Below are 72,089 nucleotides of genomic sequence, written 5' to 3'. Positions count from 1 at the left end.
TGCTAGCCTTGCTATGCTTAGCTGCACCTTTCTCACTTCGAGATTAAATTATGAGAACTCACTCTACGTGGAACTACATCTTGAAAATTGAAACTGGTGCAGAACATGGAGGGCCTGTTTCAGTGGAGTATCGCACTGGCAGAACACTGCGCCAGTGCTGTGGTGGCTGTACAGGGTACCCATGCGTTTCCAAGTGCAATTCAAGGTGTTGTTTTTAACCTTTAAATCTTTAAATGTTTGGGGATTTGATTACTTGAGGGACTGCCTCTGCCATACTGCCACCATGGTGATCACCAGAGGTCCTTGAGCTGGAATTCCCTTGCAATGAAGAGGAGATTTACAGCTAGAGCTCCCTGGGTCTGCAAGAGTCAATATTTGTTAATATTCCACTTGTGCCGCAAGAGCCATCTCTTTCCCCAGCATTTTGTGCAGGGTGAAGATTTTAATTTACATCAGGGGTTGGGGGGGAAGGAACTATTTATTTGCTTTTGATGCCAGTAAACAGTGTATTATCAAACTGCAGCTGGCCATGACATATAGTTTAGGCTGAGTTAGAGCTTTCAGTGTAACAGGCATTTGAAACCTTTATTTTGTAAAAATCTCATTAAAAAAGGCAAAACCCAAAACATGGGACATACACTTTGAGTGTTGTTTGAATTTTTCATGGTGGTTTGATGGATCAAGGGTTAACGGCAATCTCAGCAATGTTAAATCAGATTAACTTCCCAAATACTTGGAATGCATGACAATCAGATGTACTGATCGGTTGAAAGACCATTTGAGGTTGCTGTTAAGGTTCTGTGTCAAAGTGCAAATTTGACGAAACTGGGGTATGTGCCACTTTTCGGTTTTTGTTGGCAATGCAAATGAAAGCCTTATAGATAGAGCTGGTCAGAATTTTTGAGGGAGTGGGGGTGGGGCAGGCAAATGTTGGCCTTTTGTTTGAAAACTGAAAACTTTTGGTCAAAAACTGGAAGCTTTTGTTGGGAAAATTGAAACAAAATATTTTATTTTGGATGGGTTCAACCCAAATTAAAATATTACAGTTTTTCAAACTGAATAGAAATGTTTAATTGCGGGTCAGTTTGACATTAAACAATGTCCACCTTTACTGCCATAGTGCCTCATGGAAGTTGTAGTTCAGATGCCCCGTGCCCCCATTCTTCCCTATGGGTTGGCCAGACTGCATCTCCCATGATACAGCATGGTCTTCCCTCTTGCTGACATCATGCAGTGCATCCTGGGAATCAGATGGCTGTAGTGTAGCATGGGGGGTGTAGTCTGGCTGGGGTGCCCAGCCTACAGAGGAGGAGGGGGCCATCAGGCACCAAAACTACAACTCCCATGAGGTGCTGCAGTGGTTCAGGAGGATGTGGTTCAATGTTGAATTGAGCTTAAATTAAATCTTTCAATTTGATGTCAATGTTTAGTTTTGATTGAAAATGTTGTTTCACAGTTTCCAGATTGAAATTTTCAGGTTTTGGCCCCAGACTGAAAACATTTTGGTTTTCAGATGTACAGACTTTCAACAAAAAGTTGGAGTCCAAAAAGTTGGACACTTTTTGTGGAAAATTTCATATAGTCTGTCATGCTGTCTAGAGTGGCTCATGCCTGTGAGTGCAGACTGTCAGAAACAGGACAGACACCCCAAACTGGTTAGATTTCACCAAGCCAATAGCAAATGTAAACTCCTGAATCACTATAACAGTCTTATCATGGAGTCACAGGCCGGGCCTGCCGGCAGGAATTCCAGGCTCCAGGACCAGGGCCGTTCTTGGGGGGGGGGGAGGGCGCCTGGGGCAGAAGTGACAAATCCATCACTTCCGGGACCTCCAGTCACTTCTTGGACTGACCCCACACCAGCCCGGGGGGGCCCCCCAAAGCACGGGGTCCAGCCCCAGAGCGGTCGCACAAGCCTAGGAGCCCTGAGGCCCGCCTGGGCGATCTAAAAGGGCCTGGGGCCCCTGGGCCCTTTTAAATCACCCGGGCCCCAAGGCAATTGCCCCCTTTGCCCCCCTCTCCCCCTGGTTGGTGGGCCTGTCACAAACAGTCCCCTAGACTCTCCAGTCTATCTTGCCACCCAGACAAACTGGACTTAGTGATTAATGGTCACGTACAGCAAAGATCACACCACATTCAGGCTGCTTCCAGTCCCAAAAGACCAGTCACTTACCCCCAGATCAATGGGTATCCTAGATCTTACACCAAGATAACACCCGAAGCCAATCCTGTAATAAACTATCTAAAGGTTTATTAAGTAGGAAAAAGAAATGAGTTATTTACAGGTTAAAGTACGCGAACATATACATACAAATGAGTTACCATCTAAATCCTAAGAGTGACAGAGTTGAGTTGAAGTGATCTGTCAATTCAAAGTGTCTTTCAGGAAAGACCCAGGAGCATAGATGCCCCATGCCTGTTGAGAGTGGGCGGGGGGGGGGAGGGCACAACCCCATAACAGCCTCTCATCATCATCCCCCCTCCTCCCGGCAGCCTTCCCCCTTCCGGAAAGCAGCAGCACCTCTGAGCAGCTTCCATCTATTCCTCTGCTCCTGCCTCTGCCTCTCCCTGCCAGGTGCAGCTCTCCAGCTCAGCTGCTCTGCAGGGAGGGGGCCTGGCTGCACCATGTGACCAAGCAATCTGCGGGGGGCATGTGGTCCTGCCTGCCCCCGCCCCCCCCCCATGCGTCACCTCTTCCCAGGAGGCTGTGCCTGAGGATCTTTGGTTTCAGTTCAGAGTCTCTGGCCCTATCAGAGTTCAAAAAGCCAAAGAGATGGAAAATTTTCCTGTGGCTTTGTTTTATTTCATTCAGCGTTTAAGTCCACAGGATGCGCTTCCTTGCATGTAGCATTTCCCAGGTGGGATAGAGCCATTAACCAATCCTTTGTATTGTGATATTCCTTGATGACCCATCCATCTGCTTTTGATAGCCCTTCTGGACGGGGGAGGGGTACAACGACGATTCCTGTGCACAAGTTCAGAGCAAACATTTTCAAAGTTATAAAGCAAAACTTACCTATTTTCTTATAGCATGGAACACAGACATTGCAAGTGAAGTTAATTCTTGCAGCAACTTTACAAGCATTTCATAGAGCCTAAACACCAAATACATTCTTATAAGACTAATACCTATTTTGAGCAAAACTAGCATACAGATGAACTGGTCTGGTCTTCAGCTGTAAGTTTGTCAGTTTTTAGCTAATGCCTGCAGCCTAGGGATGGCAGCTGGCCCGCCGGTGTCACATAGTTGAAAACCCAAGCTCCCCTTAAAAACAGTTTAGACAGGAAATTTTCAACACCCCTACTCATGGATCATTCGTGTGTATTATCAATAGTGCTGTAGGAGTGTGTTATCAAGTGTTATAGGCAATGTACCGGTGGCAAAAAATACAAAATACTTTTCCCGTTAGCTTCCGATTCCATTGCTTTTAAGGTGTTGAGTAGATGGGGCCTGTCCTGATGCAAACTTAACTATCACCACATGAAAATAATTGTTTGTGGTTTATGAGCTGTTTGCTTGAGATGGCTAACTTTAATTTTTGAGGACTCTTCACACAGAATAGATGGCTGTGAGTTGTATCAACATTTCATTTTATAAATCCTTCATTGGCATAACTCCATTAAAATCAGTGGAGTTATTTCTGTAGAGAATTCGCCCCCCTCCTCCCCAAATATATCTAGGGATCTTTTTAATACAGTGTTTTGATGGAATAATTTGTGAATGGATGGAAGTCAAGTAAATTTGCTTCGGAAAACAATCAAGAAATGATTGTAAATAAATATTAGTAAAGCAATTTTGAGGGTTCTCTTCTTCTTTATGCCTTGCAGATTTTGACTTTGTATGCTGTTTGAATGGAAGAAATGACAGTATGTGGCTGCCTTCTTCTAATTAGGCAAAATTGCTATTCTTCCTCATGGTCATGTGGTAAGCATATTGGATCGCTTCCAGGTATAAAGCAAAGGATGGAGACATGCATTTCTCAGAAGAGGAGAAGAAAGCAACAAAGTAACTGACCCAAATTCTCTCTGGCTTTTTTAATCTTGGAAATATTAGGGGCCTAAACGAAAGCTGATCCCAAAATCACCATGTTTCATTGCTCTTGGCTGCAGTAAGGGGTTGCATTCTCACACAGATGAGCTATTCTTGGAACTATTTATCCTGTGTGCTGGGCACAAACATGCTTTTCTTTTCCATCAGCATCTCTTCTCTTCCCACTTAATTTGTTTAATCAACAGCATATTTATTGTGTCAGCTTCCAAGAACAGCCATTGGCCTTAATTCTCAAGTTCCCCTCTATCTCTCTCCAGTGCCTCTTCAGGGAAGGCTAATTATTCAGTACAGGATCTTTCACTGCATCCGCCTCTCATTTTGTAAGTCTTCTCTTACAATCTCAAGTAGGTTGACCAGACAGCAAGTGTGAAAAATTGGGACAGGGGGTGGGGGGTAATAGGAGCCTATATAAGAAAAAGACTCAAAAATCGGGACTGTCCCTATAAAATTGGGACATCTGGTCACCCTAATCTCAGGTGCCTCAGAGCATGATGCTTTTTTATCACTGCAAATAATGTTAGTTCATTATGATTTTAGTGCAGTCATTTTGTTTCTACAGAATTGCCCATTGAATGTGCAGATGTTGATTGTCCTCTGTTAGCTATAGATGCACTACTCACCCCTGTCTCTTGCCCCTACAAGTTTGCTGTTTGTGGCAGCAGGCCCAGAGGATTTCAAGGGCATTGTTAGCAGGAATGTCTGAACTATGTGGATTGTTTATGATCAGTTTTCTTCGGAATCCACTAGGGAAGCTGCATTTTTGCGACAGGCTGTGTCGTGCTGTACAGCTTGCTGAACAGTTTGTGCTGTTCTCTGGCATATGCAAACAAATAGCAGAGCGAAGGGGGGGATGATTTGCTTCCCCTTTGTCATATCTTCGTCCCCCTTGCCATCTGGAGAGGACAGTTCAGCAAAGCACTTGAGTATGTACTTAAGTATAAATCCTAATGGGACTTGTGCTGAAAGCTAAGCACGTGCTTAAGTGCTTTGTGGAATCAGGGCTGGAAGCCACAGATTTGAACTACCTAGATTCTGTGGAACTACAGGTTCAATTCTTGGCATGGCCAAATCAGCTTCTCACTCTGGAAATGCAGATAAATTGAATTCCATGCAATTTACTCAAAAACCAACTTTCTGTCACTCTACCCGGACATTAAAGATCCCAAGGCTGTTCTTTGTAAGGGAACTTGCCCTGGCATCATTGGGCAGAACTTTTCATGCCTGCTTTATAGTGCAGTGTGCTGTGCATGGCTGTCCTCCGCATGGCTGCATTGCCATGATGTAAAACCATCTGGGCTGAGAGGTGTTCTCCAAATGTAAAATGTCTGGGGCTCAAGTCTTATTTATATCAAAAGGGAAAAATGTAGAGGGGCCTTATAGTGGGAATAGTTTACTTTATGGCCCCTTTATACTACTATAGCAGCATAAAGGACCTTAGCGTGATGAGCATCAGACCCTATATTTTAAATGTACATTGAAATACACTTGCTGGCTATTAGTTCAGTGCAGCTCTTTGAACACAATCTGTACACTTAACACATTCACTCTACTGTATGTGATACTAATAAATTAAAAACAACAGGCTCAGAACTTTTAATATGTAGGTGCATGAGCCAAAAAAAGGAGGAGGAAAAACTCTAGATGAGAATAGTTGTAATAAAGTCTAAATCAAGTCGCCTCACTGTGCATGCTGTGTGGTACACAAATTGCAAGCTATATAAGCCTATTGCTTCCTCTCAGTTTTACAACCTGGAAATGCAATTCATGATCTATTTCTCCCAAAATTCAGCATGAGGAACCAAGATGAAGGATCTGATATAAATAAAGATACCAAACTAAGGATTTACTCTAGGGTATTAAGGAAGTAACTAGAAAAAATAAGCAGATTAAAAAAACGCAAACTAACTCCATAAAAAACTTACCCTGAGAGAATGTTGAGGTTGCACAGGTAACCATTCACAAATCTGGAAATGCCAAATTTAAAGCTGTGTGCAAACTTTCACTTTGCCACCCCCAGGTGCAGACATTACAATAGAGTTTTTAACCACTGATCACATATGGAATCTCTAATACTACAATAGGATACTGTGATGTTATGGGGAGCCAGTAAGAGGTCCTGTAACTTTGGGAGCCTTTGAGCTGTGTAGCTATGGTTCTGTTCCCTGACACCAGTAGCCTGTCCACAATCATAAAGTCTCACCCTGGCTCTTACCAGCCTAGTTACTCTTTGCAGGATAACATCAACAACCCTTCCAGTCCTGGATCTCCCCAGATACGTCCCCCCCAAGTTCTTAACCCCAGACACTTGGACCGTTCCCCCTGGTTCGTCACCTCCAAAGGTGTGAAACCAGCCCCCCAGACACCAGCTTACTTTGGCACACACATACTCCACAAAGTTTGCACACCAGAGACCTGCTTGGGAAAAATAAACAAAAGGTTTATTTAATAGAAAAGCCATAGGTTCAAAGATGAAGCAAGGGAAGCAAACCTATAAAAGTTATACAGAAAATAAACATAAAAACACAACCTTGGGCTTTACACTCTCATTAGATTAAAATCCCTTTTCTAATAAGGGTTCCCTATTGCCTTAAAACAGTTTCCCAGTGTACCACCAGCTATAGAAGAGATCCAGCATTCACAGACAGCCTCCTGCCTCAAGGCTGTCCCCAAGTTCTGGATGATCTTCACTTCAGATCCTGTCCATTTCCAGGCCTGGTCTATACTAGAGGGTTAGGTCAATTTAAGCTGCCTTGCGTTGACCTAGCTGTAGAAGTGTCTTCACTTAAATTTGGCTCCTGCCAATGTAAGTGCCTCACTACGCCTATTTAGTAACACCACCTTCCCAACTGGCGTAGAGACACAGTTGATGTAATTAGATTGATATGTCTACACTACGAAATTAGGTCAAATTTATAGAAGTCGATTTTTTAGAAATCGATTTTATACAGTCGATTGTGTGTGTCCCCACTTAAGACCACTAAGACCATTAACTCGTCGGAGTGCGTCCACAATACCGAGGCTAGCGTCGACTTCCGGAGCATTGCACTGTGGGTAGCTATCCCACAGTTCCTGCAGTCTCCGCCGCCCATTGGAATTCTGGGTTGAGCTCCCAATGCCTGATGGGGCAAAAACATTGTCGCGGGTGGTTCTGGGTAAATGTCGTCAGGCCCCACCCCTCCCTCCGTGAAAGCAACGGCAATAAATTGTTTCTCGCCTTTTTTCCTAGGTTACCCGTGCAGACGACATACCACAGCAAGCATGGAGCCCGCTCAGTTCACCGTCACCATACATCTCCTCGGTGCTGCCTGACGTGGTACTGCATTGCTACACAGCAGCAGCTCATTGCGTTTTGGCAGCAGACGGTGCATTATGACTGGTAGTCGTTGTCATCATCATCTCCTGGGTGCTCTTTTAGCCGACCTCGGTGAGGTCGGTCCGGAGCTCCTGGGCAGATGTGTGTGCTCCTGGCTGGCCTCAGTGAGGTCGTCCCGGGGCGCCTGGACATAAATGGGAGACAACGATGGCTAGCAGTCGTACTGCACCGTCTTCTGGTGAGCAGCCAGGAGACGACGATGGCTAGCAGTTGTACTGCACCGTCTTCTGGTGAGCAGCCAGGAGACGACGATGGCTAGCAGTCGTACTGCACCGTCTTCTGGTGTGCAGCCAGGAGACGACGATGGCTAGCAGTCATACTACACCGTCTGCTGCCAGCCTAAGATGTATAAGAGAACTGGAATGGATCAAAACAATAAAGAGACCAGATTTGCTTTGTATTCATTTGCTCTCCCCTCTCTCCCTCTGTGAATAGTGGGGGGAGAGATAGCTCAGTGGTTTGAGCATTGTGGGTTGTGAGTTCAATCCTTGAGCGGGCCACTTATGGATCTGGGGCAAAATCAATACTTGGTCCTGCTAGTGAAGGCAGAGGGCTGGACTTGATGCCCTTTCGGGGTCCCTTCCAGTTCTATGAGATAGGTATATCTCCATATATTATATTAATGCCATGGCTCATGAAGCCATACACAGACAGCCTGGACAGTAGTCAGGCGCTGTTCACCTATAGGCTGAGCAAGTGCAGAATGGTGGTACAATGTGCATTTGGACATTTAAAAGCACACTGGCGCAATTTACTGACTTGGATAGACCTCAGCGAAACCAATATTCCCATTGTTATTACCGTTGCTGTGCGCTCCACAATATCTGTGAGAGTAAGGGGGAGACGTTTATGGCGGGGTGGGAGGTTGAGGCAAATCACCTGGCCGCTGATTACATGCAGCCAGACACGAGGGCGGTTAGCAGAGTACAGGAGGGCACGGTGCGCATCAGAGGAGCTTTGAAAACCAGTTTCATGACTGGCCAGGCTATGGTGTAAAAGTTCTATTTGTTTCTCCCTGATGAACCCCCCCCCCTTCGTTCACTCTACTTCCCTCTAAGCTAACCACCCTCCCCTCCCCCCTTCAATCACCTCTTGCAGAGGCTATAAAGTCATTGTTGCTTCACGTTCATGCCTTCTTTATTAATTCATCACACAAATAGGGGGATAACTGCCAAGGTAGCCCAGGAGAGGTGGGGGAGGAGGGAAGCACCGGGTGGGGTGGGGTGGGGGATAGGGTGACCAGACAGCAAGTGTGAAAAATTGGGACGGAGATGGGGGGGTAATTGGAGCCTATATAAGAAAAAGACCCAAAAATTGAGACTGTCCCTATAAAATTGGGACATCTGGTCACCCTAGTGGGGGAGGAGGGAAGGACAAGGCCACGCTGCACTTTAAAACATATTGAATGCCAGCTTTCTGTTGCTTGGGCAGTCCTCTGGGGTGGAGTGGTTGGGTGCTCGGAGGCCCCCTGACCACATTCTTGGGTGTCTGGGTGAGGAGGCTATGGAACTTGGGGAAGAGGGCGGTTGGTTACACAGGGGCTGTAGTGGCGGTCTGTGCTCAAGCTGCCTTTCCTGAACCTCAGCCATATGCCAGAGCATATCAGTTTGTTCCTCCAGTAGCCTCAGCATTGCCTCTTGCCTTCTGTCACCTGATGCCGCCTATCATCTTCAGCCCGCCACTTATTATCTTCAGCCCGCCACCTATTCTCGTGTTCATATTGTGCTTTCCTGAACTCTGACATAGTCTGCTTCCACGCATTCTGCTGGGCTCTTTCAGAGTGGGAGGACTGCATGAGCTCAGAGAACATTTCATCGCGAGTGCGTTTTTTTTGCCTTCTAATCTTCACTAGCCTCTGGGAAGAAGAAGATAGTGTGAGCGTTGAAACATTTGCAGCTGGTGGAGGAAAAAAAAGGGAGAGTGGTAGTTAAAAAGACACATTTTAGAGAACAATGGGTAGACTCTTTCACCATAAACCTTGCTGTTTACTTTACATAGCACATGTGCTTTCGGTACAAGGTCACATTTTGCCTCTTATTGAGGGTATGCTGGTTTGGTGTGAGAAATCTTTCACGCAGGGCCGGGTAACAGAATTTGGCTTGCAGGCAGCCATGGTAAGACACAGCCTTTTGGCTTCTTTAACCTTCATAACATGGGAATGATTTCAAACAGCAGCGCCCTCATTTCCCATACCAAGCACCCATTGGGTTGGCCATTTAAAATGGGTTGGCCATTTAAAAGGAGGAGGGGCTGCGGTTTTCGGGTTAACGTGCAGCACAAACCCAACTAACCCCCCCCACACACACACACACAATTCTCTGGGATGATTGCTTCACCCTCCCCCCACCATGTGGCTAACAGCGGGGAACATTTCTGTTCAGCCACAGGCAAACAGCCCAGCAGGAACGGGCACCTCTGAATGTCCCCTTAATAAAATCACCCTATTTCAACCAGGTGTCTAGGAATGATATCACTCTCCTGAGGATAACACAGAGAGATAAGGAATGGATGTTGTCTGAATGCCAGCAAACACTGGGACCATACACTGCCATGCTTTGTTATGCAATGATTCCAGACTACGTGCTACTGGCCTGGCGTGGTAAAGTGTCCTACCATGGAGAACGGAATAAGTCTGCCCTCCCCAGAAACCTTTTGCAAAGGCTTTGGGAGTACATCCAGGAGAGCTTTATGGAGATGTCCATGGAGGATTTCTACTCCATCCCCAGACACATTAACAGACTTTTCTAGTAGCTGTACTGGCCGTGAATGCCAGGGCAAATTAATCATTAAACACACTTGCTTTTAAACCGTGTGTAATATTTATAAAGGTACACTCACCAGAGGTCCCTTCTCCACCTGGCGGGTCCAGGAGGCAGCCTTGGGTGGGTTCGGGGGGTACTGACTCCACGTCCAGGGTGAGAAACAGTTCCTGACTGTCGGGGAAAATGGTTTCTCCGCTTCCTTGCTGTGAGCTATCTTCAACCTCCTCCTCCTCATCTTCCTCGTCCCCAAAACCCGCATCCCTGTTGTGTGCTACTCCATTGACAGAGTCAAAGCAGAGAGGTGGGGTAGTGGTGGCTGCACCACCTAGAATGGCATGCAGCTCATCATAGAAGCGGCATGTCTGGGGCTCTGACCCAGAGCGGCCGTTTACCTCTCTGTTTTTTTGGTAGGCTTGCCTCAGCTCCTTAAGTTTCACGCAGCACTGCTGCGGGTCCCTGTTATAGCCTCTGTCCTTCATGCCCTTTGAGCTTTTTTCAAATATTTGGGCATTTCGTCTTTTGGAATGGAGTTCTGATAGCACGGATTCGTCTCCCCATACAGCGATCAGATCCCGTACCTCCCATTCGGTCTATGCTGGAGCTCTTTTGTGATTCTGGAACTCCATCATGGTCACCTCTGCTGATGAGATCTGCACTCACCTGCAGATCACCACGCTGGCCAAATAGGTAATGAGATTCAAAAGTTTGCGGGCCTTTTCCTGTCTACCTGGCCAGTGCACCGGAGTTGAGTGCTGTCCAGAGCGATCACAATGGAGCACTCTGGGATAGCTCCTGGAGGCCAATACCATCGAATTGCGTCCACACTACCCCAAATTCGACCCGGCAAGGTCGATTTCAGAGCTAATCCTCTCGTCGGAGGAGGAATACAGAAATTGATTTTAACAGCCCTTTAAGTCGAAAATAATGGCTTCGTCGTGTGGACGAGTGCAGGGTTAAATCGATGTAACGCTGCTAAATTCAACCTAAACTCGTAGTGGAGACCAGGGCGCAGTGTCAGTGTAGACACTGCAGTGCTTTCATCAACTGTTACTGGCTTTCAGGAGCTGTCCCACAATGTCCCACCCTGACAATGCAATTGATACAAGCACTTCTGGTGAGGGGACACACAAGGAGCCACGCATGCCCACACAAGCGATTTAATAACTGCAGGGGCTATAGGCTGACCTAAATTAGGCTGACATAATTTTGCAGTATAGACATGGTCTAAAAGGATTTGCAGTTTTTTTTCTTTAGTCAAGATAGATATGAAAAGTGGGGAAAACACCCTCCTTAGTTTCCAAAGGTTTTCTCTTCAGTTTCAAGCTGTTGCCATTTGTTTTGTTGGTTCCTCATTGTTTTTCTTGGTCTGGACAAAGGCTAGGTGCTTGAAGACAGTCACATCTGGTTGGGAAGGTAGCCCTTCGCTTCCTGACAGCTTCACTGCCCTGTTTGAGATGCTGCTGAAGTTGCACCAGAGTTACAATTACAATTTTCTATATAGACACATAAGGACTATTAAGTTCAGTGCATTACAAGCTTTCATAAAAGCTCTTACTGGATATGCTTTTACAGCGAAATAACATAGTATGCAATCAGCTGGTTTCACTGCTTATTTTGGGGGTTTCCTCTTCGATTCTCCCCAGAGGGTTCCTCGACCCTGATTGTCAGATGTACATTTCCTTCTGCAACCTAGATACACAATGTGGTTTCTCCTAGAATGTGTGCTCCTCTGTGTATGCTAGACAGAGTTCATGGGAGTCATTTATATAGAAGATGTGAGCTACACGGCACACATGTTCTGCAGTGAGTGAGATGTAAAGGGGCCAGGGCAGTGGAGAGAATTCCTTTTCTAAATTTTGTTCTGCCACAGACTTCCTGTGTGACCTGGGGCAGGTCACTTCCCACTAAGTTGAATTAACTTTTGTGCCTGTTCCCCATATATAAAGTGGGAAATATCCCATTTTCTCTCTCTTTCTCTTTCCAACCTCTTTTTACATTGGAGAAAGATGGAAAAAAGTGAAGTGAAAGCATGGGAAAACAATCACTTCCTTTCACTTTTTAATTCCCCCCTCCCATTCATTTTTAAACCATAAATAAGGGAGATTTTTTTTTAAATAAGAGACTTGAATTTTTAAAAAAGAGAGGTTAAAAAGAGAAAAAAAGAAAAAAAAATTCAATAATCTTTCATTTTGTTTGTTTGTCTTTTTGTGAAACATATCTAAATTTTCCACCCAGCTCTGGATAATATTGACTTCACAGGGTTGTGTTTAGGCTAAATCCATTAATATTCTACAGTGTTTTGCACTTTTTGGGTGGAGCTCACTATAGAAGATAATATAATTATTGATATATTAGGGTCTACGAGGCCCATTCAGCCCTCTTGCAGCCTATCTAGTACATGTCTAGACCTACCAACTCTCCTGTTTTTTCTATGTGGATTACTGGTTTTGTCACTTTCTATATGTCTACAGGGATACTCAAGCAATTAATGGATTTTTTTCTGATTCTGGGTTCAAGGCTCAGCGCACTGGATTTCCTATGAAATCAGCATGATATTTGGTAAGAAACAGCCCTAGCCTACAATGTTTCAAAGTTTCCATGACTTCTCTCATAATTTAGATGATCTAAATCCAGATACTTCAGACTCTCTCAAAAGAAACAGTTCTAAGCAAATCTCTCTTTCGTGTTGTCACTTCTCATATTTCTTATTTAATCCCATTCAAATTCACTCTAAGAATTTCTTGGCACTAACTCAGTATTTTTTGTTCATTCTGTGTTCAGAGAATGCATACTTTTGCAGAAGTAAAAATTGAAGTGTGTTCATGCGATTACTGACTTTCCAGTGTATGACATTAAGATGGTACTAGCAGGTCTGTGGGTGCAACCACTGTGGGGGACATAAAGGCAGTAGGTCTAATGCATATTTACTTCTGGTTCCTCCTGCCAACAAAATGCACCAATGACCACATTTTCTAAAAACCCTAAAACAGAATTGTTTCATGTGGGTTGACGTTCTGAATTTCTCTTTGATATTTTTAGGTTACTTAAGTGCTAATGAAGTGCTAACCTCACTCCTCCCTCTTGTCTCTATGAAAGAGAGTAGAACCAGCATTGGAAAAGCCGAATGGCAGATTTTTATTTATATGGGGGTTTTGCATTTCTATACAGTATGTGATGCCGATCAGATTCTTTAGGTTCTCCACAATTGCATGCAATTTCTTCCCAACATTGGGGATTGTTACGGAACATTAACACAGGAAATCACATTCTTCTGCGGATTTGTGCACAAATGTATACAAATATTAGTCTTGTTTTTGTAAGTTTGTTGGCTAGTCTGACATTTTTGCTAATTGGGCTCTACCCTATACTACCTTGCCCACACACTCTCCTCATGTACCTGATTAGCTAGATCTGTTTTAAATTTTTGTACAATCAATATAAAGAGCAGGACTGAAGTATCTAGATATGGATTGTGTGGCTTGCGGGAATTGGGTGGGTCACAGATCAGGGTCTGGTTCTGGGTGAATGCTGACAGCCATGGCCCCTGCAAGCACTTGACCTTTCCAAGTGGAGTCTAAGGTTAGAAAGCCCTGCCTAGGGTTGCCATTGTAAGTGGTTCTGGTATATATACAGAGTACCATGTATTTTACCACAGATGAAATTCACTTTGTGCAGAGAGCCAATACAAAGTCTAGGCACCATGTAAGTCCCCTTAAGCTCTCTTTTGATTGATGCATAGACATTGTTCTAGCCCTCTGTCTGGGGGTACATTGCACCCTAAGCAAAGACCTTTAGGATGAGACCTTCTAAATCAAGATCCTATTTGTGCTGCATCAATAGGAAAGACCACTGGCACTATCTGCAAGAATAGGAATTTGTCCTGATTTCCTTGGCCAAAATGTCCTTCTCTCCTACTGTTGTGCTATGTACCACATGGGTGCTGCCCTTCTTCTCAGAGCTGCCTATGTTTCATTAGTGTTGTATGTATATAGTCATGAAGGAAAGGCACTACATAAAGGTAAATTATTTATATGTGTAGATTTGGGAGTACTAAGAACCAGCAGCAACATGAGAGTATTTAGTGTTTTTCAACGTTATAATAAAGAGAAATTAGTGTTCTAAACCTAAGAAAGGCAAGCGTTAACATGCTGTAAAATTGCTATAATTATGACTTCAGAGAACTGTACTTGGAGTTTATAAAGGATTATGACGTGTGTTAAGAAGAAAAAAAAATCTTGTTTGGAAACAGTCACTCTGTGCAAGTCTAGAACTTATTTGGACATTAAGCTGATTAAACCAAACTGTTTAAAAATGTTCTAACAAATGGGCCACTGTTGTATTGATTAAGCAAAACATGTATCCCTTGTAGATTTGCTGGCTGGAAATGCTTTTTTAATCAAGGGGAAACTGGGTGGAATTACAGTGCCACCAGCAGAGGCGGTGCAGAAAGAGAGCCTGAGGCAGGGGTAGAGAAACAAACTGTAAAATAAAATATTAAAACATGCTTGTACATTTCAGGAAAACGTAACTCAGTCTGGCTACTCTGCAAATACAGTGTTTTGGTCCAGGCCTCTCTATCCAGCAATGGCTAAAGTTTAAAAACCTAGAGCTATCTACACACCACTAATAATCAAAGATGTTATTGGCAAGTGAAATAGCTCAGAAGACATGGACATTTCCTTACTTTGACCAGGTGAACAAGAGTACTGGGAGCAGGCTGGCTGTGAGAACAGGGTGTGGACATGGCTTTGGAGGAACAAAGGTACAAAGGACAAATTCAAGAGCTGGTTTGAAGAAACAGAGGAGGAAGTAGACATGCAGGCTGACTAATAACAATTTTGAACAGTGCAGTCTTAATGCAAATTTATATTCATTTGTATTTATGTACAGGATACCATCATGGACAGGAAAACATCTGTGGCCTCTATGCTTCAAGTCATCATTGGTGGGGGAAGAGCAGTCTAACAGTTACAGTCAGCGCACACAGTACCTTCATCGGGATGTGTCCACCATGGATCCCAGTGCTCAGGCCCACAAGATCTGTCACTCATGAGTGATATAATAACCTTAGAGACGCAGGCAATATCTGTGTCTTAATAGCTAGGATTTCATAGCACATTCATCACCATTACATAGAATATAAGAATGGCCATTCTGGGTCAGAGCAATGGTCCATCTAGCCCAGTATCCTGTCTTCTGACAGGGGCCAGTGCCAGATGCTTAGGAGGGAATGAAGAGAACAGGGCAATTATTGAGTGATCCATCCCAGTTGTACAGTCCCAGCTTCTGGCAGTCAGAGGTTTAGGGACACCCAGAACATGGGGTTGCGTTCACAACCATCTTGGCTAATAGCAGTTATTCTCAAACTTTTGTACTGGTGACCCCTTTCACATAGCAAGCCTCTGAGTGTGATCCCTCCCCCCTTACAAATTAAAAACACTTTTAAAAATATATTTAACACCATTATAAATACTGGAGGCAAAGTAGGGTTTGTGGTGGAGGCTGACAGCTCGCGACTCCCCATGTAATTACCTCATGACCCCCTGAGGGGTCCCGACCCCCAGTTTGAGAACCCCTGGTTAATAGCCATTGATGGACCTATCCTCCATGAAACTTATATAATTATTTTTTGACCCTAGTTATAGTTTTGGCCTTCACAACATCCACTGGCAACCAGTTCCACAGGTCAACTGTGCATTGTGCGAAGAAGTACTTCTTTATGTTTGTTTTAAACCTGCTGCCAATTAATCATTAGTTCCCCATGTTCTTGTGTGTATGTGAAGGAGTAAATAACACTTCCCTATTCACTTTCTCTATGCCATTCATGATTTTATAGACCTCCATCATATCCTCCCCTTAGTCGTCTCTTTTCTAAGATGAACAGTCCCAGTCCTTTTAATCTCAACTCGTAGGGAAGCTGTTCCATACCCCTAATCATTTTTGTCCCCCTTCTCTGTACCTTGTCCAATTCTAATATATCTTTTTTGAGATGGGATGACCAGAACTGCATGCAATATTCAAGTTGTGGATGTACCATAGATTTATATAGTGACATTATGATATTTTTTGTCTTATTATCTATCCCCTTCCTAATGGTTCCTAACATTCTGTTAGCTTTTTTGACTGCCGCTGCACATTGAACAGATGTTTCCAGAGATATATCCATGGTAAGAGCTAATTTAGAACCCATCATTTTGTGTGGATGGTTGGGATTTTTTCCCATTATGCATTATTTTGCATTTATCAATATTGAATTTCTCTTTCATTTTTTTGCCCAGTCACCCAGTTTTGTGAGATCCCTTTGTAACTCTTTGCAGTCAGCTTTGGACTTATCTTAAGTAATTTAGTATCATCTGCAAACTTGCCACTTCACTGTTTACCCCTTTTTACAACAGCATTGGTCCCACTACAGATCCTTGGGGGATCTGTATTTACCTCTGCTATTTACCTGCTATTTACCTCTCACCACTGTGAAAACTGACCATTTATTCCTACCCTTTATTTCCAATCTTTTAACTAGTTACTGATCCGTAAGAGGGCTTTCCCTCTTATCCCATGACTGCCTTCTTTACTTAAGAGCCTTTGGTGTGGGACCTTATCAAAGGCTTTCTGAAAGTCCAAGTATACTATATCCACTGGATCACCCTTGTCTATATGCTTGTTAAAGAATTCTAATAGATTTGAGGCATGATTTCCCTTTACAAAATCCGAGTTGAATCCTCCCCAGCATATCATGTTCTTCTATGTGTCTGATAATTCTGTTCTTGACTTTGGTTTCAACCAATTTGCCTGGTACTGAAATTAGGCTTACTGGCCTGTAATTGCCAGGATTGCCTTTGGAGCCTTTTTAAAAAATGGGCATTACATTAGCTATCCTCCAGTCATCTGATACAGATGCTGATTTAAGCAATAAATTATATACCACAGTTAGTAGCTGTGCAATTTCATATGTGAGTTCCTTCAGAAGAACTGTGGTGTGAATACTATGTGGTCCTGGTGACTTATTACTGTTTCATTTATCAATATGTTCCAAACCCTCCTCTATTGACACCTCAATCTGGGATGGTTCCTCAGATTTGTCACCTAAAAAGAATGGCTCAGATGTGGCAATCACTCTCACATCCTCTGCAGTGAAGACTATTGCAAAGAGTTAATTTAGCTCTCCCACAATGACCTTGTCTTCCTTGAGTGCTCCTTTAGCACCTTGATCATCCAGTGGCCACAATGATTGTTTGTGAGACTTCCAGCTTCTGATGTACTGAAATTTTTTTTTTTTTGCTGTTAGTTTTTGTGTCTTTTGCTAGTTGCTCTTCATATTCTTTTTTGGCTTGCCTAATTTATATGTTTACACTTGACTTGCCAGAGTTTACGCTCTTTTCTTATCCTCAGCAGGATTTGACTTCCAATTTTTAAAGGATACCTTTTTCCCTCTAACCACCTTTTTAACTCTGCTGTTTAGCCAGGGTGGCATTTTTTGGGTCCTTTTACTGACATTTTTTATTTGGAGCATCCTTTTTAGTTCGAGTCTGTACTATGGTGTTTTTAAATAGTTTCCATGCAGCTTGCAGGCATTTCTCTCATCTATTTATTTTAATTTCCATTTAAGTAGCCTCCTCATTTTTGTGTAGTTCTCCTTTTTGAAGTTAAATGCTACTGTGGTTGGTTTCTTTGGTATTTCCCCCCTACAAGGATGTTAAATTTAATTATCTTGTAGTCACTATTACCAAGTGGTTTAGAGATATTCACCTCTTGGACAAGATCCTTGCACCATTTAGGACTAAATCAAGAATTGCCTTTCCCCTTGTGGTTTCCAGGACTAGCTGTTCCAAGAAGCAGTCATTAATTGTGTCTAGAAATTTTATCTCTGCATCCTGTCCTGAGGTGACATGTATCCAGTCAATATGGGGAAAGTTGAAATCCCCCATTATTATTGTTTTAGTTGTTGTTGTTGTTTTTGTAGCCTCTCTAATCTCTGTGAGCATTTCACAATCACTATCACCATCCTGGTCAGGTGGTCGGTAATATATTCCTACTGCTGTACTCTTATTATTCAAGTATGGAATTTCTATCCTTAGAAGTTGTATGGTAAGTTTGATTCATTTCAGATTTGTACTATATTGGACTCTGTTTTTTTTCATATATAGTGCCACTCCCCTAACCCCCAGGATGACCTAACTCTGTCATTCCTCTATATTTTGTACCCTGGTATTATCATGTCCTGTTGATTATCATCATTCCACCAAGTTTCTGTGATTCATATTATATTAATAACCTCATTTATTACCAAGCTCTCAATGTCACCCATCTTAATATTTAGACTAATGGCATTTGTACACGAACACTTATAAAATTTGTCAATATTTAGTTGACTGCCTTGTGTGATGCAGTTTCTCTTCAGTTCCTACCTGCACTCTATGAACTTCTATCCTCTCTTCTTTATTAGGCTATAGAGCAGAGGCAGGCAACCTATGGCACGAGTGCTGAAGGCGGCACACAAGCTCATTTTCAGTAGCACTCACACTGCCTGGGTCCAGGCCACTGTCCGGGTGGCTCTGCATTTTAATTTAATTTTAAATGAAGCTTCTTAAACATTTTAAAAACCTTATTTACTTTACATACAACAATAGTTTAGTTATATATTATAGACTTCTAGAAAGAGACCTTTTAAAAACGTTAAAATGTATTCCTGGCACGCAAAACCTTAAATTAGACTGAATAAATGAAGACTCGGCACACCACTTCTGAAAGGTTGCTGACCCCTGATATAGAGTATCGGCTTTAATAAATCCTCCCTTAAGGCATGTGTCTGTCTGAACCATGTGCTCCTCTGCATCTGTCAGCTTTCCCACAGCCCTTAATTTAAAAACTCCTTTATGACCTTTTTAATTTTACGTCTGGTTCTGTTTTGATTTAGGTGGAGCCCATCCTTCCTGTAGAGGCTCCTCCTTTCCCAAAAGGTTCCCCAGTTCCTAGTAAACCTAAAGCCCTGCTCCCAATACCATCATCTCATCCATGCATTGAGACCCTGTCTAACTGACTCTATGTGTGGAACTGGAAGCATTTCAGAGAATGCTACCATGTAGGTCCTGGACTTTAATCTCTTACTTACCAGTCTAAATTTGAACTCCAGGACCTCTCTCCTACCTTTCTCTATGTCTTTGTTACCTACATGGGCTCCTTCCCAGCAAAGCACATAAGCCTGTCTAGATGTCTTGAGAGGTCCACAACCTTCGCACCCAGAAGGCAATTCACCATGTGATTCTCCCAGTCATCATAAACTCAACTATCTATATGTCTAATAATCAAATTCCCCATTACTATTATCTGTCTCTTCCTAATAACTGGGGTCCCCTCCCCCAGAGGGGTATCCTCGGTCTGAGAGGACACCATGACATCATCTGCAAGGAGTGTCCCAACTATGGGATCATTTCCCTCTGCTTCAGCTTGATGTTCTCCTTCCCCAAGACTTTCATCCTCCTCAATAGTACGGAAGCTGTCAGACTGTGGGTAGGACTGCTCTGCTGTGTCCCCGAAAGTCTCTTTGATGTACTTCTCTGCCTCCCTTAGCTCCTCCAGATTAGCTACTCTGGTTTCAAGAGCTAGTACTGGTCTTAAAGGCCATGAGTTGTTCACACCAAATGCCTACATCTCCCCACGAGGCAGGTAATCATGCATGCTGCATTCAGTGCAATAAACTGAATAGCCCCAACTCTGCTGCTGGACTTCTGCCGGCATTCTCTTTTTACTCCTGTGGGGGTCTTTTTTTGGGGGGGGGGGCGGGGATGGAGGGGGTATTGGCCTGAGTTTAGAGTATGTTTGTTAGGTGTATCTGCCTCTCATGTTCTCTGTTTAAACATCCTCACAAAACTCCCCTGTTCACTAGTTCCTCCAATCATTTAGGTGCTGGCTTTTTAAACCCCTATTCTCCCTGAGTTTGCCCCGCCCCTTGTCAAGGGATCATAGGATAGTAGGCTAAAGCCTGGTTTGTAAACTCTAAGCTCAGCCTAGCAGGCCGTTTGGTTCAGTGCACAGCCTCCAGAACAGACCACACTATCAACTTCAAACATGAAAGCACACATCAAACAACAAACTCATCCCAAGGGTCTTCACCTGGAGAACTCCCTCGCAAAAATCCTGTTTGCTAGCACCTTGCTGCTGTATTGCCAGTCCTCAGATTGGTAGAGGGAAGGGAAGTTAATGTGAACATGTGTAATTTTTGGAATAGGGTAAATCAAGGGCATTTTAAAAATATTGCTAAAGCTTTGGGCAGAAAGTCTTCAGGAAAAATGGTGCAAGCACTGAATTTGAACCAAAGAGCACCACGCGCTCAGTGATGAGTCTCAATGAAATCGGCCTGAATAGCTGGGAAGGCAGCAAAAAAATAGCAGGAATTGAATGGCCACCTGCTTACACAACTTAAGAAAGAATATTAACCAATGCATAAACTATTTCACAAGTTCTTCCTGAGCTGCTGACTATCATGCAAGGCATAGGTGCTCATTATTATTAAGCTTGTTTATTAGGACCCTAAGGATCCACCAAGAGTGGAGCCCCATTGTGCTAGGCACTGTACAAACACAGTAGTAGAAGGTCCCTGCCCCAAGGAGGTTATAGTCTAAATAGACAAGACAGATACAGGGTAGAAGGGATAGAACACACCAGCAGAGGGAACAATGTAATGGCAGCATATGGCATGTCAGTGCTATGATTTTATTTATGGGGTGTGTGCAATTAGAAGGGGATAACCTAAGGGGAAAGAAATGAGAAGGGAGAGGGTACACTGAAGGAAAGGGAGGTGAGGGGACAGGGCAGGGGGAGAAGAGGGTAAGAGGTGAAGAGACTGTAAGAGAAGTGGCGGGTGAAGGCTGGAGCAGACAGCCAAACAGCATAGGACAGAGAAAGTCCAGCCAAGACTTTGCATCCGAAGAAGTGAGGTTTTTACTCACGAAAGCTTATGCCCAAATAAATCTGTTAGTCTTTAAGGTGCCACCAGACTCCTTGTTGTTTTTGTAGATACAGACTAACACGGCTACCCCCTGATACTTGACAGCCAAGACTGTAGAGCTCTATGAATGTCTGAGGGTCCATGCTTTAGCTGCTTCTGTATCTGCTCTTACTCAGTGTAGTCTCCGGCTGGTTCCTCTCTGCTGTTTTCCCTCAAGGCCATGTGGTTGAGGGGCATCACCTTGTGTCCTAGTTTACCTTGAGTGTGTGTGTGTGTGGGGGGGTGTTTTCCCTTCACAGTTCTGGATCATGGAAGGGTTCTGGGGGACAAGTGGCTCTGGGTGGACACATCATACTCCCTCCTCCCTGTGCAGCAGTCCCTGCTTTGGCTGCTTCTGCAGCTGCTCCTACGGGCTGGAGTCTGGATGAGCCTTGGTTGACCACCTCCCCGTTGCCATTCCTCCACCAGCATTTTGTATACACTATGGATCTCCTTTGGATAATGTTTTTGAGGCACCTAACATTTCAACACCAGCAGTCTGGGCCTTATAATTGCAGTAGACCCAGTTTATAGATTCATAGATTCTAGGACTGGAAGGGACCTCAAGAGGTCAGCGAGTCCAGTCCCCTGCCCTCATGGCAGGACCAAATACTGTCTAGACCATCCCTGATAGACATTTATCTAATCTACTCTTAAATATCTCCAGAGATGGAGATTCCACAACCTCCCTAGGCAGTTCTGTGGCCAATTTGGTAAGGATGGTATTCTTCAGGCTGTTTTCCTGTTATTATTGATGATGATGATTAAGGATCAGATTTTGTCAGGGATCTTTTTAGTAAAAATCATGGGCAGGTCACGGCAATAAACAAAAATTCCTGGAGGCCCGTGACCTGTCTGCTTTTTACTAAAAATATTCCTGACAAAATGGGGAGGGAAGACAGCACCCACAGCAGCTGGGGGCTCTGGGGTCCCCTCGCGCCCCGCCAAATGGCTAGCAGCTGTGGGGTCCCCTCGCCACCAGCCGGGGCTGAGCAGCTACGGGGTCCCCCCCCCATACCCGCCACTGCTGGGCAGCAGCAGGGGGCCCTGCTGCCCATGGGGAGTGGGAGATCCGGGGTCCCCTTGCTGCCTGCAGTAGCTAGAGCTGTGGGGGGTGGGTCCCCTGCAATCCTCAGTGGATGGGTACTGCGGAGTCCCCCTGCTGCCCAGGGGCCAGCAGTGGCTGAGAGCTGCAAGGCTGCCTACTGACAGCTCCAGCCCCAGGGCAGGAAATGTCATGGAGGTCTCTGGAAGCCACGGATTCCGTGACTGCCATGACAATTCATGACATAATCATAGCCTTAATGATGATCCTGTACTGTGGAGGGGCGTGTAATACAATTACCTCGTGTACCTGTGAAGCAATAATCACATTATAGCAATTTGCACACAGTAATTGCTTTGTTTCTGTAGTTTTCATAACCATAGTCTGTGGCATGTGCCTGTGAAACTGCAAAGGCAATGCATTGTTTTTTGACTGAAAATATTTACATGAGGTAACAACTACAACCCAGGTATGTACACTTTTCCTTAGGTTGTCATCAAACGCGTAAATTTGTAGCTTTTAAATAAGCGTATGGGTAAGATTCCACTGCACAACAGCAAACGGATGAAGCCAATGGGGTTAGGTGCATTAAACAGAGCACAATTGGAATAGGAAAAAGGGGTGCCAACTAGAAAGAGGGATATAGGGGAGTGGATAGGAGTAAGGGGAGGGCTGGTTATAGTGGGAAGAGTAGTCAGGTGGCAAGGGGAAGGTTGGGTGAAGGACAGAATGGATGGAAAATGTCAGGTGAAGCTACACACCATAGGTAATGCAGAGCGAGGGCTGGGGTGGTCAGGTAGAGGGAAAATCAATCAGGGATAGCATGGCTGAGGGAGGGAACTGAAGAGGAGCCAAAGAACATAGGTGCTGGAACTAGGGGTGCTCCAACACCCTCTGACTAGAAGTGGTTTTCTTTATATACAGTTTGGTACAATGGCTTTCAGCACTCCCGCTATAAAAATTGTACCAGTACCCCTGCCAAATGGGTAGGTTCAGGAAGCTGGAAAGCCAAAATGGGGAGAGGAGCTGAGGGTGGGATACCGAAGGATCTGTGAGAAAGCCGGGCATGATCCTGGAGGGGTCTGAGCAGGCTTGGGAAGGAGCAAAGAAGCTTGCGGCTTGAATTAGGACCTACTTTCTGTAAAAGTGGCTGGATGATTTTATGATCAACACCAGTTATGCTGCCAGCATAATGTTAGCATAATAATACACGTGACCATAAATCGTATGCTCCTCGGCATCAGCTGATCTGATCTCTGGAGCCCTCGGAAAGGAGTAATATCCTCCCCTCCCTACCACTGCACAAGTGGCTAGGTGCAGGGTTGTTTTCTTCTCTTGCCTTCCTCAGACACATCCTGGTTGGGCCAGGGCTGCAGGCTGGATACAGGACTTGTCGAGCCACTGATGGGCATGGAATGTTCTTGGTGTTGCTGAACTGGCACAACAGGACCAGCATCGAACCAGTTTTAGTAACTAGTAATAACATCCAGGGGTGTGGGAGGCACCCGCTCATTCACCCTGTGGTTGGGCTTTGGAGGGGGCGGGCCAGGGGAGGAGGTTTGGGGATGACAGCTGGCTGCTCATGAGGCTGAAGTAGGTTCCTTGTTCCTAGGGAATTGGGAACCGGCGGAATTCGGAGCCACCTCTTGGCTCAGCCCGTGCGTGCAGGGCACAGCCCCACCGCGGTCACAGTCCCGAAATTACAAGGCGGCGGAGTGGGTGGGAGCCCGCAGAGGGCGGGAGAGGGTTCCCCTGCCGGGAGGGTGCCGCATCTCTCGAAGCCTCAATTAACCTCGCTGCAGTGTTTGAGCAAAACAAAAGGGAGAGGGCGCGGCGGGAGAGCTGTGCCGCTCGGCGGCCAGCAACCAGCCCCTGCGGGGCACCCGCCAGGCCGGGGCGTGATGCTGGCTGCGCCGCCCAGCAGCTTCCCGCCCGCAAGGGGCAGGGCTCAGGTGAGCCGATCCGCGGCTGATCGGTGGGAGTAGGACGAGGATCCCCCTCCCGGCTCTATCTTGCGCAAGGGAGGGCAACGTGCGAGCCACCCCGAGGCTCCCGGCTGTGGCAGCTCCTCAGGGGAGGAGCCAGCCGGCACCCCTGGCTTTATAGCGCCGGCTGCCGCCTCTCCACTGAGCTTTGCGCCGCGCGCGGGCAGTGCGCTCGCCTTTCCCCGTTCCCAGCCGTGCCGTGTTTCCCAGGGTCCAGACCCTGCCGGCCGGCAAAGCCACCAGGGAGCCTGAGCTGTGCAACGGGAGCCTGCCTGCCCCGGCCACACTGTCACCCCAGCAGCTGCGGGGAACGGTAAGGGGCGGTGGGAGATGTGGGGTGGCCGTGTTCTCACCGGACAGGTGCGTATATGTGTGAGAGCGTGCTCCCGGGGACAGGTGTGTGTGTGTGTGTGTGTGTTGGCTCCCACATTGTAGTTGGGGGGAAGAGACTTTTTGGACCATTAGATAGTGTGTGTTTATAAGGTGCAGAGTGCGTAGGCATGGGAGAACAGAGGTTATGGCAGAGCAAGGGGCCGGCCAAGGAGTGGGAAACCATCTCAGAAAGGTTCTGGTAGGTAGGTTTATTAAAGAAAAGCTCCATTTATGATCTTGGCTAATGATGCTGTGGGTGTCATTACAAACATAGGTGCATCGTTCTGAGAGCTGCTTATTGTGTTCAGTGATCACAGCTGGAGATAAGCTGGCAGAATCAAAAGTGTGTGTGTGGCGAGAGAGATGCTCATATGCTTGGACTTTTTTTTTTAGCTTCCTCATTTTTGGTAGAATGACACTTGCTCACTTTAACTGTTTGTTTGTTTTACATGACTTATACACTTGAACCTTTCCTAATAAGGTTCTAGCCAGTAATGCTGTATTTAGGGATGGGTGAACCTGGAGAAGGTCTAAAGATTCAGCCACAAGTATATGGCCTGTGGATTTTTTTCCCCCTGGGAAACTATTTTCTTTTTACCTGCTGTACTACCCTAAATGGAATACAGGCCTATAAAATGTTCTGCAAACAAAAGCTAAGGCATTCTAAAATTCTGTATCCTAATGTTATTGGTAGTCCCATCCCTGCATCTTGTGACTAAACTTTCATCTTGAGATCACATGTTCTTATTTTTTTAAATGATAAAAATATGTATATTTCTCCCATTATGCAGTTTGCAAAAAGATGTTTACAGTACTTTCCCGCCAGCCCTGTCAGCAAACAGGTCAGTACCTAAAATAGGTTGGCAATAGCTGTTTCAAGTCAATTATAGAAATGAATCTCAACCTATAATATATGTTTACATTTATATAGATGTATATTTAACCTTCATATTTCAGTAGCATGAAGAGGTTTAGTCACTGAGCCAACTTTCCTTTGCAGAAAGTGATTATTTTTATCTACAGTAAGCTATAGGAAATGAGAAAGTGTTCTTTCTTTCAAACGTGTTCCTGTGTGGTCCATTATATTTAATTTAGTAGGGACTGAAAGTTGCCAGTATTTATTTTATCACTTGTGCCAGAATGTTATTGTTTTTAGTAATGAAGAACAATGGCACTTTAATATTTCATCAACATCTTTTTAAATGATGTTGTTGGCTCTTTGCCTAAAATCCACTAGAGTGAGCCAAATTCTGCTCTCACTTACATTTATGCAGTCCTGTGGAAGTCAACAGGCCAAGTTAATCCCTCTTGCAACTTCAGTAATTGGGATGAATTTTGTTCTCATGCTGTGTGTGTGTGTGTAATATCACTGGGGTTTCCTGGCTGTAACAGCGAGCAGAATATGGCCTTGTGCATCTGTTCCACTGACATGAAGTCTTCTAGAATCTTGCACAGTCCAGCTACCATATAATTAAAATGTTTAGCTAACTGCACCGGGGCATGAAATGTAAGGTGTACTTCTAACAAATGTGCCTAGATTTATAAATTATGCTCTAATTAAATTGTCTTATCTGGGAGTGACACTAGATTAAAAGAGGAATGTCACAAATGATGTTCATTCGCATAATACTCTTCCCATTGAAGAGACTTCTGAAAAATGAAATCCTTTCAGATAGGGTCAAATCTTGGTACCAGGAAAGTCATTGAAATTTTTACTATTGACTTCAATAGGACCAGGATTTGGCCCATAGAAATTTGTGATTCCCTGAAATATATAGGCATTAGAGTGCATTGCTCCCTGCTGAAAAGTCTATAGCAGAACAACAATATTTCAACAGTCATAGTAGGTGCTCTGAAGTAATAAGAATAATAATTAAATATTGATTTGCACTTTTTAATAGGGTTTGACACCTTCAGAGTTCTGTACAAATATTGACTAATTTGTCTTGTCATTATCAAAGAGTAAATGCTCTTAGTCTCTTCCACTTCTACAGGTCAATCCTTTGATCCATGAAGAAAATATATTTATTGAGGAGTAAATAGAAATCTAGCTCTCACCCAACTTTCAATTGCAGGGCTGGCTCCAGGCACCAGCGGAGGAAGCACATGCCTTGGGCGGCACATGCTAAGGGGCGGCATTCCATCCATTCTTGGGGCGGCACAGTCCGAGCAGCTTTTATTTATTTATTTATTTATTTATTTATTTTTGCTTGGGGCAGCAAAAACAAATAAATAAATAAATTGTATGCTGTTTTGTGATCATGGAAAGCTTACAAATCTGCAAAATACACAAGGAGAAGGATTTGTTACAAAGGCAAATGTCTTATCCCAGCAGCTCTCAGTCCCAGATGGATTGTTAGAACTGGCTTTTTGAATGGCTCTTAAGCATAGGTTCTAAAGTAACTGACCTTTAGGTAATAACAGATATTTTAGATATAAAAATAAGGTTTTGTCCTGTCACTCCCATGTTTCCCATACAGTACTCTTTCTTGAATTTCAGAATCCCTCAGGACAATAAAGCAATATACAGTACCGTCTGGAAATCCACTCTTATTGTAATTGGTGGTAGCTTAATGATTTTCATGCAGAAATCTCATTATGATTAGTACTAGTGAAAATTAACTGGGGTGTTGACGTGAGAGGCTAACCCTTAAAATATAGAGGTTGTAAGAGTGTCATTATAAAGAAACTTCAGAACTTAGATGAGTGCACAAGACATTGAGCATGTTAGTTTCCATTCACTGACATGCCTCTGAGTGAGTGCTTGGTGTGGGGAATAGGGTCTAAGGAGACTTCTCTATCATTTGTATGTACCGTACGGGGCTTGTAAGTATGCTGTCCCTGCAATCGGGGGGGCTTACAGGGACTGCTCCCTGTATGCACCCCTAGAGCGCAGATTGTCCCAAAGGGGGCGTGAGAAGACAGTGCTGTGGTCCTGGCCACAGTCCACACTGTGTTGTGGCAGTGGACCCTGCGTAATAGCAGGAGTAGACTGTATTTCCTGAAGGACTGAAGTGGCAGGTGTGCTCTCCTGGGGATGGTGCTGCTCCCAGCGCCTGGCTGTACCTACATGGCGTGACAGAATCCTAAAGACGTTTCTCTTGATAAGTCACTGGCAGACAGAACACGGACACAGGAAAACATACAAATATTGGAAATTCAAAAGCAGAATCTGCCCTTCTCACATGCCATTTCAATTTGCCATAGCTGCAATATTCCCCTAAATTCTTGTCTTCCTTAGACCCTTTAGACCTCTAAGTATCTTTCAACTCTCCACCCTTTTCCCCCCCGTCTATCATGTCGCACCAGAAGATTTTAGAGCTCCAGAATTGCCAGTCTGGCCATGCTAACAACACTGCGGTAGCCAAGCCTGTTTCCCTGTGCAGCCCTTGCAGCCAAAATCTTGTTTGTATTACTTGGGTGAGCAGTCCCACTTAAGTCCACGAGCAGGACCCGGCTGTATAATACTTCTAACATTTGCGATATAGTAGTACATAATTGCTAAGATCTTTCCTTTGAGCAGAGCCCCTTCAAACTTGCATGATCTAACATGCACGACGGGCTGCACCTACTGCTTATGTAAAGGTATTTTCAAGAAAAAAAATCAAGGGGGAAAAACTAGCACACAAGTTTCCCAGAGTTTTAATTCTCTGTCTTCGGTGTTGAGACAAGTGTTTGTTTATTTTGTAATGAGCGCAACAGGAGTATATGTTCTCAGGAAGGAGGAATATTGGTTGGGGTCAGTGTGAGACGCTTGGGCAGCGTGGGAAGCTTGCACTGTTGCTGTGTCTGAGTTGTACCTGTTTTGTGGTTAGAGAACTTTAGTGTCCAGGGCCCTTTCACAGGGTCGAATTGTACCCCTACATGGTGATACTCTTTTTTTTCCACCTCACCCCATGGGGTTTCCTTTGCTTTCTTCCATTAGTAGTTGGGGGTGGGAATTCCTTTCCCCCACCCTGCAGAAGAAAGTGAGGTTCTGGCCATCAAGCTCCATGGATGTCCTGGGATCAATTGGGCACATGGCCATTCACGCAAAGGCCTTCTATCTCTACACCAGCTCAGGGTCTCCTGTGGCTGCCTGCCTCCGGGAGCCACCTTTTTAAGGGAGTTCCCCACCACAGAGTGGGCTCCTAGAAGAAGTGAACCTCCCAGCTTTCCTTCCTGATCTCTTTTGTGCAGGGAGAACGATGCAGCTTCCTTACCACCCCCAGCCCTGTTTGCAGTCTGCCCACTCCCTTCCAGCCTGCCCTTTCCACTCCTTCATCCCATATGGATCCCTGGTTCTGCAGGAGCCTTCCACAGGAGAAGGATGAGGTTGCTGCCTCATGGCACTGAAATGGGTGAGGGTTGCCCAGCGAGGGCTGCCTCTGCACGCAGAGTTAAAGGGTTAGTAGAAATTAAAATGAAAAACCAGAACAAATCCTCCTCCTTGAACTCCTTAGTGAACATTTCCAATGGAGCCTGGAAAGAGCATTGCCTTCAATGCACAAAACAGCTACACTTAACGTTAGGGTTAATTTGCACATATACGCTTAGGTTTGGTTCGTAAACTCTTCAGGGCAGAGACCTTGTCTTTTTACTAGTGTGTAAAGCATCCAGCATAACTTTGGGCACCACACAATGATAATACTTTCTGTATTTACATGCACATACACATACCCTGTGTTTCACTGACACATCAGCACCTAGTTAGAAAATGTCTGTTATACAATGCTTAACTCGTCTCTGGCTTGTTTTAGACAATGCGACATGTGATACTCACCTACTGCAGTGAGACTTTCTGTTACAGGGATGGATTAATGGTGGCAAAATACATCTTCCAGCCAGGTCCTGAATGGAGTAGACTCGCCTAGTGGCAAATCCTGCAGCTCGTACTTACGCAAAACTCCCATTGTGATTTTACTGGGAGTTTTGCCCGAGTATGGGCTGCAGGGTGTGGCCTTTTGACTTAGCGATGATCCCTGCACTCCTTTACATGCATTTTCCCTTTTCACTTTAGGTTTCAAGGTGCTCTCCAAAACGTCAACCATTATCACTTTGGTATTTCTGCTTCTAAGCATAGTTGTTGTTATTGCTGTTACACTTGTTCAGATCAACCACAAAGAGATCCTTTCTCCAGGACTGAAGGTAAGTTTTAAAGGGTATAAGGAAACAGAACAATAGACTAAAATGTTCTATTAAATAATAATATTGTGTGTTCTACAGTGCATTTCACCTGATAATCTCAAAATGCTTTACAGGCAAGTGTTAGTTAAAGTCTCCCAATGCCCCTGTAAGCTAAGCATTATGGTCTCTATTTTATAGATGGGGGAACTGAAGCTGAGAGAATAAGTGAATTGCTCAAGGTGATACACCAAGCCAGAGGCAAAGGTGGCATAAGAATTCTTTATGCCTAACCTTGTACTCTAGACAATGCTTCTGCTAAGTCTGAATTGCAAGTAAGAAGAAAAAGTTCTCTTTGTCAGTCCAGATTGATGTTTTATAGTAATTATTATAAAATGGCTTTGATTCAAGAAATGATCTGCATTTGAATCACATTCCTAGGGGCTGAATTCTGCCCTCAGATATGATCCCTGTGAGGTGCACACGTGTATCTAAAGGCAGAATTTTGGCCCTAAGTGTGTAATTACATATCCATCACACTGGTTAGAACTTGTTAGCTCTATTATCCTTCCTTCTATTAATACCTACATGAAAGAGTAGGGAAAATCTGAAAAGGTGAACTGAAATGCTTTGGGAAATAAGTTGAAAGTCTGTTTTCTGATTCCAGATCATTAAAAGAATGTATGTGCAGACTTCAAAATGCTAGATTCATACATCTTTAAAACAAAATGGAAAATCACCTCCCTGAGAAGTTCTCAGTTCAGGTCCCCTGAGTTCTGTTTCCTCTATTAAAGCTACTAATGGGTTTAAGGAAAACACCCCCTTTGGTGCTTTAGAGTCCTCACCAGCTGCTCCCTTTGATAGTGGGTACAGGGTGGTAGTTGCAACCCACAGATTCCCTGTCCCGCTCTACTCTCTTTGCGCCACTTCTGAATTCAGCTATGACCCTCATAAGTTGTTTTTGAAATGATGGATTTGCTTCCCGAGTTTTAACAGTCTCAGAGAACCAGCTGTGTGTGTCAGTGGAGTAGCAGTGGCTGTTTCTGTGACAACTGCTATGGGCTTGGATTTCCTTGAGGACCCTAAAGGGTAAGGGTTCAGGGGTTCCCAACCATTAGTCTACACGTCATTAATAGGGTTGCCAGGTGTCCGGTTTTCAACTGGAACGCCCAGTCGAAAAGGGAAGCTGGCAGCTCCGGTCAGCATCATTAAAAGTCCGGTCGGTGGCGCAGCAGGGCTAAGTCAGGCTCCCTGCCTGCCTGGCTCTGCATGGCTCCTGGAAAAGTCCGGCATGTCCCTGCGGCCCCTAGGCGCAGGGGCGGCCAGGGAGGCTCCGTGCACTGCCCCCGCCCCGAGTGCCAGCTCTGCAGTTCCCATTGGCTGCATGTTCAGCTTTCTGCAATCCGAAAGTTGGCAACCCTAGATGTTGTGGGCTTCGTTTGGTTTGGAGGAGGCTGTGTCTCTCAGGAAAGAGTCTTGCAGAATTGGGCTCTTTGGTAGAGAAGAGGGACTGTAAACAGTCACAGAAGCCTGCAGTACTTATGTTAATGTGCCAGTGGTTGGAAACCACAGCATCCTAAAGTTTGGACTTAGGCCGTGGCTACACTTGAAACTCCAAAGTGCTGCCGCAGGAGCGCTCCCGCGGCAGCGCTTTGAAGTGCGAGTGTGGTCGCGGCGCCAGCACTGGGAGAGAGCTCTCCCAGCTCTGCAGGTACTCCACCTCCCCGAGGGGATTAGCTTACAGCACTGGGAGCATGGCTCCCAGCGCTGGGGCACTGTTTACACTGGCACTTTACAGCGCTGTAACTTGCTGCGCTCAGGGGGATGTTTTTTCACATCCCTGAGTGAGAAAGTTGCAGCGCAGTAAAGCGCCAGTGTAACCAAGGCCTTAGTTATAATAATTAAATATGGAAACAGTTGGAGGAAAAATGTTTTCTCCTCAGAAGTGTCTCTTTTCTTTCAAACTACTCTCCATTAAACTAAAACAAGCATTATAATGTGACCCTCTGAAGCCTGTGTGATCGCATAGTGGTACTTCCCCAGTGCATTGACAGCACTCAGCCATCGGCATCATGCTTTTACAATACCTACAGGCAAGTTGTCTTATACAACCTGTGTCCCGTTGTGTTTTTTTGCCCAATTAAGTATTTGTTTCATGCCTGTCAGAAGATCTGAGGCTTTAGTTTTCCGTCCTAGTAGTTCATGAAGGAAGAACTAGTCTATGCACACAGGCTCAGGCACTGAAAAGGCTTGTGACTCATCCAAACATTGTGAAATTACAGTAACGATCAAGGGAGGGACAAATATCCTGCAGTTAAATGACTTGGAAATAAGTTCAGTCATCCGAAGAAGTGGGCTGTAGCCCACGAAAGCTTATGCTCAAATAAATTTGTTAGTCTCTAAGGTGCCACAAGTACTCCTGTTCTTTTTGCGGATACAGACTAACACGGCTGCTACTCTGAAACCTGTAAACAACCCTAGCTTTGACACCTAGCAAGCTCTGGTACTTACAAGAAGCATTTTGCTCAAAGGCTAATGTTTCCTATTCTGTCTCTGGTATCATAATATTTTTTGTTTTCATCTGGCACATGCTTTTCTTTGTGTTCTAAATGTCTTTTGAAAGTGGCAATATAATATAAACAGAGTATTATTATTATTTTTTTTTTTATGGGCACAAACTGATTAGTTCCAGAGAGCCTTGTCTATAGTTGCTCTGATTTAACTAATCCATACTGTTAAACTGGAGCAAGCCTCTAATGTGGATGCATTTAAACCTGTTCAACCCTTGCTGTTACCAGTTTAGCTTGCATTGGTAAATTACCAAATTAAGCTAATCCGATTTAAGTAAGGGTTAATTGGTTTAAGTGTGGTCCACTTCAGGGGTTTGCATCTGTTTAAGGCCTGGTCTACACTAGACGTTTATGTCGAAGTTAGCGCCGTTACATCGAATTAACCCTGCACCCGTCCACACCGCGAAGGTATTTAGTTCGACATAGAGGTCTCTTTAATTCGACTTCTGTACTCCTCCCCGACGAGGGGAGTAGCGCTAAATTCGACATGGCCATGTCGAATTAGGCTAGGTGTGGATGGAAATCGACGCTAATAGCTCCAGGAGCTATCCCACAGTGCACCACTCTGTTGACGCTCTGGACAGCAGTAAGAGCTCGGATGTTCTGAACTGCCACACAGGAAAAGCCCCGGGAAAATTTGAATTGGAATTCCTTTTCCTGTCTGGCCAGTTTGAATCTCATTTCCTGTCTGGACATCGTGGCGAGCTCAGCAGCACTGGCAACGATGCAGAGCTCTCCAGCACTGATGGCAGTGCAATCTCAGAATAGAAAGAGGGCCCCAGCATGGACTGATCGGGAAGTCTTGGATCTCATCGCTGTGTGGGGCGATGAGTCCGTGCTTTCCGAGCTGCGATCCAAAAGACGGAATGCAAAGATCTATGAGAAGATCTCTAAAGACATGGCAGAGAGAGGATACAGCCGGGATGTAACGCAGTGCCGCGTGAAAATCAAGGAGCTGAGGCAAGGCTACCAGAAGACCAAAGAGGCAAACGGACGCTCCGGATCCCATCCCCAGACATCCCGTTTCTACGAGGCACTGCATTCCATCCTCGGTGCGGCCGCCACCACTACCCCACCACTGACTGTGGACTCTGAGGATGGGATAGTGTCCACGGCCGGATCCTCGGACATGTTAGCGGACGGGGAAGATGAGGAAGGAGATGAGGAGGACGAGGCAGTCGACAGCGCTCACAACGCTGATTTCCCCGACAGCCAGGATCTCTTCATCACCCTTACAGAGATCCCCTACCAACCCTCCCCAGCCGTTACCCCGGACACAGAATCTGGTGAAGGATCATCCAGTAAGTGTTGTAAACATCTAAACATTTATTTGTAACAGAACATGATTATTAACAATTTAAAAAATGGGTTTCTCATGATTAGTTTGATTAACTTAACGGTTCAGTCATGGGCAGTGCAACTATTTGAAAAAAATCTAGCAATGTCCGGTTTTGCATGATTGTCCTGCCCAAGCCGCTCTACTGTTTAGTCCCTGCTACTGCAGCTACAGTAAGATGCGGTCTATATGTCCGGGGATGGAGCAGAAATCCTCCGGGGACATCTCAAGGAAGCTCTCCTGCAGGTAATTTGAAATCCGCTGCATTAGGTTCTTGGGGAGAGCGGCCTTATTGGGTCCTCCGTTGTAGGACACGTTGCCGCGCCACGAGACTAGCAAGTACTCCGGAATCATTGCTTGGCACAGCATGGCGGCATACGGCCCTGGTCTTTGAAGGCTTTCCCGGAGCATTCTCTGTCTGTCGCTCTCAGAGATCCTCATGAGGGTGATGTCGCTCATGACGACCTGCTTTGAATGAGGTAGGGGAATGTTAGTGTTGGGACTGCTTTACCGTTCCTTTACAGAACTGTAACCGCTGGTTTGCAGCCACGCGGTGGAGGCGGGAGAGGGTCAGCCGAAAGGGATCGTTCCCGGGGACAGCCGCGAGGGTGTGGGACAGGAGCAGACTTCCTGCTTGCCGGATTGCTGGCAGCAGGGACCGACATTGATTTCAATGTGAAATGAGGCCATTGCTAATATTAAAGTTTTAAGCTGCCACGAATCTACGGCTTACCATGTCTGCGTGCAAGAGCAATTCCGTTGTCCTGACAGGGTTCTCGAAAGTGCTCTGCAAAACCCCAGACACTGAATGCGAAGGCCGAGAATTCGACCTTGTGCTGAGTGCGCATGTGATAGGTGCTGTGCATGGTCCTGTTCACAGAGAAAGACTATGTTCTTTGTTCACAAGTACATTTAGCTTTCTGAGGAATTCACTCCCTTTTTCCCATTCCCACAGCCCCATCTGCGACTGTCTCACAACCTAGCCTGTCATCACACTCCCAGAGGCTAGGGAGGATTAGGCATAAGAAGAAGAGGACACGGGAGGACATGTTCTCAGAGCTTATAGCCTGCTCCCGAGCCCAGGCAGCACAGCAGACCCAGTGGCGGGAAAACTTGACCCGAATGCACCAAGCAAACATGGATCGGGAGGAGAGGTGGCGTCAGGAAGACCAGCAGGCGACTCAAACCCTGCTTGGACTACTGAGGGAGCAAACGGACACGCTCCGGCGCCTTGTGGATGTTCTGCAGGAACGGAGGCAGGAGGACAGAGCCCCGCTGCAGTCCATCTCTAACCGCCCTCCCCCGCCACCAAGTCCCATACTCCCTTCACCCAAAGTGCACAGAAGGAGAGGCGGCAGAGTCCCTGCTAACTCTCACTCCACCCCTGCAGAGAGCTCGAGCAGCAGAAGGCTCTCATTCCCCAAAGTTTGACAAGTACTTTCCTTCCCGCCTGACACAAGCCCCCGTCCAAGTTTCACTTCCCAGTCCCATGTGTAGTTGATAATAAAAAATATGTTTCTGTTAACTACTGTTTCCATCATGTTCTTTTGGAGGAGGGGGGGAAAGGGGGTTGGTAATTGGACAGGACAGTCACCTTTGGCAGGGTACATAGTCGGGGGCAGGCACAGCAGCAAGGCACATACATAGTGCAGTGATGCAGTGACTACTTACCCTGGTTAGTCTGGGAGGTTCTTTTCATGTTATGTGGTGGGGGGTGGGTTGCTCTGTGACTTTGTGGCAGGGGAGGGCAGTTAGAGATCTTAAGCGGCGGTCCTTAGGCAGGATCACAGAGCCACACAGCAGGGGATCTGTAACCGTCCCCCCCCCTGCCACAAAGTCACATAGACCCCCCATACACACAGTCCCTATCAGGAGGGGTGACAGGCTCCGTTGAAAGAACCATCCCACCGCAGCGGAGCCTGTCAGTCCTTGAGTTTAGAAGCTGCATTCGCGCGACTACACTACACCCGCTCCGCACCACAGTCTGCGTCCCAGTTTTTAAAAATTCCCGCGAAAACAGTATTAAAGAAAACGGTGTGCTTTAACAAAGTTGAACTATTTTTATTTTGAAACGTGTGTTGGAAGTGGGGTGAAGGCTTCTCTGTACACAAAATTAGAAAGTCACAGGTTACCCTGCTCACTCAGGAACTTTGCTTTCAAAGCCTCCCGGATGCACAGCGCTTCCCGCTGGTCTCTTCTAATCGCCCGGCTGTCTGGCTGTGAGTAATCAGCAGCCAGGCTAATTTCCTCAACCTCCCACCCCGCCATAAAGGTCTCCCCCTTGCTCTCACAGAGATTGTGGAGCACACAGCAAGCTGCTATAACAATGGGGATATTGGTTTCGCTGAGATCACAGCGAGTCAGCAAGCTTCTCCATCTCCCCTTGAGACGTCCAAAAGCACACTCCACCACCATTCTGCACTTGCTCAGCCGGTAGTTGAAGAGTTCTTTTTCAGTGTCCAGGGCACCTGTATAGGGCTTCATGAGCCAGGGCATTAGCGGGTAGGCTGGGTCCCCGAGGATGACTATAGGCATCTCCACATCCCCAACAGTTATTTTGTGGTCCGGGAAGTAAATACCTTGCTGCAGCCGTCTAAACAGACCAGAGTTCCTGAAAACACGAGCGTCATGAACCTTGCCCGGCCATCCCACGTAGATGTTGGTAAAACGTCCCCTGTGGTCCACCAGTGCTTGCAGCACCATGGAAAAGTAGCCCTTTCTGTTAATGTACTGGCTGGCCTGGTGGTCCGGTGCCAGGATAGGGATGTGAGTTCCATCTATGGCCCCACCGCAGTTTGGGAATCCCATCGCTGCGAAGCCATCTATGATCGCCTCCAAGTTTCCCAGGGTCACTACCTTTGGCAGCAGTACATCAACGATTGCCTTGGCTACTTGCATCACAACAACCCCCACGGTAGATTTGCCCACCCCAAACTGGCTCGCGACTGACCGGTAGCAGTCAGGCGTTGCAAGCTTCCAGAGGGCTATGGCCACTCGCTTCTGGACAGTCAGGGCTGGTCGCATCCGGGTGTCATTGCGCTTCAGGGCAGGGGACAGCAACTCACAAAGTTCAAGGAAAGTTCCCTTCCGCATGCGGAAGTTTCGCAGCCACTGTGATTCATCCCAGACCTGCAGCACTATGCGGTCCCACCACTCAGTGCTTGTTTCCCGGGCCCAGAATCGCCGTTCCACGGCATCAACATGACCCATTGCCACCGTGATGTCCTCGGCGCTGGGTCCCCTGCTTTCTGAGAGGTCTGTGCTACTCTCAGACTTCAGGCCATCACCGCGTTGACGTAGCCTCCTCGCCTGACTTTTCTGCATCTGCCTCAGGGCAACCTGTATGATAAGCTGCGAGGCGTTGAGAGCGGCCACAACTGCAGCGATGGTTGCAGCGGGCTCCATGCTCACAGTGCTGTGGCGTCCGCGCTGTCAATGACTTGAAAAGTGCGCGAAATGATTTCCCGCCGGCGCTTTCAGGGAGGGAGGGAGGGCGGGAGTGAGTGATGGATGGATGACGACAGTTACCCAAAAGCACCCTCGACACATTTTTTTTACCCAGAAGGCATTGGTGGCTCGACCCAGAATTCCAATGGGCAGCGGGGACTGCGGGAACTGTGGGATAGCTGCCCACAGTGCACCGCTTCCAATGTCGACGCTTTCCCCGTTAGTGTGGACTCACAAAGTCGAATTACTGTCCTTAGTGTGGACACACACGTTCGACTTTGCAATATCGATTCCAAATATTCGATTTAAGTAAAATCGAACTACTCTCGTAGTGTAGACAAGGCCTAACTAGATTGATTTTAAAATTGATTGAGTTAAACCAGTGCAACTTTTTCCAGTTTGACCAGGCCTTTGGCTTTGTCTACACTACCACTTTTGTCGGTAAAACTTTTGTCGGTCAGGGATATGAAAAAAACACTTCCCTGACTGACATAAGTTTCACTAGCAAAAGTGCTGGTGTGGACAGTGCTATGTTGGCAGAAGAGGCTCTCCTGATAACATAGCTAATGCTACTCGTTGGGGGTGGTTTAATTATGCCGGCAGAGAGCGGCTACAAGGGAGACCTTACAATGGCAGAGCTGGAGTGGTACAGCTGTGCTGCTGTAAGGGCCATAGTGTAGACATAGCCTAAGTAAACAGATCAGTCAGCTGTGTTAGGGAGGCAGGACCTGGTTCACCAGTTCCTTGAACTTTTTTGTTTGTTTGTTTGTTTTGTTTTTGTACACACAAACAGTGGGTGTAAAATGGCACCAGATCCAAATGGTAGAGTTTTACATACGCTTTGCACAAGAGTAAGTGATTACCCAAGAGATCAGATAGTGGAGTCAGGTCCATAGAATCTGTTACAAGTGTCAGTAAAGGAAAACAAGAGCAATGAACACGAGGGTGCCCCGCTAATAGTAAAAGCTGCGTGATGGAGAAATTACAAATGTAGCAACAAGGGGACAACTTCAGTTTAACTTCAGTACTTGGAAAGATAATAGAGCAAATAATAAAGCAATCAACTTGCAAACACCTAGAATATAATAAGGTGATAAGTAACAGTCAGCATGGATTAGTTAAGAACAAATCATGTGAAACCGACCTAATAGCTTTCTTTGACAGGGTAATAAACCTTGTGGATGGGGGAAGTGGTAGATGTGGTTTATCTTGACTTTAGTAAGGCTTTTGGTACTGTCTTAAATGACCTTCTCATAAACAAACTTGGGAATTACAACCTAGATGGAGCTACTATAAGGTGGGTGCATAACAGTTTGGAAACCGTTCCCAGAGAGTAGTTATCAGTGGTTCACAGTCAAGCTGGAAGGCCATACTGAGCGGGGTCCTGCAGGGATCAGTTCTGGTTCTGTTCAATATCTTCATCAATGATTTAGATAATGGCACAGATAGCACACTTATAAACTTTGCAGACGATACCAAGCTGGGAGAGATTACAAGTGCTTTGGAGGATAGGATTAAAATTCCAAATGAACTGGAGAAATGATCTGAAGTAAATAGGATGAAATTCAATAAGGACAAATGCAAAGAACTCCACTTAGGAAGGAACAATCAGTTGCACATATAAAAAATGGGAAATGGCTGCCTAGGAAGGAATACTGTGGAAAGGGATCTGATGGTCATAGTGGATCACAAGCTAAATATGAGTCAATGGTGTAACACTGTTGCAAAAAAAAAAAAAAAAAAAGCAAACATTCTGTGATGTATCAGCAGGAGTGTTGTAAGCAAGACACGAAAAGTAATTCTTCTGCTCTACTCCATGCTGATTAGGCCTCAGTGAAGTATTGTATCCACTTTTGGGGGGCCAATCTCTCATTGGAGGTTTTTAAGAACGGGTTAAACAAACATCTGTCAGGAATGGTATAGTTATTACATAGTCCTGCCTTGAGTGCAGGGGACTGGACCTCCCTTCCAGTTCTACACTTCTGTGATTTTTTTTTTTTTCTTCACGCCATCTCTCTTTTCATCTTTCTCATTTCCACTAGACAGCAGCAGAGCTCCAGCTCCCTTTCATTTGGTTGATTTTTTTTTTTTTTTTTTTTGCCTGTCCACCCTCTCTTACTAATTCTACAATATAGTCTACTGAATAGATTTTGGCTGAATATTAAAGAAAGGTCATGATTAGAGTTGATGGAAAATTTATGGGTAAAAAAAGAGAGAGGGGAAAAAAACTATGATTTTTTTTTTTGGCTGCTCTGGTCTTTTTTGACCTTTGATTCAAATTATGTTGTTCTAGTGATAGGCAATTTTTCCGTAAGAACGACTATACTGGGTCAGACCAAAGGTCCATCTAGCCCAGTATCCTGTCTTCTGATAGTGGCCTATGCCAGGTGACCCAGAGGGAATGAACAGAACAGGTAATCATCAAGTGATCCATCCCCTGTTGCCCATTCCCAGCTTCTGGCAAACAGAGGCTAGGGACACCATCCTTGGCCATCCTTGCTAATAGCCATTGATGGACATATGGGGATGAAGAATGATCTGGTGGTTAAGGCAGCAGACTAGGACAGGGGAAATCTGCATTCAGTGCCCAGCTCTGCCACAGATTTCATGTATAACCTTGGGCAAGTCACTTAATTTCTCTGCAGTTCAGTGACGTCCTCTGTGAATGGAGTTAATGATACTTCCTCTCTCCCATCTGTTTTGTATAGTTAGACTATGTAAGATCTTTTAGGCAGGGACTGTCTTACTATGAGTGTACATTGTCTGGCACAGTGGGGCCCTAATTTCAGAGGGGGTCTCTAGATAGGACTGTAATATAAGTAAAATAATAATACCTGGCAAAGAGTAAGCCCAAGGGAAGGGAAATCCTATTTGCTTAGATATCACTGTGATGCAAGAGATATTCAAATGTACATGTTGTGTAACCATTTAAATATGCAATGACACATTCATCCTTAGTGTGATGCTATTAACGTTAGTGGCTTTGCAGCAGGTATGAGTCTGCATCCAGAAGAAGGAATTAATTGGTGTCCTGTGTACATTTGGATTGTATTCTGAAAGAAACCATAATGATTGTGTTCTGTTCGTGATACTATCAGGCAGGACTTCTCCAGGTTTCTAGTTGCACTGCACAATTATACATTAGCACTTAAAGTCAGACCATGTTCATGCTGATTGCTAAGGCAGTAACATACAGTTGACAAGATACATGAAGCATCTGAGTCTCCTTAAAGAAATCCACACACCAAAGTATGTTATTATATTACCTCTCATAACGGCTGCATTTTTAGAGTAATTTAGATTGAGCGCAAATAGATATATTTCCCCAATTCTGTAACCTGCTTGTGTGAGCACAGAGGAAGCACATTCCTCATACAGCCTTCTGGTAAACTGGAGCAGTCACCTAATGCTCTCCATTAAAATAATGGGGTTGTGCTAAACAATGGATCTAAAGAAATGCCAGGGGACCATGCTACATTCAAGTTAAATATTCCATTTGCTGTAAATGTTTCCAGTCTACAAATCAAGCAAGGATGACTTTGTCTGCTAGTTAGTCTCCTGGAAGTTGACAATGTTTGGTAAATCAAAAGAGGCGATTTGCGGCTATGATGGCTGCAGGGGAAAGCAGAAGTTTGCCTGATATGGCACTTCGCTTGTCAGCAGGGCCGGCTTTAGGCCAATTCCACCAATTCCCCCGAATCGGGCCCCGCGCCTAAGAGGGCCCCACGTCCAGTGGCAGGGCTGCCCAGATTGGGGGGCAAGTGGCAGAGAATCCCTTCCCTGGCTAGAGGCACCTTTTTAATTTTTACTCACCTGGAGGTGCTCCGGGTCTTTGGCGGGGTCCTTCAGTGCCGCCGAAGACCCGGAGTGAGTGAAGGACCCGCCACCAAAGACTAGGAGCACGGCTGGGTGAGTACAAGCCCCGCGTGTTTTTTTTATGTGTTCCCTGCCGGGGCCCCGTCGAAACTGTTCGAATCGGGCTCCGCACTTCCTAAAGCCGGCCCTGCTTGTCAGCCTCTGTAACATGCTGCTCCTCCTGGAAATTGTAGTTGCAACCAAAATAGCCAAGTTGTGGCATGTTTGTTTGCTATACTATGCGCCAGTTTTTGATTAGGAATCATTCACAGACTGCGGCCTGACTCAGGCAGATTGTCCAAGTACCTGATGTTTTCAGTTAATATCACTCTAGTACATGTCAAAAGCATTCCTTTGGTGTATAAGTAAATGTGTGGCACAATGACCAGTGCCGAAAACCTTGTGTTAGTTTTTTAAAAAAACAAAAGGCTGACAAATTTTGGATTTTAAATTGTAACCCCTTTTTTTTTCAGTATGGGATAGTGCTTGACGCCGGATCATCTCGGACTACAGTCTACATGTATGAATGGCCAGCAGAAAAAGAAAATGATACAGGAGTAGTAAGCCAAACCTTCAAGTGCAGTGTGAAAGGTGAGGCTCAAATGGAGATTTGGAAATAGCAGTTTGATGCCAAAAAAGTTACTGATCCCTTATTCAGAGCCTGCCGGGTCCTGGCGGTAGTTAGTGTAGCCTGTGGGCTGCTTTTACTTATGACAGAGGAGGATCTGTGTAGTGGAGCAATGATCCTTCAGGTATTTTCCGCTCACGTGCTTCCTCCTTCCCCAGCATGACCCTTTCACCATGGTGGGGTGGGACAGCTGGAGCAGGAACTGCTTCCACTGGGCTTACGTCATCAGAGTTCTTGTGAGAAATGTTCTGGAGACCATTTAGGGCCAGAATATAGCCTCTTTGTACTGCCTGAATGGCACAGAGGGACCAGATCGTACCAGTCAATCTGACCCTTTAATATCTAGTGCGGGGGTCGGCAACCTTTCAGAAGAGGTGTGCCGAGTCTTCATTTATTCACTCTGATTTAAGGTTTCGTGTGTCAGTAATACATTTTAATGTTTTTAGAAGGTCTCTTTCTATAAGCCTATAATATATAACTAAACTATTTTGTATATAAAATAAATAAGGTTTTTAAAATGTTTAAGAAGCTTCATTTAAAATTAAATTAAAATGCAGAGCCCCCCAGACTGGTGGCCAGGACCCGGGTAGTGTGAGTGCCACTGAAAATCAGCTCGTGTGCTGCCTTCGGCACGCGTGCCATAGGTTGTCTACCCCTGGTTTAGTGCTTCTAGTGTCTTGAGCTGTTCTTTGAAAAAGCTGTTTAATGTAAAAATAATTAAAATAAAAATCCTCTGAAAGGATTAGGGGCTCAACTTCTATTGGAGTTTTGCTGTTGATTTCAGTGGGAGCAACATAGGGCCCCAGCTGTGCTAGCAGGTTGGTGTATTATTTGCTTTTCTTTTCTGGAAATCTGGGTTACTTTTTTTTTTTTTTTTAATGTTTTCTTTACATGTTTGTTATAAGTGACTTCAGTGCTTGTGAATGAGACCAGACTGAGAATACTGGAGACTAAAGTCCTCTGCCTAAAGAACAGATAGAAGAGCATGGGAAGCATAGGTGCAAACTTTCTCCCGCTTCTGCCCTCCCCCATGCCCGGCTCCATCAATCTCTTGATTGAAGAGAGCCTCTAGTGACAAGAGGAGAGTTCAGTGTCTATGCTCATGGATTCCTGGGCCTCACTGCTGAAACTGCCAAGGATGGCACCAGTTGTGATTATGGTTTTGTGACATGGATGTTAATCCACTAGGAACTGGACTGAAATCATTTCACATAGGTCACTGAACAGCCAGCAGATAACTTTCGAACACTGCTAATCTGGGTCAGTTTAACATATGGTCTTGAAGTGAAAAACTCTGTTCTTCACCAGTCACAAAAGTCACACATTCCCTTTACTTTTTTTCTAGGTTAAAATTTGGCTAGGTGTCTCACCTAGTGGACATTTCTATATATTACAGAGCCATCAAGTTAAGCATAAAACTAGCATGATGTGTTCAGGAGAGTCCCAGGAGTGGAATAGCAGGGCTGTTGCAGGTTAGCGCTTTGGTGTGTTTGCAGAGCTGCATGAGGAAGATTCCTAGATTCCAAGCCCAGAAGAGACCCTGATGATCCTCTAGTCCGACCCCCTGTATAACACACTTCCCCAAAATAATTCCTCAGCATATCTTTTAAATCCAATTTTAATTTAAAAATTGTCCGTGATGGAGAATCCACCATGACCCAAGCTTGGTAATTTGTTCAATGGTTAATTACTCTCACTCTTAAAAATTTATGGCTTGTATGCAGTCAGAAAATGTACACCTTATTTCATCCAGCCAGTGCTGTCAGCCACTCATTAATGATCCCGGAAATTCATTCCATCATCTGAGAAAAGAAAAGCTCTCCACACATTCCAAGGCTCTTTAAAGGCCTGATTTTGCCACGTGCTGGGAACCCTCAGCTCCCATTGAGGATACTCTGTACCTCTCAAGAGCAGACCCCAGAGAAAAAGCACTTTTACACCCACTTAAGCTAGTTTTTAATCTGCTTCAAACTGTGTTTTTGTGTTGTCTGTGCATGTGGAGGAGGGTGGATCTGATTTTTTTTTTTTAATCGTTTTGTCAGTCTTTAATCCAAGCACATGTAAAGCCCGTGTGCGTGCCTGGGCTATGGCTTGTGTAAAGTCCGATTTCAGCTGTTGGGTATAAACCCATAAACAATTTCTTCACACGCACAAACTCTTCTAGTGCTCTTGCTGTGGTACAGGCAGGTATTCTTCCCAGTCGTATTGTGCTACAGGGATAATACAGAAATAGGAGCAGGAATAGGAGTCCGTGCAGGTGACACGAAGAAAGGAAAATGAGAGAGCTGGAGGAAGATTAGAAAGAAAAGTGACCAGCATCATTCTTTTATTTTTTCCTGGGCTAGATTGCGATCCCTTGGCTTCTGTTCCTCACGTGGATGAACAGTTACTCACACAGATAGTCCCATTGAAGGCCTATTAGTATTAATTCATTAAGGGCCTAAGCTAAAGATCACTGAAGTCAATGGACGTCTTTCCATTGACTTCTTTGAGCTGGGGATCAGACTCTAATACGCTGACTTGTGTGAGTAACTGCTCATTTATGTGAGCAAGGGGACTGCCACAATCTAGCCCAAGGTTAAGGCATAATCAAATGCAGTGTTTCTCTGCCAAACCATTTCTGAGCTCTAATATTCCCACAAATGTTAGGAAATGTCCATAAAAGTATAAACCTTTGAATTTTTTTCATTCAGTCTTATCTGTAAAATGCTTTGTCTGATTACTCCCACAACATTTCAAGGAAATTATCCCCTGGCTCAGGACAACACATGGGATTTTGGGGGAGTATTGGTTTAATTTTAGCAAAGTTAGGTGTACTGGGGAGAGAGGATATTAAAAATCAGTTTTATAACAATGGACAGAGACTAATCATCTCTCCCTCAGACATTTGCTGATCCATGATATCAGCACTAACCTCCACAGGTGACTTTTCCTTTCCTTCTTTCTCCAGAACATGGGTCAGTGAGGATTATGCAAAATCCTATATCCTGGCTTTTGTCTGGAAATGGATATTTAGGGTGTAGCTGTCTGTAGTGGCTGGTGGATGAATAGAAAGCACTGGTTTCTAGCACTACCAGTTTTTCTATCTTTAACACTATATACACATGCCCCAACAATTAAAAAAAAATGTAGAGAAATCTAAGCTTACACGAGGAACAAAACATGGAAGAACTGCACCGGGACCTGCCATGTGCTATGTCCTTACACGTGCAGGAGTGGCATGCTGCCGGCACTGCACAGCAGCCGCACGTTGACATCTCATGTCTTGGCTAATTAAGAATGTTGCCCTTAGGGTTTTTGGTGTGAGAAAGCTGCATCGTGAAGCTGAGCCATTCTGCTGCCCTAAAAACACAAGAGGAAGCACTTTTAAAGTTGGTTTTAATTGTTTGTTTTTTTTCCCCCAAGAGAGACAAGAGAATTATAGAACCTAAGGGGCCAGGTGACTCTGTACAGGGGTATTGTGTGAATCCATAGAAAGGTGCCTCAAACTACAGTAGCCAAATGTGTGCTAGTCCCTGTGATACTGTGTGTGAAAGGGAGCCAGACAGCATGTCTGTAGGGTGACAGTGTGGAGAGGGAGAGCGGTAACCAGCAGCATGCTTCTCCCTTCTTCCCAATCCTCCACCAGCTGCGCTCCATGCACACTTCTGGGCCAGGGCTCCTCCAGAGGTGGGGAGGTGGTGGAATAGGAGGAGATCTGCTCTCCACTGCATTCTTCTCCCATCAGCCCTGTGGCAATTGGGCAGTCCACCCTAGTGCTGACCCAGTCCATATTCCTTTATACAGTGGCTCTATTCTGGCTACAACGCAGTGATCACTGCCTTGTATGAGCACCTTCCAGATATTGATGTGCTGCTCACCCATATGCATTCATGTATCCTCCTGAATAGCATGGGGAGCACAGATTTCATTTGGATAGTTGGGAGGGCAGGAGCGGCAGCGCAGTGAGCCCTCTGCTGCTTCACTCTCATGGCCCCGTTCACTTGCTCCCAGCACAGCAGGGCTGCAGAGGGCTCCCTGCGCTGACACGCCTGCCCTTTCAAATGTTGCAGGTGCAAAGTTGCGGGGGCAGGCTGCCTTCCTAGTAGGGCAGAGCGGAGACCCCTGGCCAGGACTCTGCTCTGCCCCACCAGAACTGCAGCCTCCCATGCAGGAATCGGTTGTCACTGGCCCTCTGGAGCTCCACAGTCACACCCTACTCACTCTCACCCACAACAGCGGGGTGGCAGAGGTCTCCCTCCACTGCCACGGGAGCTGTACAGCGGCAAGGTGGCCTGCCCCGCAGCTGAGGGTCTCTTCTCTCTTGTCCCCCAGCAATGACAAGGAAGGGATTCGGATAATGTGGAGGTTCAGATAACTAGGTTTTGGAGAATCAGGTGTACACTGTAATAATAATAATTAATAATAGATGATCTCTCTTCTTGGTCTCCTGTCCACTTCCCCCCACCTCCCAAACATGGGGTCGAGGTTTATTATTTTCTTTGCTTTATGGGCAGTTTTTGTTTTCCTTTTTATTATTCTGATTAATTATTGCTGCTATTGGAAAGCTATCATGAAGAGGCTTGCATTTCATCCTAGAAGCAGTCCGGTCTGTGGTCTTTCTTTACTCTGGTGGGATGGAGTCGCACAGCTGGGGGCCAGCCACTTAGAAGGCTAAGTCACTTGCTTCTATTAGTCTCATATTTGTAACTGATAGTTCCATTGTGCCTAAGGACCAGAGCTGTAGGGTTACATCCTTATTCCAGATGGTTCCTGAGCTAGCATGTCTACCTTGGGATCTGGATTTGATCATGAGCCTCTTAGGTACTTGAGTGCCAAAATCTATATGTTGCTCTCTTGCAGGCTTTCTCGGGGGAATCGATTCTCCTGATAATAATAAGCATTCCCCAAGTGCACTTCAGTTGTGATGCTCAAAGCACTGAATAAAGTAGAATTATTCTCCATTTTACAGATGGGTAGACTGAGGCAAAGAAAGGAAAATGACTTGTCCAAAGTCATTTAGCAGGTCATTGGTAGATATAGGAATAGACCCCTGGTTGCTTGATTCCCAGTCCAGGTCCCTCTCCACTGGACCATGCTGCCACTAAGTCCAGTCAAAGGTCAAATTGCAGCTCACAATTCATTATTTTGCTTCCAGTAGGATGCTACTTCCTGATCTGGTCTGACATATGCCAGTTTGTTAGGTGTAGTCCACATGATTTAGGACACACGGGGATGGAGTTTTCTATAATTATGGAGATCCAGGAGGTTTTTTTTCACCCAGTAGGTGGATTTTTCTGCAGTGCCTGACATATGTAATATATTTTTCGCATTAATGTGGCACTGTTGTCAATTTGTACTTATGTACAGTTGAAAGGATGGCAGTGTTGGGGGGCGAGTCATATGTCAAGAGTGCTGCCCTGTATAAAAGACTCCAAGGCATGTTCATTAATATTCTTTTTAATCGTTAAGATTTTTAAATTAAGTCCTTGTTTAAAGGTTAAACATCTTTTCAAAATGGAATATTAAATGGCCAAAAAAGCTGTTTCTTCTGATGCTAGATGGCAAGACAAATGAAATCAGCCACTTGCTCTTTTTTAGGTCCGGGCATATCCAGCTATGGGAATAACCCTCAAGAGATTGTCAAACCCATTGACAACTGCATGAGTAAAGTAAAGGAGAAAATTCCATCTCACTTGCATAAAAATACCCCAACATATCTGGGAGCTACAGCTGGAATGCGACTACTGAGGTATGGCAAAAAAGCCCAGTATGTTTAATATATCTAAATAAAACAGCAGCATGTGAAACTGATATGGAAAAATGTGTTAGACAACTCTGTGTTCACCAGGAATTCTGATCTGTCTCAAAAGGAAATCCAACTCAGCTAGTAAAATTAAAGGTTTGGAACTTTTGGTCTAATTTTTAAACAGATCTGCTTTTCTTTTACCATATCGTTTTACTGTATTGAAAGGAAGTATTTGCTTGCTTTGCACTACAGCAATGTGAGGTCCTAATTTCTGTCCTCAGCACGTGGGGTCAAATCCCACTGTGTAAATGAGAACTGTGTGGACATATCTGAGGGTATGAAGCCCAAATTCATAGTTGGTGTAACTCAGCTGGAGACAAGGAGTTACACTAAGTGTGAGCATGACGCTAAGTGGTTGCTCCATATCTATGCATGGGGCTTTTGAGACAGGCACCAGCTGGCTTTTTTGTTCTCAGTTTCAATTATAGCTTGAATGGGCCTGGAGATTCTACCCTGTTACCACTGGAGATGAGCCCTCCAGAACAGGGCTGAGGCACATTAGCAATACAAATTTCCCCACAAGGTTTCCTGTGCTGCACCTGGCTCTGTGGCTAAAGAGAGGGATAAAGTCTCCGTAACAATTAAGCCAGCACCTTTCACATAAGCACTCAGTTCACTAAATACAATCTTATATGAGGAACAAAATACCTAGGTGCCTGCAGTGTAAACATGGCAACTGTTGGACACAGGATACGTCTACCCTGGAACTGGAAAATGTAATTTCCAGCTCAAGTGGACATACCTGCACCATCTCTGATTGAGCTAGTGTGCTAAAAATAGAAGTGTGGCCATAGTGCTGGGAAAGGTTAGCCATCCCAGTAGGTACCTTGGGTCTCAGATGGGATTGTATTTGGGGCAGCTAGCCCACTACGGTTACGCTTCTATTTTGAGCAGGCTGGGTTGATCAGAGCTACTGCAGAAATGTCGGCTTAAGACATGCCCACAGCTAATGCTCTAGCAAGCCTAAAACAACTCTGAAGGTTGTAGAGCTGGCTGTAATCTAACTCAGAGGTTCCTTGTTAAAGGCTGTCCCTCCAGACCAAAATGGACTCAGATTGTCAGTAGGAAATCCTGGGCATTCCTTTAGTCACTAGGTGGATAAAAGAATAAAGGTCAGCTTGTCTTTCCAGATGTTCAGCATTTTGTGTTTTGTGAATTGCTTAGGTTGAAAAACGAAACGGCAGCCAATGAAGTCCTTGGGAGCATTCAAAACTACTTCAGATCCCAGCCCTTTGAATTTAGGGGTGCTCAAATCATAACTGGGCAAGAGGAAGGGGTGTATGGATGGATTACGGCCAACTATTTAATGGGCAATTTCTTGGAGGTGTGTGGAAAAAATGCATGTTTTGTTTTATACTGTTGCTTATGAATCACAAGTTTTGGAGGAGATGCATGTTAAAACAGAGTAGCCACTGGCTCCACATTTCCACCAAAAGTAGATCACTGACAAGCTTTTGCTATAGAAAGAGAATAAAATGAATCGAGTTTTTTATCCTAACTAGGAACAATGGAAATATTTAAAAGCCATGTTGATGGTCAAGGTAGAACTCTTAACAAGATACAGAAAGAAGATTCCTGTCTAAATGGAAAATCTAATGCTTAGTCTAAACACAAAATTGTACTTTTTCTTCTTCCCCATATCCGATCAACTGGGTCTCCAAGCATTCTTGTTGTGCAAGCATTCTCCAGCTTTGTCTGTCCCAGGCAGCCCTAAGGTCCACCTGCTTATCATCTTCTTTAATCCAATCCATCTATCGCTTCCTCAGCTTTCCCAAGGGTCTCTTTCCTGCCACCCTCTCTTGCCAGGCCATCTTCACCAGATCCTCTGTGTATGTCCAAATTAGCAAAGTCATGCTGCCTGGATTTTGTCAGCCACATCTTGGATTTTATCTTCCATCCTAATGCTTTTATTTGTACCATTCTATCTATATCGGCACAGCTAAAGTAGTACAACCCCCTTAGTGTGGATGCAGTTCCACCACTGTATAGATCAGGGGTGGGCAAACTATGGCCCGGGGGCCACATCCGGCCCTCCAGACATTTTAATCCAGCCCTCGAGCTCTTGCCGGGGAGCGGGGTCTGGGGCTTGCCCCGTTCTGGCACTCCAGCTGGGGAGGAGGGTCAGGGGCTTGCCCTATTCTGCGTGGCTCCCGGAAGCAGCAGAATGTCCCCCCTCTGGCTCCTATGTGTAGGGGCAGTCAGGGGGCTCTGCATGCTTCCCCCGCCTCAAGCACTGCCCCTGGAGATCCAATTGGCCGGGAACCATGGCCAAAGGGAGCTGCAGGGGCAGCACCTGCAGACAGGGCAGCGTGCTAAGCCACCTGGCCGCGCCTCCACATAGGAGCCAGAGGGGGGACATGCTACTACTTTTGGGAGATGCTTGAGGTAAGCACTGCCCAGAGCCTGCACCCTGACCCCCTCCCACACCCCAACCTCCTTCCCCAGCCCTGATCCTCCTCGCACCCTCCAAACCCCTCGGTCCCAGCCCAGAGCACCCTCCTGCATCCCAAACTCCTCATCCCCAGCCCCACCCCAGAGTCTGCACTCCCAGCTGGAGCCCTCATCTCCCCCTCTGCACCCCAACTCTCTGCCCCAGCCCGGAGCCCTCTCCCCCACCCTGAACTCCTCATTTCTGCCTCCCCCTCCCCAGAGCCCGCACCCCAAGCCAGAGCCTGCACCCTAATCCCCAATTTCGTGAGCATTCATGGCCCACCATAGAATTTCCATACCCAGATGTGGCCGTCGGGCCAAAAAGTTTGCCCACCTCTGGTATAGATGATTATAGCAGTATAGCTATTCCTGTGTAGGAAAGGGGAATCTAGACTGGTATGTGGCAACTTTATACTAGTATAGCTGCATTCATACTAGGGGTTGTATCAGTTAACTATCTTTGTAAAAATCCCACACTTAACTGACATATTTCAGAGTAGCAGCCGTGTTAGTCTGTATCCGCAAAAAGAACAGGAGTACTTGTGGCACCTTAGAGACTAACAAATTTATTTGAGCATAAGCTTTTGTGCGCTACAGCCTACTTCATCGGATGCATGTAGAGGAAAATACAGTAGGAAGATATATTATACAGAGAACATGAAACAATGGATGTTACTATACACACTATAAGGAGAGTGATCAGTTAAGTTGAACTTTTATCAGCAGGAGAGGAAAAAAAAACCTGTTTCTAGTGGTAATGAAAATGGCCCATTTCCAGCAATTGACAAGGAGATATGAGGAACTGTCTGGGGGGGGGGGGGGGGAATAAGCATGGTGAAATAGTTTTACTTTGTGTAATGGCCCATCCACTCCCAGTCTTTGTTCAAGTCTAACTTAATGGTGTCCAATTTGCAAATTGATTCCAATTCAGCACTCTCTCGTTGGAGTCTGTTTTTGAAGTTTTTTGTTGTTGTAATATTGCGACTTTTAGATCTGTAATTGAGTGGCCAGGGAGACTGAAGTGTTCTCCAACTGGTTTTTGAATGTTATAATTAGGTCCTAATCACGTCAGCCACACTATCAGAGGCTTGTTCACCTGCACATCTACCAATGTGATATATGCCATCATGTGCCAGCAATGCCCCTCTGCCATGTACATTGGCCAAACCGGACAGTCTCTACACAAAAGAATTAATGGACACAAATCAGACGTCAAGAATTATAACATTCAAAAACCAGTCGGAGAACACTTCAACCTCTCTGGTCACTCGATTACAGACCTAAAAGTCGCAATATTACAACAAAAAAACTTCAAAAACAGACTCCAACAAGAGAATTATTTTTAAAATATAAAAACCTTCATAGAAGCTCTCAGGCAGATCCTCAGCTGGTGTAAATTGCCATAGCTCTGTTGACTTCAACAGAGCATTCAGCTGAGGAGCTGGCTTTCTAGCTACTGGGCAGAAACCCAATTTTCTGTTTCACAGCGAATTCCCGTTTCAAAAAAATTTCCATTCAGAAATTGAACAAACAAAATTCAACTTAAAAAAATTGCGATGAAATTAAAAAAAGTTTTTGGGGTTGATCAAAAACCTTTGATAAAATGTAAACATTTGGTCCCAGTTTCTACCCTTTTAAACTTTGAATGTTTTTCATGTAAAAAACAACAAATTTAATTTTGAAAAGTTGTTTCAAAATAAAAAAGGCAAAACTTTCCTTCTGAAAAGTCGAAACTGGACATATTTTGACAGTACTGAAACACTCGTTTTCTAAACTAAATTTTGTGAAAATGTTGTGGTTTTTTCCCCAAAAATGTTTCAATTTTGATGAAAATGGCATTTTTCATTTTTAAAAAAGTGTTTTGATTAAAAATTTCCTGCTGCCAGCTCTACCAGCTCTGTTCTTCATTCACTTCGGGCCTGTCTCTTTATTCTTGGCACTGTAGCCATCTCAGACGTTTTAATATTTCATTTCTTTTTTATTAATACTTTACTTACTGTTTGTAAAGTGTTACTTTCAGACTGCCTCTGTCAGAAAGAGAGGTGAATATTATCTCCATTTTACAGATGCAGAAAGATTAAGTGATTTGCCCAAGTTCATATACAGAGGCAGTTTCAGAACCAGGATTTGCAGCTGCCTGGCCTGTGATCTGAACACTAAGCCATCTCTCTCTGAGTTTTAGTTGTGCTGGACCTTTCCTTCATTCTTCAGCTTCATTTCCCTTTGTGAAAAAAATATCACCCTAAACTACAAAACTTCATGAGACAATGCTTTACACACAAGTGAGCTTTTCCTGAGTGCTGTATTACACTATTACAGATATATTCTAGATTTAAAAGTAATTTAATGAGTGAAAGAGCTCAAAGAAGCAGATGACATTTCAAACCTACCTGTTTAATTTTTAGAAAACTCTTTGGAGGAGATGGGTCCATCCTCATGGAGCAGAGACTACGGGTGCGCTTGATCTAGGAGGAGCCTCCACTCAACTATCATTTGTCCCAGAGGAGTGTGTGCAGAACTCCAATAGCACATTACAGGTGCAGCTGTATGGCTATGAGTACAGTGTGTATACTCACAGCTTCCAGTGTTATGGAAGAGATGAAGCAGAGAAAAGGCTCTTAGCCTCACTAGTGCAGGTACATTCAGGAACTATGTTGTTTGGTCTGTATTCAGTAACTCTCTGAACATGTTCTCTCTTCTGCCGTAAGTTCTTATTGCAGTACGGTTTAGAGGCCTCAGTTAGGGCCCCATTATGTTAATTGCTGTACAAAACATATTGGGTTCATTTTATACATTTAGCCAAACTGAGTATCGCTTATTTTTCTTTTCTTTTAATGTCTCTTTTTGAGGATAGTTTTGTAATTGTGTTTAATTATTTTTTCAGTTAATGCCTTGGCCCCTTAGGACAGTGGCGCTCAAGCTTTCCAGATTCCTGTACCCCTTTCAGGAGTCTGATTTGTCTTGTGTACCTCCAAGATTCACCTAAGAACTACTTGCTTACAAAAACAGAAATAAAAATAAAGTGTTACCGCACACTATTACTGAAAAATTGCTTACTTTCTCATTTTTTACCATATAATTATAAAATAAATCAATTGAAATATACATATTGTACTTACATTTCAGTGTATAGTGTGTATATATAGAGCAGTATAAACAAGTCACTATATGAAATTTCAATTTGTACTGACTTCGCTAGTGCATTTTATGTAGCCTGTTGTAAAACTAAGCAAATATCTAGATGAGTTGATGTACCCCCTGGAAGACCTCTGCGTATCCCCAGGGGTATGTGTACCCCTGGTTGAGAACCACTGCCCTAGGAGTCAGGCCATTCAGCTGTTTTGTATAATGAGAATGGATCCATTGTTAAAACTCAACCTGTACATCTACTTTGTTCCCTCTGCCAAGAAATAGTCTGCTAAGCAATTAAACTAGACACGTGAATCTTTGCTTTATTTCACAAGTGCATTCTGTGAGATAGGATTTGCTTTGTATGATAATGATCATTAGACCATACTATATTCAATACTCTTGTTACGGCAGAGAGGAGAAGGGGAGAATATAAACATATATATGGTTAAAATACTATTAATTGAAATTAAAAGCTTTCCTGTTAAGACAAAAAAAAATTACTGTTTCCCTCAGAATTCAAGAAACAAGACCAAGGTTGATAATCCATGCTATCCCCAGAACTATGAAACTGTTTTAACAATGAAAAGTTTGTATGGAAGCCTTTGCACGGTATCTCTAAGGCCAACAAATTACAACCCAGGCCAACTCATAAATTTCAGGGGAACTGGAGACCCAGCTCTGTGCCAAGAGAAGGTGTCCTTATTGTTTAACTTCACTGCTTGCAATGACAAGGGGGAAGACTGTTCATTCAATGGAGTCTATCAGCCAAAGATTAAAGGGAAGTTTGTGGTAAGTCTGCAAGCAGTGTTCCTTTTTGCAGCATTTCTTCCCTACCTCTGATTTATATAGGATCTTGAGAATAAAGTGCCTTTCATCTGGTTTTATTTATAGGCCTTTTCAGGATTCTACTATACAGCCAATGCTTTGAATTTAACTGGACGCTTTCCCCTAGCTGATTTTAATTCAAGTATGTGGTTTTTCTGCTCACAGAACTGGAGTCAGGTCAGTATGAATTTTCTGCATTTGGAAAGGGAAAAGATCAAGGAGCATGTCACACAGAACTATGGGAAACTGAACCACCTCTGTTCACAGGGATTCATGTGAATACATTTTTAAAAGGTTCATATGAATTCTTGCCTTCCTTTCCCATGAATTTTCAAGTTCACTCCAAACTATAAAATAATCCTAGGGTACTTAAATCATGGCCCAGGTTCATGAAACTTTTCCATGATCCTGGTGTGACGGGTTGGATTACAGAAACCCCCCTGGGAGCTGCCACCCGATGTGCAAAGACTACCCCTGCTTCTGTTTTCCCTGCCAGCTCAGGACTCCAGCACCCTGTTTTGCTGAGCCGGACACTCCCGTCTGGCTCCAGACACAGACCCAGGGTCTGAATCTCCTGTCCGAAAGCTGCAAGTTTACCTGAAGACAGCTCGCAGTAGCGTGCTTGTCTTTAGCACTCAGATGCCCAACTCCCAATGGGGTCTAAACCCAGATAAATCCGTTTTACCCTGCATAAAGCTTATGCAGGGCAAACTCATAAATTGTTCGCCCTCTATAACACTGATAGAGAGATATGCACAGTTGTTTGCTCCCCCAGGTATTAATACATACTCTGAGTAAATTACTAAATAAAAAGCGATTTTATTAAATACAGACAGTAGGATTTAAGTGGTTCAAAGTAGGAACAGACAGAACAAAGTAAGTCACCAAGCAAAATAAAATAAAACGCGCAAATCTATGTCTAATCAAACTAAATACAGATAATCTCACCCTCAGAGATGTTTCAGTAAGTTTTTCTCAGACTGGACACCTTCCAGGCCTGGGCACAATTCTTTCCCCTGGTACAGCTCTTGTTGCAGCTCAGGTGGTAGCTAGAGGATTCTTTATGATGGCTTCTCCCTTTCTCTCTTCTCTTCCCCCCTTTATATATCTTTTGCATAAGGCGGGAACTCTTTGTCTTTCTGGGTTTCCACCCCCCCCCTCACTGGAAAAGCACCAGGTTAAAGATGGATTCCAGTTTAGGTGACATGATCACATGTCACTGCAAGACTTCATTACTCACTTGCCAGCACACACATATACAGGAAAACTCACAGGTAAATACAGCCATCTGCAGACAATGGGAGTTATCAAGATTCCAAACCATCATTAATGGTCCACACTTTACACAATTACAATAGGCCCTCAGAGTTACATTTTATATTTCTAGTTTTAGATACAAGAGTGGTACATTTATACAAATCAGATGATCATACTCAGTAGATTATAAGCTTTGTAATGATACCTTACAAGAGACCTTTTGCATGAGGCATATCCCAGTTACTTACATTCACTTATTACCGTATTTTCTCTAAAACTATCTGTTACATTATATTGACTTATTATCAAGTTTTTATAAAACCATATAGACTGCACAACGTCACACCTGGGTTGAGTTTCCTACTTGTAGTGAAACAAGGAACTAGGCACAATGCAAACATTTTCTATTTCATTCTGTGAGTCTTGTGCACCTGTCATGTCACATCACAGCAAATGGAGCATATTTTTGCCAGAAAGAAACAAAGGGCTTGACTCTCATCTATCCTCAGGATCCTTTATACTGTTCTGGCAACATAGAGAGGCCTTAAAGTGGGTAAGTGGTGTAAAAGAGCCTTACTGTAAATAAGAATCAGGCCCAGTTCTCCAGGAAAAACTCTTGTACTGAACAATCTAGATCTTTACAGTCATTAGTCTACAAATGAAGACATTTTCAGGAAGACCCTTTTTTGCTGAACTTGTATACTGAATGTCAGCTCAGTGGTTACGGAATCGGTGATCACACACGACCAATTTACAACTTCAAGGTGAAAGTTTGAATGCTACATCTACACGTGCAGCTGGTCATGTGATTCCCAGCTCGAGTAGACATACTCACACTAGCTCTCATCGAGCTAGCAGGCTAAAAGTTGTAATGTAGCCGCAGTAGCGTGGGCCGCGGTGAGCAGCAGCATGGGCTACCTGCCCTGTGTTCAAACCCACTTGGATCTCATGGATATATACTCGGGCCAGCCAGTCCATGTACTCCAGGTGGCCAGTCCATTCTGCCACTTGCCACTGCCCATGCTACTAGTGTTGCAGCTACTCTCTTTTTAGCGAATCACACCCCCAGCTCTAAGTATAGATGTAGCCTAATTGAAGCCTCTCTCTTGCACAAAACTACAATATTAGTTCTATACGGGGATTGGCCCTGCTTTGAGCAGGGGGTTGGACTAGATGATCTCCTGAGGTCCCTTCCAACCCTGATATTCTATGAAATAAGTACTACATAGAATGTGTTTCAGTATTTGCTTTTTAATTCGGTTGTGACAATCATGGTCCAGGGAACAACCCCAGGGAACAACAGAAGATTTAAACCACAAACAATAAGCAGTTAAATCAACTGATTGTTGCCAGTGTTGTTGTATTACACAAATATATTGAGTAAGGTCTTTTATGAAAGCTTGTAGTGTTCTGAACTCGATGGTCATTCTGAGCTTTGTATTCCGTGTGTGCGTGTGCAATTATCATTGTAACTGTGGTGTAACTCCAGCCTCACCTCCGAACAGGGCAGGGAAGCAATCCGGCGAGAAGGGGCTACCTCCCTAACCAGAGGAGACCAGTTTTAAGAACCCATCTATTGGTCCAGCTCAGGAAAAAACTATGGTGGACCATTAGAGTTAATGGAAAGACATTTAGACAATTGGGGATTTCCCCCACTTTTTGAATATCTATAGCGACTGAAGGAAAAAAAACCTGAAAGTCTTCTAAAATGGAAGGAGGTTGAAGTGAAAGGTGTCCAGAAACTGAGGGACAGTCACTTGGTGCAGGTGCTGTCTGTGAAATCCTGGATCTTTCCTCTGGCTAGGGGACATGCTGGAAAACTGTTCACAGGCAAAATAACTTTTATTAGAAAAGTGATTTTCTCTAATGTGAAAGTATAAAGCCTGAGGTTCTGTCTTTGTTTTTTTACTATGTAACTTATATATGTTTGCTCTCCCATGCTATTTCATCTTTGAATCTGTGGCTTTTCTGTTAAACAAATCTTTCATTTATTTTTACCACAAGCAAACTGTATGCAAACTGGTATACAAGCTGTATGTGTGCAGGGTGAGGGGGAGGGAAAGAGAGAGAGTGAGAGTGTGTGTCATAGTAAGCTGTTGTCTGGGGGGCTGGTTTCACACTTTTGGGATGTTGAACCAAAGGGGAAAAGTCTGAGTGCCTGGTAGTTAAGAACTTGGGGAGGATGAATTTGGGGAAACCTGGGATTGGAAGGGCTGCTGGTGTCACCCTGCAAGGAGTAACCAGACTGGTGAAAGCCAGAGTGAGACCTTGTGCGTGTGGGCTACTGGTGTCAGGGGTCTGAACCAAAGCTGCATAAGGGCACCAAACGTTACAGGGAAGGCAGTGACAGAACCAAATGTCACATAGGTGTCTGCTCGTTGTTGCTGGTAGTTGTAGGGAAGGAAAACTGACACTTATTAGTGTACCTACCTATTGCAATGTAATCATTAGAAATTACTTATGTCCTTTATGGTTTGTAATATCCAAGAAGAGCCCTTGAGACAGGGAGAGCCTCAGTATTACAAGGGGTTTTTTTTTTTTTGCTTGTTTGTTTTAAGGAGAGGAGAGAGAATTTGCTTACTAAGAGCCATTATTTTGATGTAAGGATTCAATGCAATAAATCCAGAAACAACTAGACTTCTCTTTGTACTAAGTGTACTTTGTACACTTTGTACTTCATCCTACTCGAGATTAAGTCAATGGCAACATTTCCATTAACTCAGATGGGAACAAGATTGGGCCTGGAGGCAGATTTATTCTTCATCGAGGTCACCAGGAGAATGAGCATAATTTAGAGTGGTCCTTAAATTTGAAACCCGCAGTAAAGCTATGCTGGGCCCCAAAGTGGCACTCTGCCATCTGTCATATTGCTATTTCAGACTGCAGTGCTCTGTGCTTTGTATTGCTTGGTATTTTTCCTCTGGTTTTAAAGTGGGTTTTTTTGGTGGTGTGTTTTTTTTTTTTTTTTTTTTTTTTTTTTTAATGGGTTGCTGTGCTTTACCCTTCAGGTCACCTCACCGTCCTCATAGCCCCTCTGGCCCTCACCAGCACCCTTGTCACTGTTAAATGAAGTGGGGGATCATAACTCTTCATGCATAACTTTGTACTCAAACTGTTACCACGCTGGATACCTTGAGAGAGCATCCCACTCCAAAATGATCACCAAAAACACCCCACTGATATGCACAGTATTTGACTTACAGGACTTTTTGTGTCAAGCAGCCATACTTTCTCCGAACCTAGGGTGACCAGATGTCCCGATTTTATAGGGACAGTCCCAATTTTTGGGTCTTTTTCTTATATAGGCGTCTATTACCCTCCACCCTCATCCCGATTTTTCACATTTGCTGTCTGGTCACCCTATCCAAACCTCTTGTCAAATCCGTACTTCTGTACTGCATCAGCATATCCTGCAGACGATATTCTGATTTTAGCTACATCAGTGTCAATCCAGAGTAACCTGAGTGACCTCAGTGGTGTTATTTCAGATTTACACTGAGGTAGCTGAGTCCACAAACTGACCCTGTGTTCTCTGCTAGCGTGCCAAACTATAATTTTATGTCCTTATGATCTGATCACTTGTTGTCACACTTAGGATGACTGTGCAATCTTCTTGAAGACCTTGCCCCTGAAATTTATTACCACAATTTTAGATATGCTACAAGATCAGATAGAAAATGTAGACCGGGGTAGGCAACCTTTCAGAAGTGGTGTGCCGAGTCTTCATTTATTCACTCTAATTTAAGGTTTCACGTGCCAGTCATACATTTTAACGCTTTTAGAAGGTCTCGTTCTATAAGTCTATAATATAGAACTAAACTATTGTTGTATGTAAAGTAAATACGATTTTTAAAATGTTTAAGAAGCTTCATTTAAAATTAAATTAAAATGCAGAGCCCCCCGGACCAGTGGCCAGGACCCAGGCAGTATGAATGCCACTGAAAATCAGCTCGCGTGCCACCTTCGGCATGCGTGCCATAGGTTGCCTACCCCTGATGTAGACTAACAATTTCAATCTTTCATGCAATTTTTATTTTTAATTATTGTTTACAGTACAAAATACATCAACAGCACAGTCACTTCCAATTAAATCACCATGTCTATTTGCCTACAATAATATTTTTCTTAGGATGCTTCTGAAAACAGCTAGTAAGTGCTAATTAGATTGGGAAGTGTACTTTATGCAAGTCCTTAGTTAAAAAAATTTTTTGGCATTTTAATTTACGTGTTGATCCTATTTATTTTTATTTGTCAGCTTCCATTTATGCTGCCTAAGTTTGAAGAAGCATATGCTAGATCCTACTGCTTTTCAGCAAACTACCTCTATTACCTGCTTGTACATGGATATAAATTTAACACTGAGACTTGGCCCCAGATACATTTCCAAAAAGAAGTGAGTATTAATTAATTAATTTTTATTATTTATTATTATTATAACATGAAGAAGAATTTGGAAAATGGTGACAGAAGGACATTTTACCTTGCAAATACATACTGATTGTGGGCAGCTTCTGTAGAAGATTTTTAGATATTTAAAGCTAAGTAAGGGCTGTGTCTTTAGCTCCAATGCCAACTCCTAATGATTCTGGTGGTTACGATATGATTCAGTGATCCTAGATTCTTTAGACTATTAAAGAGTGAGATGAAAAAATTCTGCTCTCTATTATGCCTGTGCAAATCCACTGAAGTCACTTGGACTGCACAGTGGTGTGTAATAAAATGGCAATATTTGCCTGAAACACCTTGCCACAACCAAGTGAGTTCTGTTGACTCACTGTGTGGGAGATAATTTGTTACCACCTGGTTGGGGAAGTGGGACTGGCTATCTGGGGAGAGAAGATGTAAGGCATGATCTGAGCAGTCCTGAAGGAGGGACCGTATGAGAAGCTAAGCCTAGTGGGGAGATGATTTCAGATAATCTTTATCTTATTACTCTTCTTCATTAACAGCCAAACTCCAGGGTGGTGGGTGTGAGTTTGGACTTTACGTACTCTGTCTGTAGAGCAGTTTGAGAAAGATGTCCGCTCACAGGATGTAACAGAGCAGAGTTTTGGCCCAATGTGTAATTATCTACCCAGATGGAATCCCACTGAAATCAACAGGACTCTCTACAGGTACCAGGATCTGCCCATAAAAATCAAATGGCAGGACTGGGGCCTAAATGAGGGCACTGAAAAGCAGGCCTCTACATTGTCTTGTTTCTTAGGGTTGCTGGGGTGATTGATTCGTAGGTTTTATTACTTTTAATGAAGTGTAGAGGACAGGACTGTAAACAAACTTTCTGCACCCACCGCCATTTAGATTCAGTGACCGTTACAGCAGTGTTTCCTCTGAGTAATTAGACTCAGCTATGCTGTGATCCCTTCCTTCCCACTACAAGTCTTATTTCTGCAACTTGTTTCAATAAGATTTGTAAACTCTTCATGGAGCTTTCAAATGGGTTAGCACTGGCCCATTACAATATGAGGTAACACAAAATGAAGAGGAGTGCAGATACTGTACAATAAGAGTAATCCTCTCACTGCACTTGAGAACAAGACATCAAGAAATTCTGAGCAAGATTTTTCTAAATAGCGGAGCTCCATCATTTGAGCAAATCCATCAGTATAGAGAAGGAAATAATTACACTGCCTTCCTTGCTTTACCATGTAGGGGCCAGCTACCAGAAGATCTCAAAGTGTTTGCAGTAGGTAAATTAACTCCTATGCAAAAGGCCAGCACGAGGGTTATTTTGAGGTCTTTAACCAGAACGTCTCTGTTGCATAAGCCTTGTATTGGTTCTCAGCATAAGGGTGAATTTCACTTACGATTGTTCCCCACAGGCCAACAGCACAAAGTACTGATCCAAGTGAAACACAAAGTACTTATTTAAATGGACATGTTTCTAAATGACAAAGAACAGTTATTTCTAGGAGTGTTGCCAGGGCCCAAACCTGACAGGCAAAGGGATGACAAACAGCCCACTCCTACAGTCTCCAACCAATCCGCCTAATTTCACCAGTTGCCTGCAAACAATCCCCCTTTCTCCTGTGATGGGCAAAAAGAAGGGGGTCAATGACTTTATAAATACCAAGGAGCTACAGCAATCAACAATATTGCACTAGAATGAGAGTTAATAATAAGCGTGACTGATTTGGGGCTTTCTCTTGGCCTTTTTTTGTGGGTGCCATTTTATAAGAGACTGTCTTTTGAAAATTCAGAGTTAAAGGTGTGTGTGTGTGTGTGTGTGTGTGTGTGAGTTTAATCCAGGTATAAGTAGCCAAACACTAGGATGGTGAAAGAGTCCAGTTCTATGATTGTTATGTTTGCTGATATCTTAAATTGTACTTCACACTAAGATACTTATAGTGATTGGTCACACACATTTTAAATAGGATAGATTAAGATAAAATAGATGAGATAGAACCATACTCTACTCATTCTCAGTGTGGGAATCAATCTGATGTCTTTTTATCTCAATTGTTTAAGCCAAATGATATAGAAACTGAGAGAGCAAAAAAATCATGTGTAACTTTATTAATATTATATATTAATGGAGATATCCCATCTCCTAGAACTGGAAGAGACCTTGAAAGGTCATCAAGTCCAGCCCCCTGCCTTCACTAGCAGGACCAATTTTGATTTTGCCCCAGATTCCTAAGTGGCCCCTTCAAGGATTGAACTCACAACCCTGGGTTTAGTAGGCCAATGCTTAAACCACTGAGCTATCCCGCCCCCAAAGGCTCAAGCTGTGCATTGGCCAGGAATTGAAACCAGGGCTCCCGCGTGGCAGGCGAGAATTCTACCACTGAACCACCAATGCTACTGCTTTACAGGATTCCTCTTTCGTCCCTCTATGTAACGTTGAAAGATTTAGGAAAGTACCTGTTCTCTTAAAAATCCTTGCAAGCCTTTGCTAAGGCCTTGCCTCCAGTATTTTTAGAACAGTTGCCAGTGTCAGCTGTGCTGCAGCTTTTGGGTTCTCTGGCCTTTAACAAAAAAGTTGATATGAATTTTTTCTTTTTCGCATTTCAGGTTGGTAACAGCAGTATAGCATGGTCTCTTGGTTACATGCTGAACCTCACCAACATGATCCCAGCAGAAAGCCAGCTGATCCAGCTACCTGTGAACCCTTTTTTGTTTGCTGGTCTCCTCTTTTTCTTCACAGCCGTGGCATTGCTGTGTCTCATCTTTGTTGTTTACTTGTGTGTTGTATCACACATGCGAAAGAATATCAATCATATGGACCACGTACTTGCTACAGAATGAACAGACTCTCAGTGACAGCAGAAGACAAAAACTTGAAATGTTCTTTGAAGAACTGCATTTTAGAAAACCAAGGGAGAAATAAATAAATATATTTATTAAAAAAAAAGGGAAAAAGGCCAGAAACATAAGTAGAGTGGAGAACAGAAATCAAGGAACTGGTATTTATAATGCATTGGATCTCTCGAGAGGTCTCAGCACTCGTTGCTATAGACTTATGGTGTTATAGTGTAACAGGCAACTTGTCAGTAAACTGTTTTGTTTGTTAAGCATTTGAGGGAGAGGGGGGAAAGAACCACCATTCACTACAGGTTATTGTGGCATAAAAGTCTCCTTTAGACTTACCTGGTCAGTAGTTCCAAGATACAAGCAAAAGGACAAAATCATAGGCTAAAGGAAGATAGTGGCAATACTCATCTGTTGAACTGAAGCTAAAAGAAAAACTCATTTCTGAAACGGGTAAGGTCATTGGCCACTATCTCTGGGTTGTAACTGCGAGGTGCACTCAGAAGGAAAACAAAAAACCAATGATTTTCATTACCATATAGAACATGACAGAAGATTTAGGCTACCCTGTAAAGTTGATCACTAAATTATTGAACAACTCCCTTCTCATTTAGTTATTAATAAAAACCCAAGCCCATGATTGCATATTGCTATACATTTTGACATTCAGTATATCGGAGGCATCAGCAGCAACTCTGTAATAAAGGTTGCTTTAAGATTTGTCCTGAAAGCAAGCCTGAACTTCCCCTGTTTTATACTTTAATAATTAAATGGAGTCTCCAAGTGTGCCATACTGACTCTCCAGAGAGCAATTGAATTTTGTCATTTTTTACTAACTTTTACAAAAGAAACATTTAAAAGGGATCCCTTACCAAAATGTTGACTGGTTGTCCATACACTTGTTTGGGTCCCAAACAACCACAGACTGTCCAGACTTCATATTCAGATAATATCTAAGCCATCGGCCCCTTCTGAAACATTAACACACCGAGTTATTCCTCTCATTCAGTGTTAACAGGATAGGGGGCTAGACTCTGTGGGCGAGACATGGCAATGGGGCATGGGCAGAGATGTGGGGTGTCTGGCAGGGTAAGCAAGTCTTTGGGGAAATGGGGTGGTGGATTTGCAGGGATGCATAGGCCTGGAAGAGAAGAGGCTTGTGTACAGAGGAATCAGGAATGTATGGATGGGGGTTGGAGTGGATCCCACTGTCTGAGGCAGCAGTGCCGTGGGCAGTCCTTCAAGTGCCAGTGCCTCAACACAGACACTCAGCTCCTTCAACACATCTGTTCAGCTATCTAGGGTGCCAAGGAGCAACCAGATGTCTGCACTGAGATATCATCTCATCAAGAGCTTCCCAACGTGCAGGTGCTTTGGTGCTCCAGGGAGCTGACCTCTGAAAACCCAGCACCGGTTCCCTCTGACCCAGGCCTCCAACCAAAACACTTTCTGCACACCCAAAATGATCCACCTGACCTCTCCTCATCCCTGCTCATTCTAGCCCCCTACCTACTCCTTTACCTTCCCATCCCCTCAATGTTGCCCACCACCCTAGACGCAGTGAGGGGAGGCAGGAGTGAAGATGTCAGAAAGGGCAGGAGGGCTATAGGACAGGTGAGAGGGCACAGGTAGCAAGTCTTTGCCCTGGTATTGAGGTAACAGTGTATTAACTGCTGTCTTAGTGCTGCAGCTATGCACTGGAGAGCTGAGGCAGCTGTGCTGTAGGACCCTGCAAGCCCAATGCCTCAACACCAAGCCACTTGGCTCCTCTATCCCAGGCTTCATATACAACTCCACCCCTCCAAGACAGGCCTCCCACCTAAAAACTGGCAAAACCTCCCCATGCATCCTCAGGTGCCCTCAGCTCACCCCACATTCCCATTAACTCTCCTTCTGGTTCCATGTGCTCATCATACAACAGCACCATGTGGAGCCATGGAGGGAGGATGAGAGGGGGTGAGCAGCCAGAGCATGAAAGAGAAATCATGTTTGCACTGCATGGGGCCTAGAGTGGGAGCTGTAGAAGAGAAAGGTGCAGCTCCTCCCACATATCTACGAGTCACTATAGTCCTATGCCCTGGCTGGATCCTGCTCCCCTAAAGACACCAGCTGGAACACATCCTCACTGCAATGTATTGCCCCCATACTCCCAGCAGTGACGAGTTCTTCAGCAAGCGCTACGCGAGGGGGTTGGTGGGTAACTTTCTCACTCCTTGCTCATATTTTCAATTTTCTCCTTTATTTCTAAGGTTTTATTTAGACACTACAAATTAAATCCTGTTAAAAACCTGCCTGATGCGTTTAAAGGGATTTTAGCAACTTTTTATTGAAATAAAAGGGTCCAAATATTTTCTTGATTAAAAAGAGACAAACTAAGAGCACATTTTCTCTGGTTCCTTGACCAATGCCTATTTCTTGGTCATGGCAGATAACATTAGCAGGATAGAAACATCAAGATGTTTGAAATTATCTTCCAAAGAGATGGAAAATTGGCAAGTTGAAGTGATCTTGTGAAATACTGGGAATTGGGGCTCAGTACCCCAAAAGCTTGGTTTCTCAGTGCCAGGTCTTCAGGAGATATCCCTCGAGTGGTTAAAAACTGAGTAGCAGAGATAAGCCCAGTGATTTTCAAAGGCACAAATGATTATTAAGCCCCTAACTCCTATTGACTTTCTGTGCAAGTTAGGTGCCTGCCATTTGTATTTTTGAAAATCATCCCCCCCCATATCACATAATTCAGCATTAGAGACCCACTTTGAATTCACAAATTTTGCGAGGGGTCAGAGCTGTGGTTTTGATACAACTTTCATTTTTTAAGAATGGTTATGTTTTGAATCAGATTCCAAGCCCCCTTAAAGTTCAGGCACATTTACACCTAAGGCTTTGTTTCAGGTTCACCTCTTGACTCCAAATGTACATGCCAAAAAGGAAAAAATGAAACAAATACATTTCCAACCTACAAGGATGCTGACCAGAGAAAGGGAGAGTAGAAAAAGAGCTGCCTGAGACAAAAAGACTTTCACAGAAAGCAACACCTGTCAGGGAGAAGTACTTAAAAACTAGCTGCATAGGAGAAACACGTGAGAAATGAAATGGAGATGTCAATGCAAGTGATTTCAACTCACTGCGAATTCATTCTTGAAGTTGAAAAGGTGCCTAGAACTAGACAGGACAAAGCTCTAGCATGCAATACAGAGAATAACCCTACACTGATAAGTGTGACGGGGTATATATACCCTGTACTAGCATGGAAGGGGCTAAGGAGCTGCTGTGGGCTGGAATGGCCCCACTCCTGTGTGCCTGCAAATCATGCCAGGATTGGAGGAGGCGTTAAAAGGAAGGGAAGCCAGACTTGGGCAGACTGTTGATCTGTTCCAGCCCTGAAGAGAGGGCTGACAGCAGTGGTGCAGTACCCCTGAGCAGAAGGGGAAAGAGGCCTGATACTTTACACTGGAACTCCAGTGGATAGAGATACTAGTCCAAAGGCCCCTCTGAAATAAGAGAGGTCCATACCCTGGAGGGAGCTACAGACAGCTTTTTCTTTTCTTCTCTTTGACCCCATTCACTGACTGCAGACTGTCTTGTTGTTTTGCCTGGAACCCCAAGAGGGGCTGAGACTTCAGAGGCCTTGGCCGGAGGGTTGAGCACTGGACCATAAGAAAGATGCCCTGCAACACCCGCTAAGATGGGGGATAATTGAATCTGTGTGTGTTCCCCATGTAGCGTCTATGAGGGGTGCCCTACCACAGACAGACAGTAGGGGAATGAACCATGATTCTTCTATCTCTAATTTTTAAAGAATTAGGGGAAGAGTGTAAAATCAGCAACAAAATTGAACCTGAAAGTCATGCTGAAAATTCCCCGGTTGGGAAATGGCCTATGATGACATCTAGTAAGATGGTCCCATGCTAATGGGTGGCACCCATGCTTACTTCATCAGTACTTTTGAATATTTTTTTCTTTTGGGAAGTAACAGGAGGGAAAGTTAACACACACAACCACCTTCTCAGCTAAATTTACAAAGGACTGAGGTAAGGCTAATTTTTAAAAAAAATCTGAATAACGGGGAATAATTAACCCTTTCTGTGCTTTACATCCACACATCCAATGTCATCCCTTATTTGTAATGGCACAATAATAGTATGTATAGTATAGTCAAAGGCCCCTGCTGGTACTGCTTCAATGGCTATGAATTGCACCCCTATAACATGGGTCACCTAAATGGCTATTCATATCTCGTGTTTTTGATACAGAGTTAAATCCCATTTCAAATACTGAATTTTAACAGGCCATAACCCAAGTTTGGTATTCTTCTGAGTGTTAGCAATTCATGAACTCAATAGTAAGCACTATATTCCTCTGTCAAGGAAGGTGTAAAAGATGTGTGGAACTTACATTTATGCAAATTAGGTGCAGCCCTCAATTTCCTACCAAGTTGTGAAGACACCCACTGGTGCTGTCAAGTTTGAGCAACTCCGATCTAAAGGTGAAAGTGTGATTAAAAGACCAAGCCTTTCTTAGGAAAACTCCTACATTCTCCTTATCTCAGGGGTGGGCAAACTTTTTGGCCGGAGGGCCACATCTAGGTATGGAAATTGTATAGTGGGCCATGAATGTGCACAAAATTTGAAGTTGGGGTGTGGGAAGGGGGTGAGGGCTCCAGCTGGAGATGCGGGCTCAGGTGGGGCCAGAAATGAGGAGTTCAGGTTGCGGGAGCGCTCCGGGCTGGGGTGTGTGTGGGGGGGGTGAAGGCTCTGGCTGGGAGTGAGGGCTCTGGGGTGGGGCTAGGGATGAGGAGTTGGGGGTGCAGGAGGGTGCTTCGGACTGGGACTGAGGGTTTCAGAGGGCGGGAGGGGGATCAGGGCTGGGGTAGGGGGCTGGGGTGCAGCAGGAGGTCAGGAGTGCAGGCTCCAGGCGGCACTTACCTCAAGCAGCTCCCAGAAGCAGTGGCTTGTCCCCTATCTGGCTCCTACGCGGAGAGGCAGCCAGGCGGCTTTGCACGCTGCCCTGGCTGCAGGCGCCGCAACCCTGCAGCTCCCATTGGTTCCCGGTTCCCGGCCAATGGGAGCTGCAGGGGCGGTGCTAGCGTGAGGAGCCCCTTGGCTGCTTCTACGCATAGGAGCCAGAGGGGGGACATGCCACTGCTTCTGGGAGCCGCGCGGAGTGGGGCAAGCCCCAGACCCCGCTCCCCAGCGGGAGCTCAAGCACCATATTAAAATGTCTGGAGGACCGGATATGCCCCGGGCCATAGTTTGCCCACCCCTGCCTTATCTTCTGATTTGTCAAGTATGTAATGAGCAACAGATGAAAAAAGCTGATCATTATTATCAGTCCATTACAGAATGGATGAAATCCAGAATTGCTGATGTGACCTTACACCTGTTTACAAAAACAATACTATGAATTTTGGGTAGGGTTTTCAAAAGAACCTGAGGGAGTTAAATGCTCACCGACCCTTTGTGAACTGTTCCTTGGATGCTAGCTTACAACACTCACACTGAATAAAGCACTCATTTACTTTTAAAAACATCTTCTAAATCAAAACCATATAAAACACCACAAAAACTAAATTTCAGATACATTTGAACTATTTCATTACACCACTTAGAGGGACAGAAAATCAAGGGTTTCACAAGGCCCTTGTTCTCTGTGTCATACTCAGAGTACTCCTCTCATTAGCAAAATGGTTTTGCTAATGTTTAGATGAGTAAAAATCTTCCAAAATCTGAATCACATCACTATCAGTATCTTGATGTATATACAATAAAGCCAGCCCTGTGAGTTGACTTTCACATAAAGAGCTTTTTAGCCATGTCTTGACTGTCTGCAATATGTTTTCCAAAGCAATACTGATTGGCATGGTGGCCAAACAGAGAGAGAGCAATGTTGAGATCAGGATAGGATGCTGGGGTCAGCTCTTGAAGAGTACTGAGAATGCTGTTTGGCTGTTCATCCCTTGGAATGTCTATCCATTTTTCATGCCATCTTTGTAGTTCTGCTTTAAAATTATCAAGGTTAGAAAGGTCCACTTTGTATGCATCATACAGAGCCGTCACCATATCTTTAGTCTCTAATATATGCAGTTTATCTAGCACAAGGAACTGAGCAAGAAAACATGAAGAGCAGTCTATCACTTGCTTTTGAAGCTCTGAAATTACATGATCCCGGAATGGAATGAATACATTCTTCCTGTCATATTCTCTAAGGTCTGTGGCACCAATGTTATCATAATGCATTCTACTGCCACGTGTGGGTGGAAGTGACACTTCAACAGAAACAGCATCAGCCAAACACTTCACTTCAGCATACAGGGAAGCAAATTTTGGGTTGTCATCCTCTCTCAATCTCCTGAGTTTATTAAGAATAATATTTGCTTCATCCAATACATAAATTACATCTACAGTACAATGCTGTATATATACATGCAGAGATTTTGTACACAAAAGTATGTTTTCAACGCACACCATAATAACCAGAAAGTCAAATTTAGTGATGGAATATAACAATCTCTCAGCATCACCATCATTATCAACTATTTTCTCTAAGTAACCAACAACCACAACAGACTCTGTTTTGAAGCTACTCAGTGTATCTATCTGACTCATCCATTGTGTGTTGCAATCCAAAGGCACGCCCTCCATAATTTGATCCTCTTCTTCCTCCCAGGGTTTATTCAACAAGACTGTGAGCTCCTGCAGCTCTGTAGGTTGACTGCTAGCAGGGCCGGCTCCAGGCACCAGCCGACCAAGCACGTGCTTGGGGCGGCATCTTGTAAGGGGTGGCCAATCTTGGGGTGGCGGGGCGGCGCTCGGGTTTTTTTGTTTGTTTTGTTTCGGCGGGGAGGTGCTTGGGGTTTTGTTTTGTTTTTTTGGTTTGGCGAGGTGGTACTCAGGGTTTTTTGTTTGTTTTTGGTTCGGCGGGTCAGCGCTCGGGGGGGTTGTTTTTGTTTGGGCAGGTCGGCGCTCGGGGGGGTTGTTTTTGTTTGGGTGGAGCGGCGCTCGGGGGGGGTCTTTTTGTTTGGGTGGGGCGGTGCTCGGGGGGGGTTGTTTTTGTTTCGGTGGGGCGGCGCTCGGGGGGGGTTCTTTTTGTTTCGGTGGGGCGGCACTCAGGGGGGTTGTTTTTGTTTTGGTGGGGCGGCGCTCTTTTTTTCTTGTTGCTTGGGACGGCAAAAAAGTTAGAGCCGGCCCTGAATGATAGGATATTTTGCAACAGCTTTCAGCATGGTTATGATTTTTGAGAAAGTGTCAAAACAGTTAATCACTTGTTGCACTGCACAAGACTGAACAATTGCTGTTCTTGAAGGCTGAGTACATGGCTGCTGGAAGGATTTCACAAATTCTTGCCTTCTGACCACTTATATTGCTCACCATGTTATAGTTGTAGCCCCTCAAGCAGTTCCTTCTGTAACCCTCAAGAGGCTCTGTAAGGCTTTGTGTTGTATCAAAGACTTCTATAAAATCAATGAAGTCTTCATGGAGTTCTACTTGCCCATCATTCATTTCAAATTGCCCCAAATTTCATGGTGCCCTAGACATCTGCATGCTGCATACGCGGCAGCCCCAGCCCCAGCTACCATCCCTATCCCTCGGCCAGCCCCCCCTGCAAGGGGCAGGGCCATCCCTAGGGATAGCGTGGGGCCCTGGACAATTCCCTCTGCCCTGCCTCCTACCCTTCCCCCCTGCTCCGCCCCCAGACCGCCCCCATTCCACCTCTTCCCCCAGTGACCCCACACTCACCGGCAGCAGCAGGAAGTGGAGCAACCAGCTCCCAGCCGTGGCACTCTGCTTCCGGCCACCGGTGAGTGCAGGGAAAGGATCACCCCCCGCACTCACTGGTGGCGGGAAGCAGAGAGACGTGGCCCCAGCCATGTCACTTGGTTTGGGGAAAGGACTGCCCCCGGCTCTCACCGGCAGCGGGAAGCGGAGCGCTGTGGCTGGGAGTTGGCAGAGAAGAGTGGTCTGGGGCCGGGCTACTCCGCTTCCTGCCGCTGCGTGGTGGGGGAGATCCCTTCCCCCAAGCCCTCTCCCCCGCGCAACATAGCTGGGGTGAGGAAAACGGAATGGGCTGCTCCCAGCCCCCCGCTAATCCCTCGGGCCACTGTGGGCCTGTGGAGCCCCCAAAAGTGGCCCCCCACAGCTCCTGCCTCCCAGAGCCTGGAGAGGCTGCGTAGGGCACCCAAATGGCTAGGGACGACCCTGAGTGGATGTAACATACACCAGTGAAATGTTTTCTTTTGCTGGACAAGCACTAGCTGCATCAGCGATTAAACTGAAAAATGGTCCTGCTTTTAACTCTCTCAATAATCTTTCTCCGTATATGGACTCCTACCAATTTTATGAGCTCATTTTGCATTTGTTCTGATATGTCCTCTGTACTATATGGTCTATAACTAAGGCCTGGTCTACACTACGAGTTTAGGTAGAATTTAGCAGCGTTAAATCAAATTAAGCCTGGACACGTCCACACGACAAAGGCCTTTTTTTCGACTTAAAGGGCCCTTTAAACCGGTTTCTTTACTCCACCTCTGACGAGGGGATTAGCGCTAAAATCGGCCTTTGCGGGTCGGATTTGGGGTAGTGTGGACGGAATTCGACGTTACTGGCTCCAGCATGGACAGAACGGGAGGTACAGGATCTGCTCGCCATATGGGGAGACCAATTAGTGCTAGCTGAACTCCGTAGCAGTAAATGAAATAGCAAAATATTAGAAAAAGTCTCAAAGGCCATGAAGGACTGAGGCCATAACAGGGACGCACAGCAGTGCCGCATGAAAATTAAGGAGCTAAGGCAAGCCTACCAGAAAGCCAGAGAGGCAAACGGAAGATCCGGAGCAGAGCCGCAAACATGCCGCTTCTACGCGGAGCTGCATGCCATTCTAGGGAGTGCAGCCACCACTACCCCAACCGTGTGCTTTGACTCCATAAATGGAGAATCTCGCAACAGGGAAGTGGGTTCGGGGTACGAGGAAGATGATGATGAAGACAATGAAGACGGCACACAGCAAGGAAGCGGAGAAACCGGTTTCCCCAACAGCCAGTATATGTTTATCACCCTGGACCTGGAACCACTAACCCCCGAACTCACCCAAGGTGTGCTCCCAGACCCTGAGGGCACACAAGGGACCTCTGGTGAGTGTACCTTTGTAAATATTACACATGGTTTAAAAGCAAACGTGTTTAACGATTAATGATTAATTTGCCCTAGCAATCGCGGCCAGTACAGCTACTGGAAAAGTCTGTTAACGTGTATGGGGATGGAGCGGAAATCCTCCAGGGACATCTCCAGATGGCTCTCCTTCATGTACTCCCAAAGCCTTTGCAAAAGGTTTCTGGGGAGGGCTGCCTTATCCCGTCCGCCATGGTAGGACACTTTACCACGCCAGGCCAGTAGCACGTAGTCTGGAATCATTGCATAACAAAGCATTGTAGCGTATGGTCCCGGTGTTTGCTGGCATGCAGACAACATCCATTCCTTATCGTTCTTTGTTATCCTCAGGAGAATGATATCATTCACGGTCACCTGGTTGAAATGGGGTGATTTTATTAGGGGGACATTCAGAGGTGCCCGTTCCTGCTCTGCTGAACAGAAATGTTCCCCGCTGTTAGCCATGCGGTGGGGGGAGGGATGAAGTGATCATCCCAGAGAATTGGGTGTGTGGGGGGCAGGGGGTTAGTTGGGTTTGTGCTGCATGTTAACCTGGAAACCGCAGCCCCTCCTTTTACATTGCAAACCCATTTTAAATGGCCAACCCAACGGGTGCTTGGTATGGGAAATGAGGGCACTACTGTTTGAAACCATTCCCACATGTTAAGAAGGTTAAAAAAGCCAAAAGACTGTGGCTTACCATGGCTGCCTGCAAGTCAAAATCTGTTGCCTGGCACTGCGTGAGTGATCTC

At 44.7% G+C, this 72,089-nt stretch overlaps 1 protein-coding gene and 1 non-coding gene across 2 annotated transcripts; one reads left to right on the top strand and one right to left on the bottom strand.

Annotated features, from left to right (window-relative positions):
* The first annotated feature begins 24,399 nt into the window (after window positions 1–24,399).
* Window positions 24,400–62,712, top strand: ENTPD3 (ectonucleoside triphosphate diphosphohydrolase 3). Its single transcript, XM_034760880.1, has 11 exons — window positions 24,400–24,513; window positions 25,364–25,414; window positions 29,572–29,699; window positions 41,357–41,474; window positions 47,092–47,242; window positions 48,464–48,623; window positions 52,135–52,365; window positions 53,375–53,650; window positions 53,753–53,863; window positions 59,199–59,336; window positions 61,958–62,712. Exons 2-11 carry the CDS (start codon window positions 25,375–25,377, stop codon window positions 62,189–62,191), a joined length of 1,587 nt encoding a protein of 528 aa, XP_034616771.1. The 5' UTR covers window positions 24,400–24,513; window positions 25,364–25,374; the 3' UTR covers window positions 62,192–62,712.
* Window positions 61,675–61,745, bottom strand: TRNAG-GCC. Its single transcript has one exon. It is a non-coding gene; the product is annotated as a tRNA-Gly (tRNA).
* Window positions 62,713–72,089: the final 9,377 nt, after the last annotated feature.

This window comes from Trachemys scripta, chromosome 2 (assembly GCF_013100865.1).
Source record: "Trachemys scripta elegans isolate TJP31775 chromosome 2, CAS_Tse_1.0, whole genome shotgun sequence".
In the NCBI taxonomy this organism is placed as follows: Eukaryota; Metazoa; Chordata; order Testudines; family Emydidae; genus Trachemys; species Trachemys scripta.
Note: the sequence above shows the minus strand (reverse complement) of the source record. Positions and strands in the feature narration are given on the sequence as shown.

What these genes read in the sequence shown, in the direction of transcription:
- ENTPD3 (XM_034760880.1), top strand. Translation starts at nt 25,375, where the DNA reads ATGTTTACAGTACTTTCCCGCCAGCCCTGTCAGCAAACAG. An exon ending in TAATGGGCAATTTCTTGGAG is followed by an intron (nt 48,624 to 52,134) that starts GTGTGTGGAAAA and finishes TTTAATTTTTAG; the next exon opens with AAAACTCTTTGGAGGAGATG. An exon ending in GCTCACAGAACTGGAGTCAG is followed by an intron (nt 53,864 to 59,198) that starts GTCAGTATGAAT and finishes TTTATTTGTCAG; the next exon opens with CTTCCATTTATGCTGCCTAA.